Source organism: Adiantum capillus-veneris, chromosome 4 (assembly GCF_014529385.1).
Source record: "Adiantum capillus-veneris isolate H3 chromosome 4, ASM1452938v2, whole genome shotgun sequence".
NCBI lineage: Eukaryota > Viridiplantae > Streptophyta > Polypodiopsida > Polypodiales > Pteridaceae > Adiantum > Adiantum capillus-veneris.
In genome coordinates, this window is record NC_140934.1 from 30,078,102 (window position 1) to 30,150,190 (window position 72,089).

Below are 72,089 nucleotides of genomic sequence, written 5' to 3' on the forward strand. Positions count from 1 at the left end.
TGTTTTGGTCTACTGAAAGTCAATTTCTAAGCCAGTTTAGCAGTTTTTGATTTGGATCTGTATTCAGATGGTTTGACAGGTATTTTGAGGTTTTTGGCTCTAGGTCCTTTAGAATTTTCTTTTTGTATACACCTGAGGATCCCACAGATGAAATCTGGTCAAATCTGGCACTTAGGTGCACCGATCGCGATGTAGTTCTGAGCCCAAATTAGACCAAATTTGGCATACTTGTAGACACTAATGTTTTAAGGATATCCCCCAAGTCTTTTTGCATTTGGATGACCAAAAGCCAAGATTTTGCATTTTCTGGGTCTGTCAGGCTAGTTTTACCCAAGTGGCCTGATTCTCTTGATTTTTGATGTTTTTGGGTGTTGTTTCTTTAGACAAACTTGTGTAGAATCTTATGAGGAAGGCACACAACAAATCTGGTCAAAATCTGGCACATAGGTACACCAATCGCAATCGTAGTACCTGGGCCAAATCTGATGAAATTTAGTATGCTCCCTCTGACAAGTATTTCCCAGTGTTTGGTACTACCCCTTTGTGATTTGAATCAATTTCAGCTCTGTTTGGTCAGATTTTCAAAATTTCAGAGTCTTATGGCCTTTTTGCCAAAGTTATGGTTTTCTGGTTTCTCGACTCTAACTTGTGCCCCAAATTTGATTGGATTGTGATTTGCTTATCCTACTCCTAAGTACAGAAATGAAAAAACATAAGGAAATGAATCAAACAAAACAAACACGACGGATTTCAGGTGAGATTTTAGTACTCAATCGAATTAGAGAATTTGAAGAGAAAAAATGCTTTAACACTCTCACTCACAACTCCCTAAATCTCCTAAGAGAGGATCTAGCCGGTACACTGGCTCTAGACTCCACTAAGCTCGAAACCCTTGTCTAGCAACCTAACTGAGGTGTAAATTGGATTTGTGGATTGATCTTTTTTAAGAATCTAACTGCGTCACTCATCACCTAAGGTGCATTCCCTGGCAATGGCGCCAATGTTTGCGGGTCGCCGCAACGGACGTCCATAGCATAGCTCTCAGGCATCAACATATTTATCAATACAAGGGAAGCAACCTGAATGAGGCATGGAAACTCACTAGGGTGTCACTCCTAATGAAGTGAACTCGATGAGATGCATCTACTCACTCTACAAGAAAATCAAACGCATGACCGCCAAGTAATCTGACTATGTTCTTCTACACAACTCTACAGTCGTCACAATCGTTTACCATGCAAACTTATTCAAAATCGCACGAAACTTGAACGGAAGCTACAGGGGACTATCAAGATGTATCCTATCACTATCACAGCATTCTGAAAGGTACAAAGATTGCGATCGTTCGTCCCAAAGCCAGCAAAAACAGCGAACAGGTGATCCTAATGGGTCGTTTTAGGGTCCCTAATGCCCCTTCTAAGGTCAAAACGACACAAAACCCGTATATAGACACTCAAAACAACGATTTAAGGTCTCAAACTCGTCGTTGAAAACCTACAACAAATTTTGAATTATTACACTTGAATGGAAGAGCACAGTAAGAGGAACACAATGCAATAAACAAATCTGAATTTGGATTACCATAGCCACAATGGCAAAGATTACAAGTTGGAGCAGGAAGGAGCTCTCAAACGTACGCTGTCTTCTCAGTTTTCCGTTAAAAAGATAATGTTCAAAATTACAAAGAATGACCTTTATAGTTTAGGTCTTTACAAATGGTTTGTCCGGCCAAAAGCTCCTAAACTTTTAATTGACTTTCTAATATACAATTGCTCCTAGAAGAACAATCATAAATCCTTTGACAAGTTCTCTGCTTAGAGATGCTTCCTTACAAAAGAATTTTACAAAGGTTTCTCATAAAAATATGATCCTTCTCTGAAAATGGCCGCTTGTCGCTTCGTCCGCCAAACATCCATAGTCGGTCATCTAGTTCCAGAGTATTGATGGGAATAGATATTTGTTGATTTTTGAGAGCAGCTTACCTTTTGAGTACTCAAATTCTAGCTTCCTCTTGGGCTTCATCAATAACCTACTATCGTTTTATCTTTTGTTGCTTAGCTGCATGCATTCTTTCTAGCAATTTATTGGTTAGTGACAAATTGTACTTCTTTAAACATCATCAATCCAATTAGCCATTGGTTCACCATCTAGGGTGGACAACTTAATTTCTCCACTTGGAGATACATCTTCAATGATAAACTGTCCGTTTTCTTTTTCTTAAACTTGGGAATGTGTTGCTTAAGGGAATAAACTAAAACTAAGTCCCCTTTTTTGAAGATTTTTGTAATTAAATGGGAATCAAAAAATTGTTTTTGTTTTTGCTTTTGTGCATAGATGTGAGCTACAACTGTTAGCCTTTGCTCATCAAGCTTTTCTAAATCTTCAAGCCTTTTTGACAATTCATGTCCAAACCACTCAAGATCCTTAGCTACCCTTAGTGTCGGCAATAGAAATTCTATTGGCAGTATGGCATCAAGACCATAAACAAGGTTAAAGGGTGCAGCATTTAAAGCTGTTTTGAATGAAACTCGATAAGCCCATAGAGCTACATGGAGGTTCATTTCCCATTCTGACCTTTTTGAACTAACCACTTTAGTCAATACCAATCTAATTTGTCATGGATGACATAAATTTATGAAGCATATACTAAATTACCTCTTTGAGGAAATGAGCCTATCACTGACAATTTCTATTGGCAGTCCATATCTTGTGAACACATACTCATATAAGAATGCGGCAGTGGTTCTGGCATCATTCTTTTGAGTTGCTTTAGCCTTGGCCCACTTGGTCAAATAGTTCGTAGCTACAATGATATATTGAGCTTGGGTCCTATAAGTAGGTGGTTATATTGGCCGAAAAAAACTTACACCCCATTTTGCAAAAGCTCTAGCCCCGATCATTGGTCTTAAGGGCATGCTATCTACACATGTTGGCTTTTCTGCTCATTGACAAGCATCATACCTTCGAACATATTCCTTGGCATCTGCAAAAAGTGTTGGCTACCATATGCCTACCATTAACATTGCTCTTATAGTGGTTTCACTAGAAAAGTGACCTCCAGCTAATCCAGCATGTGCTTGTTCTATTATTGGATTATATTTTTCTTCATTTGCACAAAGACGTAGATGTTGATCCTTTACCTCTCCGATATAATTGGTTTCCAATAAGAGCATACACTCTTGCTTCAGTTCCAATTTCTCTTTGATGGCGTTTACTAATATCCTTAGGAAACGTTCTGCTTGATAAGTAAGTAACTAGATAGTTACTCCACTTAGGAACATGTGACATTTGGAACAATTTAGTGAACATCACTCCTCATAGTTGGCCAAAATACTCCAAGTCTCAAGATCCATTGCATAGTTTGATCTTTTGCAAAGTGAATTCCTACTATGGTAATATTTGCTTGACTTAGGTATTGGTTTTTTTCCTCGGGATTAATGCATAAAAGCAATATTCTATCCCGATTGATTTTGTACAAACTTTTGATACATAGCCGATTTCTCAATTAATTTGATTGTAATAGGAAGTGGTATTTGTGAATCCACTTGAGCTATTGTCATCAATGATACCATGTTTTCCGACCATCTAGGTAAAATTTCCACGGAGAAAAAATATGCATCTAGTAGGTCTTCGTCTACCCCTTTAGGTGATTATCCTGAAACAATCCTTGACAAATGATCTGCTCTTTGATGTGTAGTGGCCTTTTTTACAACCATAGTGAAATCAAATTCCAGAAGAATGATGAACCATCTCACTATTCTTCCTGTTGCATGGCTTGTTGACCAAGTACAATAGGGCTTGGTGATCCACAAAGAACACAAATTTGTTGGCTAATAGGTAATGTCTATACTTTTTAACGGCATAGATCATGCCTAGTCCTTCCCTCTCGGTGGTGGTATAATTCTTTTCTGCCATATTCAACTGTCGGCTAGCATAAGAAATAGAAAAATCAACTTTTCTGTCTCCTGGTTGAGCTAGTACACACCCAATGGCAAAATTGGAAGCATCTACATGTATGCGGAATATTTTATTCCAATCTAGTGCTTTTAATATTGAACAATATATTAGTGAATTTGGGAATTTCCCAATTCCCAATTTGAAAATGATCTTAACATTTGACCACATGGCCAAATCTTAGCCAAATTTTTGAGAGCATGGCTCAAAAGAGATTTTCAAGTACTACCTTGTAGATGAATTCGGCCTTTAAAATAGCTTGAGATTTGTTCATATGGCCAAAGTTTTAAGACATTGGTGATTCCCAAATTGGCTCTAAAGTCTCAAACTCTCTAATATGGTATTATTGGAGCTGAAGTGAGAGCTTGCTTAAGATTCATGAAGGATTCTTCGTATGCCTCAATCCATTCAAAGTTTGTAATCAAGCTATACATGGGTTTTGCAATTATAGCGTACATATAAATGAACCGTCTGTAATATTCACAATGTCCCATGAAGGCTTGAACCCCCTTGACTGTTGTCGGTCTAGGGAAATCAGCAATAACATGAATCACTAGCTATGCCATTTTTAGACACTATATGTCCAATAATTTTTCCTTGTCTACCCATGAATGTGCACTTTTCACAATTTAAGCAAATCATATAAAGTATACATTTTGCGAGTATCTTTCTGAGGTGTTCAAAATGATCAGCTCGGATTGATGAATGTACGCATAGATAATCCATATATACTTCCAAGAATTTTCTAAGATATTCTTTAAAAGCATGGCTCATCAATATTTGAAAGGTGGCAGAGGTATCAGTTAGCCCAAAAGGCATAATCCGATAGGCAAAAATACTCCATTCCGTTGCAAAAGCAGTTTTATGTCGATCTTTTGGGTCAACCAAAAGTTGATTGTATCCCAAAAAGGCATCTAAAAAGCTGTAAGCTTCTTTTTCTGCAATTCGTTCTAAAACATGCTTGGTGATTGGAAGAGGAAAGTTGTCTCTAATGGTAGCTGCATTCACTTTCTTGAGGTTGACACACACGCGTAATTTTCCGGTTTTCTTGGGTACTACCACAATTAGAGATACCCAATCTGTGTGTTCAATTTCATAGATGAAATCATCTTCCTTTAGCTTTTCAACTTCTTCTTTGATCTTTCTGGAAAATGTTTCATTATATGTGTATGGTCTTTGTCTACTTGGTTTGCATCATCTCTCATGGGTATGGTATGTTGATAGATTTCTGGATCAACACCCTTGAGATCCTTGTAAGACCAAGCAAAGATGTTTTGATATTCTTTCAGTAAGCTTAATAAAAGCTCTTCTTCTTCTTCTGTAAGGTCTTTTGCAATGTAGGTTGGTCTAGGCTCTTCTCCTGGTTCGGCCAGATCTATCCTTTTTGTGTTTCAAGCCCTTCGTAGGACTCGCCCTATTTCTGTAGTTCTCTAACAGGTTGTTCGACTATGATTTTTTGATCTTGGAGAGTATATTTCTTGTAATGGGATGAAACACTCATTACATCTTTACCATCTTCTTCAGTGGTTTCCATTTCAGTTCTATATATCTCCTTTAGAGCTTTTTTAACTCTTGATATTTGTTTTTTTGTTCGAGTCTAGTCATGGTTGAATCCTTGTCCTGTTTTTTAGGTTTCGCTTGAGTTTATTTTCTTGTTTTTCTTGATGTTTTTGATATTTTTTGGTTTTTTGTTTGAAGAATATATACCAGTGATTTTGTCCTTAACACAATCATGTGCATCTATCTGCATAAGGAACTGTGTTCTACTAGAGACTGATGGCGTAGGTCTAGTTTTCAAACTTCTAGTGTCTCTTCTTCGTCTATACCATTTCTATCTTCTCAGTTCCTAGTTAGGAAAGTCAAAAAACTTTTGCTCCCCTCCTTTCATGAGTAGCTTAGCTCTCACATGTTCTTTTTCTAACCCCAAATCCTAGCCGAAGAGACTGAATCGAATTCCTGTATGGGAATTTTCATGACATCTCTATAAGTGTGATCTTTTAGATTAACCCTTGTTATTGATCCCACTTGATTCAAGTACAAATAATTGTTTTCCCAATCTTGTATGAGTTGTACTTGTCGCATGAATGGTCTCCCCAATATGCTTTTGTAATTGAGTTTCTTCCCAAAGTCTACTATGGCAAAAGTGTGCTGATATTCAATCCCACAGGAGTTAACTATCACTTTCTCAAGCAATCCTAAGGGTCTTTTGATGTGTCCATCAACCAATTGCAATTTCATTTGAGTTTGTCTAATGGTTGACTGTCCCCAGGATTCCCATACTGCTTTTGTGGCTATGGCTATGCCTGCCCCACTATCCAGTATTGCCATGGACTCTATGTCATTATGCCTCATTGGAAGGGTCATGTTTCCTTCTTCCCCTTGGTAGTATTCTCCAACTTTGCTCATTGGAACAGATCGAATCTCTTTGTTATCCATTTCATGTTTCAATTTTCCCATTTTTTTTGCGATTAGTCTTGTTATTTCCACTTTCTCTAGGGTTTTCTGTAGATCATTCCATAAATGTGGCCTGATTTTCAACAGTTCTCCTAAAGTAAGAGTGCATTGGATGGATGTAGACATGATTGAATGAATGTTGTCTACTTCTAGGGTTTGTTCCACCCTTTTTACCAGAGTGATTTTACATACTATGGATTCATCTTCGTTATCTCCCAAGTAAGAGGGTAATGTTTTCAAGGTCAATGGTTTAGACATTCCTGAAGCTTCAGATCCACAATCCCCATACAAGGATTTTATATCCATGTCCATATCACGAGGTATATTGTCTAACCAAGCTTCCTCGATAGGAGCTGACTTCAGAGTTAGGCTCCCATGATTGATTTCTCTAACTTTTTTCCATAAGTGTCCTGGCCAATCTTCTTCTATGAAAGGAATTCCATCTAAGACATCTTCAATGTCCGGCACCATAAGTTCTAGCTCTTTTGTTTCAAGGTGGGATTCTACCATCATTTCGGATTTTTCTTTATTGGCTTTTACCACAAGCTCCTCAGGTTTTGTGATACTCTCGAGCTTGGGTCTTTGTTTTTCTAGCATCTCTTGCGTGATTCTTACGAAATTTTGATAAGATTCAAGCTTAGCTACTTCCATGTCTGGAGAAGGATACTTTTTCCATTTGTTTTTCATGTTTTTGCATGCTTTAAGTCTCTCTTGGTAGGCTTCCAAAGCTACATTAATAGGCTCAAAAATTTTATCAACCAAAATTGATCCTCCAGATTTCATGGTGGTTTCCTTGATTTCGCTTCCAGTTTCTTTCATCTTTTCTTGGAATAGTTTCTTTAATTTCAGCCCTTTGTTTTTGTTTTCTCATCTCATACCTTTTGTTTCTACTTTGTTTGGTCTTTTGAGAGGAAATTTTTGTATTTTTCGAATCATCAGAGGAAATTTGTTTCTTTTTCTTAGCCTGGGCTCTGGTAATTACCTTGATTGGAACAATTGGTTCACTCTCAGATGAGCTACTAGGTATCACTTGGACTACGTTCACTATTGTTTTACCCTTGTTTAAAATATTTTTTGGACAATCTTTCGGGAAGTGTCCTCCCTTTTTGGAACATTGTATGCAATAAGCTTCAACTCGCTTGAGGTTCTTGTCAGGCTCTGGGCATTCATTTTCCAATGATCATCTGCACCACAGTTATGACAGTTTCCAGTTCTTGGCTTAATCATGGGTCTTACCACAAGAGGTCTAACACCTTGAAAAGCTACATAGTACATTGGTACAAGCTCTGGTGGAGCATAAGTCACAGGTTCTTCCATTGGTGGTGGATGTGAATTGTACCAATCTCCTTCTACCATTATTGTAGGTGGACTAGGCTCAACAATCGATGTAACAGGCACTAGTGCTTGCTCATCTATTACTTGCTATGGATGCATATACTTTACAGGCACTGCATTATGTCTCGGATATGGAGGTTGTTGACCCAACATTGATTGAGGTCTTTCCATACCCATCGGTGGTCTTTGAGCTGGGGCCATATTAGGCTAATATATGTACATGGGTTGTCCTTGTGGCCTCATAAGCACATATTGAACTTTTCCATCATACTTTGGTCGGTAGTAGCACTCATTGGTCTCATGGTTGGTCCATTTACCCTTGATTGCACACCATTTTTGTGGCCTAATTGGTTGTCCCTATTAAGGCATCCCTTGTCCTGGTCCTCTCTTAGGTTCTTTTTGCATGTTATTCATGTCATGTCATTCATCCTTTTGAGCATGTATTTTATGGTTGGAAGTGGTGCTACAACAGCTGTCTCCCTTGTGCTGGTTTGGTGGATGCTATTTTCTCGCTTTGGTTATCCTTAGGGACATCTTCTGTGTTGAATTTATTACAATTGTCTCCTAAGTCAATAGCATCTGACACACACTCTTCTAGGGCTGTATGCGTCTTGCTATACAGGATAGCATGCAGTTCCTTGTTTATCAGTCCCTCTAGAAACAATGATACTAGTCGTTCTTCTGCAAGTATCTCTAGCTCTGAGCATGCTGCAATGTGTTCTTCATTCGAGCTGCACAATCCCTAACAGACTCACCTTGTTTATGTTTAAAGTTGTAGGTCTGAGCTACCGTATTGTGTTTGATTCCCATTTTGGAACAAGCAGCTACAAATCCTTCAGCTAATGTATTCAAGTCCATGATCGACCTTGGTGGAATGTTTTGGAACCATGTCAATGCTTTTCCTTCTAATGTCATTCCAAATATAAGACCTAGGGTAACTGAACATGCTAATCTCCACCCAGCCATGCCCTATATAGGCCCTTGGCCTACTAAATATAGGGACCCCCTTGACTGCATGTCCATTCTGGCCCTTGGCCGTGACTAGTCCTACCCTTGTCCTGACATTACTCCCCCCTTGGAGAAGCATTTTCGTCCGCAAAAACACAAGTGATAGTATATTCATAAGAACACTAATGTCTTCTACTCTAACATCCCTCATGGATCCAACGGTTCATTTGAGCGGAACCCGGTTCAGTAGGAGGTTCAATGAAACCAAGAGTAACATCTTGATTTTCTCCATTGTTGTCTGTTAGTAACCATCTGATGGTACCGGTTCCCACCAAACATGGTGTGTAGACTCCATTTAGAACGCTCATGAGCATGGTAAACGAGTTTATCACAACAAAGATGTACCAAAAAAAGTACCTCTTGTCACTTTCCATGAAAGTAACTTGCTGACATAACTAATCAGCCAAGTCCTTGACTTGTTCCCAATTTTCATCATCAGTAAACAACCCCACCCTAATGAGTGTTCAAGGTTGAGACCTTGACTTATACATGAAGAGACTACCTAGTCGCAACATGCATTAACTGATAGTAAGTAAACTCCAAGAAGAGCAATAAATGCTTATTAATTGGATTGCTTGGTGCTAATGTACGCACTTTGCATATCCTTTTAGCCCAAGGTTACACTTTGTAATCTGCCAATCCCCTTGGATATTGACAGTGCTGAGGTGTGTTTCCCCCACGGTTTACAGACAGTCTTCTCAGACGACTGGTAAACGGGGAATCACAATAGCGTATAACATTGTTGAGGAATCAACAATGTCCGGAATAACCGTCGTGTTTAACTTGAAAAATCCACAAACACCCAAACCGAGCCATGACCTCTATTGGTGATTAGTAGACCCAAAAGTAATCTCATAGAGATAGTGCACATAGAGTGAAAAATGCTTCATAAGCAACAACCTGAGGAATATGCATGCCGTTCCAAATCAGCCTTTGCTAAACACTAAGACCCATAACACCTAGTGTGCATGCATTTAGCAAGAAACAGATCCGAACCTGTATATCCATGGTGATCTTTGTCAATACTTATGGCAAATGCGATGCGCGTAGCACACATTAAAAAATAATGTAAATAGTTCTGAAAAGAAACTAAATACTTTCAGTTACAATCTTTTGCAAGCCTTGTTGAAACATCTGAATGGCAATAGAAGGTGAAACATTGATCACTTCTAGGTACAGACAATGAAACTTTTTCATTAACCACTTATAGCCTTGCTATATGTATAAACAACCATCTATAATGTTGTTTAGCAATACTTGTAGCTGAACAAGTCATTCTAACTATCCGACAATTTTGGCCACTGAAATTGCTCCTGATACGTGGTGCTGAAAATGGTCTAGAAAACAGATGTGACCAGCACCTAGGGACTTTGTCGTGACACATATTTGAAATAGGGGGCGCCAGTGTCAGTCCCAAAGACTCATATTCACCACTTGTGGAATATGTCTCAAAGGAGGATGGCCGAAAAAGTGACATCCATCAAGTACAAGATGTACTTGTGTGTGGAGGAACTGCAAAACACTCCGCGACAAGAGTACTTAGACGTCTTGAAAAACCAAGCAAAGCATACTAAAAATGGAATAACACCAAATCAATAGATGCGTACCTGGAGATTTGAACGTAATGTACACTTACTGGTATTCAAATGGAGAGGAATGGACAACGTGAAAAAACAAGCAACATTGCATTAGAAACCTTGGGTGTTGCCTTTGCAATCCAAACCCGTTGGGTAGAACCTACGTAGTCAAATGCCCTGGTAAGATCCTTTATAGAACTACGCAACTAGCAGGTAACGGTAACCAACACAGTCAACTGTGTACAGAATGATTGGAATCAACTTGAAAAGTGTGTCCGTCTACTACCACGTTTGGTAGATTGCGGAATTCTTTCCTTGAAAGTATAACTGGGAGAGATCAACTGTGATCCTCAATGCAGATCAAACTGTGATCCTCAATGCAGATCAAACTGTGATCCTTAATGCATATAGGGTGATGTAACAATCACCCGCCGGGTCTTACCCCAAAACAGTATGTCTATAGACACTCCGTAGTGCTATAGAGAGAGCAGGAGACCCACACTTGTGAACTGCCGATCTCTTATGGACAGCCATGCTGTCACAACTGATTGCTGCGTCTATACTCCGTGGTAGAGATTAGCTTGTGTGAGTTTAAGATTATCAAAAACTCACTTGAGCGTCGCACTAAAAACATGTAGTGCAAAAATGACACCCTAAACATCCATAATGACAAGACGCTTGCTTGTCAATTAACGTTGATAGCCATTTTTCGGCTCTTTGTAATTGCCACAGTGAGTTACCTCACCCTACCAAAATCACCCAAACACTGTGGCTATCCCTACCATTTCACTGTACATAGGCATGCGTGAGTCACGGGACTTTTCCCATATCTTCTTAAAAAACCCTCAATTAGCTAGTCATTGGGCTAGTTGAGCCAAAAAAATAAAAATAAAATAAAAAATAAAAGTATATTATGGCCCATGCGTATGTAAATATTTCTTTGTATATAGGGCCTAAATAAAAGATTTTTTCATAATTATTTTGATATTTATTTAAATATTTCTACCTAGGTGTGTGTTACTTATGCTCAGTACATTGCCTCACCATTACCACAATTTTTTCTTACCATTTTTCATACTCTTTATTCCATATAGAAATATTTTCATTTAAGCTTCTCTTATATTTGGTGTAACTCCACCCCAACAAAAATCCAAAAAAACTAGTTTTATTTATGTGTATATTTTTTCACTATTGTGATTTTTCCCTTCCTACATCTATTTTGTTTTTTTTTCTAAAAAATTAGAACACCAAAAATATTTATCTTTTTATGGTAGCCTCATAATGAGAGAGATTTCTTTTGACCCCTTGATATTTTTTCCACTTATATTATTTATATTTGACATGTACATATTTTTTAGACCCCTCAATATTTGATTTTCTTAGTTGTACTATTCACTTATATCATAATCTCAACAATATCTTCAATTATAGACCTACCAAATAAGGTCAAGGGTAGGTGGCATGCATACATGCACTATGGAGGGCTCACTCTTGGAGGTATTCAAAAGAATCATCCAAAGAAGGACCCCACAAGGACCTTGTGCAGTGGAAAAAAACGGTCGGTTTTGCTGAATTTTTAAAGTTCACTTGCTCTCTGAATTTGAAAAGGTGATACAAACAAAAGTTGTAGCTCGTGGGCTGAACTTTTGCCTCAAATGTTTTCATATTTTTTTGAGCTACGAGCTGTGAGCTATGATTTTATTAGTGGACCCCAGTTTTCCCATGCTATGCAGCCACACTCTCTCTTCCACTTTATCATTTTCCTCTTTCACACACACTTCTCCACTCATCATCCCCACCTCTCTCACCACTCCTCTCTGCACTCTACTCACCTTCTCCTCAACCTTGAAGAATAAGAGAAACCATGGTGAACTCATACCTCCCACACACAATTCCATTCCAAAATTGACCACCTAGTCTCATTTTTCCTCCTCCAAATTATCCATATCTATCAAAAAAACCACAAAATTCAGCCTCTTCTCTTAAAAGACAGCATCATGGTGGTTGATTACTCAGCTTCAATTACCTTGTCTCTCAAGGAAGGTCAAGAGTGGAGAAAAAATGTACCGTCAAAGCTAGTGGACCGTCAACAAGCGTAAAAAATTGGCCCTACTCAAGACACTTGGAGCATCAACCTTGTAAGAAATCCACCTTTTCTTACCTCTTAAGAGTTTTTCTTCCTTATTTGTATCCTACATGGATACTCCCATTGTAAATATCCAATTCCATTTGTAAATTAATACTAACTTTACTAACACTAACCCACTATGAAAAGTCCTATCACCTCCATTTCTCTCTTCTCTCTTTCCCCACCAACTTCTTGATAATTCCAAGCAAAAGAAATTAGATAAATTGCGGAAAATCTAACCCAACCATGGTTAGAGGAGTAACCCTAGCCTTCAAAATTTCTATTAAAGGAGGGTGTAGCTAGCACAAAAAAGGGGGAGCCATAAGCAAGAGCACTATGCTATAGCTTGAGAAGCCAAGCTCAACCTCTCTAGAAGGAGCTCTTGAGTGGAAGCTCATTGTCTTATGCATGTGCATGTGTTGTAATAGGGGATTAGCAAGGGAACTCTATGCCATTGTAAGAGAGAGAGTGATCATTCAATTGAGAGTAGGAAATCTATCATTTCTCCTACTAGTGTAAGCCCAACATTTGCTGAATCAAGGAGGGTGGATTTGGACTAAGCTTGGATACTTTGTCTCCCTTCCAACGTGAAGTAATGGACAACAATGATGCGTAAGTGTCTTGGTGTTTTTTGTTAAGTTCTTGATAGCTTGTCTCTGGTGTTGTCATCAATCTAGCTATAAATTCCACATACTGTAAGAGGGCGACAGGGTGGAGAGGACTCCCTTGGCCTTAAGACAGTGATTGGGGTGGCTTTTCTTGTGATGTGTTGTGGTGAAATTTATGCAAGCTATGTTGAACAAATACTAATCTCACTTTGATTTGTCATGACAGATTTTTAAGAAGGTATTAATGCAACAAGCACCCCCTCCCCCTTTCTCTCTCCTTCTTAAATATATAGTTGTGTTTGCTTGATCATTGCCGATACGTTTCAAAGCAGCCCGAGCACTATCTCTCTCTCTCTCTCTCTCTCTCTCTCTCTCTCTCTCTCTCTCTCTCTCGTGTTTTAGTGTGTGAGAGTGTTCCATTGGTGTTAGGGTTAGTGTAAATTCCTTGCTTGTTTGTGGGTTGCTCTAATGATTCTCCTCTTTTGCGTCCTAGTTTGCTCTTAAACTAGGTGGTGCCCCTTGTGTAGTTGGGATTTGGCTGTGGGTTTGTTGTTTTGGTTTGTGTTGTGTTGTGCCCCAGCCCCATTGAGCAGCACGGGAGCCTTGAAGGGTGTCTAGAGGTTGCTCTTCTTGTTGCCCGCCCCGGACCGCCTCAACGTCAATGGGTACTCTACTAGGTAGAGCTGCTAGATCTTGAGAACAATCATCCAAGGAATACCAACAAGCGGATCTTACCCTAGATTTAACAATGGCTCTTAGCCAATGTGTGTGGCTCATAGCCCTCATGGCAATTAGTGTTCAATCGTCGAACTGATAAAGACTAATGTGGATGGCATCTTGCCCAATTACTAGCTGAGAGTTAGAGCATCTTGGCTCAGGAGGACTCACTACTGAAACATGTAGCAAAAACTTCTTAGAAAGTATGCAGTATTCTTCGAGAGAAATAAGAAAGAGAGATAAGAAGAGCATGGTGGGCTGAGGAACCGTCCTTAAATTTCTAGTGTGTGTGTGCCTAGAATGTGTGCTCTTAGACATCTTATGCCGGACTGGCAGCTTACCCTATAAGCATGCTCTGCCTGTATAACACTCTCATCGAGAGAGGGAACATAAAACACAAGCCATAGCTTGCCCCACTTACCATGTATGGGGTCGTGACTTTAGGACGACGTAGCATTGGCACTTTGCCCGTACAATAAGTCCTTGATTTAGGTTCCGGTTAGTGTTGGTGTGTGTTGATAGCAACCAACAAGCATAGTAAACAATCCATCCTTAGTCTATCCTTGACAGAGTTGCGAGTGTGATAGCGGAAGCGTAATGCATGTAACAGTAGAATGAAATCTACCTTACTAGCATGCCTGGCATGCGTAATTGTAAGCCCTTGTGGAGAGTGATGGCCTCAAACGTGAGGACCAAAACCATAAGTGCCTGGCATAGTTTAGACTGGTAGGGATTATGTGTGCTAATATTCCTTATTTTGTCAATTTCCCAAAGCCGTGCTTCTTCTAAAATTACCAAAGCACTTTGCTTTGCACAATGACAGTAATTGCCAAGTAAAGTGTAAACAGGAAAAACAAGAAAAACTTAAACTTGGCTAACCTGGTCGTTGTTGCTGCAACCAGTTGTCATGAAGTTTGGAAGGAAAAACTCATCCAAAATGGCTTATAGCCATACTTGCACAGACGCCGTCATATATCCTATACACCTGTCTGGTACATAATGAAATAACTTGCAAACACATTTCCTATTCCTTTCCAATTTTGGATACTTAAAGTAAATGCCAAACGGGAGAAGCGACAATGCAAGATCCCTAAATTGAAGCCTTGCTTCACCAAAATCTGTTAGTTCTAATAGCCAACTGATGCGGCTATTGACATACAGAGAGCATGAGAAAAAGAATCGACCTTGTCGAGCAATTTCAATTGGAATGAACTAATACTGTGTGGCAAACATCAGCTAGCAGCTGCTGGAAATAGTGACAAGGAGTCGTCCATGCCGAGAAACTTGCCCCCTCATTAAGTACACCTGCTGACAAATCGCCCTGACTCGAAAGTCGAATGTGGTACCGAGGAGAAATTTCAAATATTATGAAATCAGTAACACAACCTTGGACTACACAAGCCTTGCTCATTAACTCCCTTGTACGGAGCCTTGCTCCCTTAGAATACAAGCCGCATGCCACCCGTATCTGGCCTTTATTATCAATCTACATAAACGATGATTGAAAGCAGCAGATGAAAAAATAAAAGAAGTTACCTGGATTCCATGCTTGCTGGAGCTTGGTACTTGCCCCAACTTTTCTAAAGTTTCTCGGACTAGCCTTGCAGTCGTACCCCCATCTATTGATTTGTCCAGAGATGTCCTACTTCCACAAAGCTTCCAAATTTCCATGCTTCTGCTGCAGAGATGTCCTATTTCCGCAAAGCTTGCAAATTTTCCATGCTTCTGCTGCGGAGATGTCCTACTTCCGCAAAGCTTGCAAATTTTCCATGCTTCTACCTTGAACACCTTGAAGCTTTCACTTCAACTGTCAGCACATGCACCTTGCATGCCATGCCATGCATGCATGCCATCGGTGATTGCTTGTTGAGTACCAACTCCAATCAGCTCGAGGCTTGCAAGCGTGTTGAAAACAATGTCGACTTGAGCCGTGGGCCAAAGCCCTTAATTGGGGGACGCCCAACAAGTGCTTTGGAGTTTCCATTTACGACTATCTTTAACTATTGTAGCTCGTAATACTCGAGCCTGCTGATCCTTGGCTCTATGGGAGTGGCCTTCGTGTGTAGAGTAGCTTGCTGTCTACAAAACCAAACTCGGTGGGAACTGGCTCTTGTCCAAGAAAACCTAAGGTCACTTAAGTGACCTTGTGTGAACACCTTGGAGCCACCATGGCGGACTGCATGCATCGCGCAGAGGGAGAGCAGCCATCGCGCGTAGGGGAGTTGTCAACTCCAGGCGGCCGAGTGACGAACCGTCACGCCTGCTCTCCAGCGCATCAAACGAGCTCCTCAGCGATCGTTTTCGTGCAGGTCGCAACTTTCGTGCAGATCAACACGCAGGCCCTCCCGCCTAGCAAGGGATTATGCACACGCTTTGCTCTCTCAATTCCGCCTTGGTCGATGCTCGACCCTCCCCCCTTGTAAGCGGGCCTGCACACGCTCTTCCTCTCCGAAACTTCACCCGCCTCCTCTGATAAGCCCTTTTGCCCACGGTTTCTGCTGTTCGTGTCGACCTTCCTCCTCTTCGGCTTATCTCTTGAAGGGGCCATGCCCACGCATCTTCCCCCTTGGGCTTGCCCACGACCCGAGAGAGAGAGAGAGAGAGAGAGAGAGAGAGAGAGAGAGAGAGAGAGAGAGAGAGAGAGAGAGAGAGAGAGAGAGAGAGAGAGAGAGAGAGATCATGCAACCAAGCGTGCAAGGCTTCCTCCTCCTCCATAGCTCTTCCCTCCCCCTGAGCTCTGATACCAATATAAGACTTAGGGTGACTGAACATGCTAATCTCCACCCAGACATGCCCTATATAGGCCCTTGGCCTGCTAAATATAGGGACCCCCTTGACTGCATGTCCATCCTAGCCCTTGGCCGTGACTGGTCCTACCCTTGTCCTGACACCAAACCCCTCGAATATATGTTTTGCTCTTAGCACTTGCTTAAATCTTGCTAAGTGGTCGTATGGATTCTCAAATCCACTGTATTTTCTAACCCATTTCTGAAAATCAGCTGGTGTGACATCTCTATTTGGTTCAACTCCCGATCTTCTGGCAATTGATCCTGTTCCGAGTCCTTCAAACCAGTCTGTTGGAAATAGTGACTCATATAGCCATGGATTCACTGTAGTGTCACCTGGTTTTCTTCGTGATGAGGTGGTTTCTGGTTTCTTCACGTTACTCTCAGAAGATCTCTCACGGTATTCATCTCTTGGAATAGTTTCCGTTCCTTGGCCCAATATCCAATCCCTTATGGAGTACCCTTGGTATTTGGTTTGTTCCACCTCCGCATGAGTCATCATAACAAAGTTGTTGTTATAACAGTCCCTAAACAGGTAGGTTGGTAGGTCTACTGAACCCTATCTTTGATTTGGAAGATATAAATGATGTTCATGGGTGTTAGTTGTCTTGATTTGGCATGAGAAGTCCATAGGAGATCTTTGATGTTTCTATCCTCCCAACAATAGACTCCGATCCTAGGATTATCCATACTAATCCATTTCAAAGGCTTCAAATCAACTTGATCGTATCCTTCAAATTCTAAAGTCGGTGGTTCTTCCCTTGCTGCCGTATCTAGAATTATGTTATTTACTTCCAACCACCATTTGTCTATCAAATCAGAGTTTTCAACTTGTAAATACTGAGTTCCGTTTCTATCCATGTAAATTTTTCCTTGTTTGTTTTTCCTAATTTTCTCTTCAAACTCTATGCCATGGTCATCAATGCAATTAGCATACTCTTCAGTAGGATCAAGGTAGCCTGAGCTCCATGGCGATTAGTCGTATGAAATGAGAGTATATGCTTGTAGCGCACTGTCATTCTGGCTTCTGAGTGAGTCGAATAGGAAGACATTTCAGATGTTGATTCTGAAAAAGTGTCTGAGACTTCTTCAGAGATAGTGTCCAAGGTGCTTGCCTTCATTAACACTCTCTTTGGTGGATACTCTACTGGAGGTTTCTCCAAATATGCCTTGGTTTCCTAGTATGCGACTAGATCTAAGGTTCATATAGACTTGTGAAGCCCTAGATAGAGTACTTACCGTCGGATAGACTTGTTGTCAATTTCTTCCACGTGACTTGATTGTAATTTTTATCAAGCTGCTAATTCCTTGCTTGCAACCTGATTCCTGTTTCAATTTTGATCAAGGTAGCTATTCTTTCACAAAGACTATATAGTTTTTGCCAGCTATTGTAATTGGTATATGTGTATCACTTCAAATGAAGCTATGGGAGTCAGCATTTGAGACTTTCAGATTTCACTTTTGCAGAAAATCAAAGGACTAATCTACAACCTAAAAACTGAGTAAACATGTACCAATTTTGATCCGATTGAACCCAAATTTTCCCGGTGGCTTTGTATTATGTTGGTCTAAGATTGTACAAGCGCGAAAGTAAAACTTGGTGTCTCTGTGTAGCAGTAGTAAATAATCGTGATTATTTATCTTTCTTAGTTTTTTGCACTTTTTGGCTTGATTTGTCAAGTATACAACTTGTTAAGGTCCTTGGACAAGTTTCAATTATTTTGGATAAAATTTGTTCAAGTTTATCCACTGTTTCTTGTCCGTAGACTCGGTTTTCAAGAATCTGGCTTAAGTCTCACTTTTGTGATTCAAATTTTACCAAAATTGATTTGTGTGGTCTACTTGATATGCTTGACCTTGTGGTATACTCAAATCTAAAAAATTATCAATTTTTGTAGCAGATGTAAATAATCGCGATTATTTACTCCAGCTAATTTTTTGCAAGTTTTTGTCCCAATCTGTTAAGCACTTCAAATTAATGTCCCTAGCTAAGTTTCATTAAGTTTGGACAGTTTTTGGTCAAATGGTCATCAATTTTGTGTCCGTAGACTGACTTTGCAAATTTGGTCACAATTTTCAATCCAATGATCCAAATCCTACCAAATTTGGTTTGTGGGCTTATTACAACATGGTAAAGCTAGTGGTATGCTAACTTGGTTAAAAAAGTTGAAAAATGAGATGGATGTAAATAATCATAATTATTTACTTCTGGTAAATTTTTGCATCTTTTTGGTCAACTGAGCATATACATATGTCTATCACATCAATATAAGCCTACAAATCAAGTTTCATTGAATTTGGATAATTTTTTCTCCAATTTACACTCAAGTTTCCAAAAGTCAGTACAAACTTTAGTTTTTATCCAGTTTTTTGTGAATTTGGTGATCCAAATTCTATGTGCCTTTACAAAAGTTGTTTGTACACATACAATGAGTCAGTGGTATGAACCTTGGTCAATTTTGAACTAAAAGAAAATAATCGTGATTATTTACTTCAGGCTTAAAATGAACATCTTTTTGCACTTTTTCAATGGACAGTCTTTTCAGGAGCTACTTTAAGCCTATGAATCAAGTCAAAACTTAATTTGGCCTAAACTGCCAAGAAAAAATAAATAATCTAAGTTTCTGCAAACTCTTGAAAGTTTTACCTCAATGTGTTCTTGAGCTTACTCACTGGTTCACACAACTTTTTAAACATACTCTCAAGTCGGATTGAGTGGTTGGTAGTCATTTTGTGCTATTTATGGAAGTAGACCTGAAATTTTGCAACCTCAAATAACAACTCACAATTGATTCTTTTAGAGAGAGCAATGTTTGAAATTCCACCTCAGATTCTACTTACCCTACTTTTAGGTTCTACTGCAATGGGGTTGTGGAAAGTGTCCACAAACATCCGTTTTCTTATTTTTTATGGTTTTCTGAGCCTTGTTCTTAAGACTTGTCTCATCCATCAATCATTCTCAAAATCCTAATCTAGTTCTATAATCCTAAAGGCACTCAACAAGTATGATTACTTTCAAGCTACCTCTACACAAGAAAAGACGACAAATTAAGCTATGCGGTTTCTAAAAGAAAGTTTTGACTCTAGGAGATCCTAGAGGAAGTTAAAGGATAATTTTACAAGATGCTCCTGTTTCTCCATAGTTTCGGTCTCTTCGATCCTCGGCAACGGCGCCAAATGTGAGACGGGTGTCTACTCTCGCTTCTATCTTATTGTAGACATAGCAAGAACCACGAATCAATTGTCAATCCATGGGACAAAGATGACTCGACTAGTGCATAGAGGCTACAAAATGTTGTCAATCTCGTGGAAAACAACAAACAACTCGCATCTAACTCAGGCTACACTCAAATGACAGAAATCACCAGAAGCTAATCGCTCATCGGCAAACAGATCACATCCGTTACAGCATCAAATGACATCCAAACATTACGAGACTTTTAGGACATGTTTATAAGACCTAAGCACACATGTTTATGGTCTCAAATCTCACTTTAGGTCAAGTGCAAAAATTGAAATTATTAACAACAGTGAGTTTTTGACCTAGTCATTTTTTATCCGCAATGCATCTAAATGCTTAGCAATGATGCCCCATTACTCCGTCTATACTTAGTTTTTTATTTTAAAACTTAAAATCCTACTTATGGTGAAATTAGGCCGCAGGTCGGCGATGCCAAAATCTATGAAATACTGTGAACTGCTTACGTCAATGCGTAGAGCTCTTACCTGCGATTGCAACGCAACAGACGAGACTGCAATGTGACAACCGGGGAGGGAGTTGGAAGTGTGAGAAGGAGAGAAGTGAGCGTTATCCAAAAACTTAAAAATAACTTTCAAAAATTGGCTTTTATACCTTAGCCAAGGTTTTTGGTGGTCAAAACTATTAATCTGGGAGCTCTAACTTAAGATGGGTAAAGACGAGTTGATACAATCTGGAAGCTTGTAGCTCTGGCTCATCAATTGCAAAGATTTGTCCAAAAAATAGGAGTTACAATATTCTTTGATTTATCAAATAATAAGTGTTTTTACAATGAGAGCTCCAAAATATGATATCCAGGTTAGCTTGCTGCTAATAGAAATCATTTGACCAAGTGGTTGCGATGGCTTTGGTTGAGGAGCTTCTTATTAAATTTCCCCTTAGCTATAAACATGCTCTGACCTAGCTAAGCCTCTATTCACAATGAACCGCAATGTCCTTTTGTCCATCTCATACCTTCTTTCTTTAGGTTGAAATGCAAGATGTGAAGGTTGTACCAGCCTCACCACTCCATTTATTTCTCTCATCTTCTGTCCCTTCAAAGGGTAGTACCCACTTTGGTTGTCATAACACATTGTAGCTGGTACTAGTACTTGTTTGTTAGATGGTTCCATCATCTGCGTGTATCTCATGTCTATAGGCATTCTAGCACCTGGCAGTGGAGGTTGTTGTCCTAAGACAAGCTATGGTCTTGCAACTTCTAATGGACCTAGCACATTCCCCATAACGTATCTCGGTGGAGTAGGTGCTACAGGAACAGGTTGTGAAAACCTCTCCCTAGCATTTTCCATGCCATAGTAACACTCTTTCCTTGTATGGTTTGTCCATTTTCTCTCAATTTTGGACCACTTAAGCTCCCTTGGATCAGCATTTACAAGAGGAGATAACCTCTTGACCATTTTGTCTAAAATTTTCTTGATTGATAGGTGCCTCTTGTTTTGCAATGAACTCACTTATTTGTGAATCACTGTGCTGAGAGGATGTGTCGTTCTTATGACTCTTACAACCCTTTTCTTTACATTGTTCACAATTATCCACCAGATAATGATCTTCTTTGATCACTTCCTTTAGCGTCAGGCTCCTAATCATATGCAGATCCTTTTGAAGACCTGCATGTCTCATTCCTTGGATAAAGACCAACATCAATCATGCTTGTGTAGGTAGTTCAGCTCTCGCATAGAACTTGATGTATCTCTTGATCCCTAATGCCGCTTAGCATAGTGATTCATAATCTTTTTGTTTGAATCTATGAATTTGCGAGACCGTATTGTGAGTTATACCTTTTGCAAGAATTCTTCAAACAGATCATCTACGGTCTCAAAATCCCATCTTTCCACTGAGTCGAACCATGTAGCCGCATCATCTTCAAGAGAGTCCAAATCTTGCAAACTGTGTTGCAAAATCCAAAACTTCCTCTCCTCTAATTACTCTTCTGAAAGCTAAAGTTAGGTCTTCGAGGGAGCTCAATGGAGCGAGTTTTTTTTTTTTGCCCACCCTCCCTAGCTCTCCTTCCTCCTTTTGCCACTCATGTGCCTCCTCGCCTCCACTGCTTCTCCTCCTCAACCTCCTCCTCTAACATCCTCCCTCCCCTCCACCTTCTTCCTCCATCTCCTCCTCTAGCCACCATCCTCCTCCTCCTTACTCATCACTCTCCTCTACCTCAGTCCTCCCTCTCTCCTCTCTCTCTCTCTCTCTCTCTCTCTCTCTCTCTCTCTCTCTCTCTCTCTCTCTATGTGTCTCTCCAACCCCCCCCCCCCCCCTCTCTCTCTCTCTCTCTCTCTCTCTCTCTTGTCCTCCAATGTCTCCCTTTCTCTCTCCCCCACTACCCTCCCCCTCCCCTGCCCCCTCTCTCTATCTCTCTCTCCCTCCCTCTCCTTGTCCTCTACCTCATTCCTCCCTCTCTATTCTCTCTCTCTCTCTCTCTCTCTCTCTCTCTCTCTCTCTCTCTCAATCTGCCTCATGTGTCCTCTCTCTTTCCCTCTCTCCCAATAATCCGTGCTTATTCTCTCTCTCCCTCTCTCTCCTCTCTCTCTCTCTCTCTCTCTCTCTCTCTCTCTCTCTCTCTCTCTCTCTCTGCCTCTCTGCTCCTCCTCAGACCTTCTCTCTTCTCCTTTACCACACTAATCCTAATACCACCCCCCACATTGCAATATGGTTTTCTAACCCCTACACCCCCCCCTCCCCCCCCCCCTCTCTCTCTCTCTCTCTCTCTCTCTCTCTCTCTCTCTCCATTTTCTCTTCCTACCATCTCTCTTCTCCTCTACCTCACCAATCCCTATCCCTCCCCCGACATTGCGATGTGGTTTTCTATCAGATTGAACCAAAAGAAAACAATTACTCTGAGTTGGGTTCATGTTCATGCTATTGCATGCTAAAATCATTTAGGCTACAATATTCACATTCTCTCTCTCTCTCTCTCTCTCTCTCTCTCTCAATCTGCCTCATGTGTCCTCTCTCTTTCCCTCTCTCCCACTAAACCGTGCTTGCTCTCTCTCTCTCTCCCTCTCTATCTCCTGCTCCTATTACCCACTCCTCCACTAACCCCTTACCCCCCCCCCCCCCCCCCCCCCCCCCCTCTCTCTCTCTCTCTCTCTCTCTCTCTCTCTCTCCTCTCTCTCTCTCTCTCTCTCTCTCTCTCTCTCTCTCTCTCTCTCTCTCTCTCTCTCTCTCTCTCTGCTCCTCCTCGGACCCTCTCTCTTCTCCTTTACCACACTAATCCCAATACAGCCCCCCACATTGCAATATGGTTTTCTAACCCGTACACCCCTCCCCCTCTCTCTCCATCTCTCCATCTGCTCCTCTCTCTCTCTCTCTCTCTCTCTCTCTCTCTCTCTCTCTCTCTCGTGTCATATCTAAAACCAAATATATTAAAACAAAGATAGAGAGTGGAGACTAATAAATGACCCAAATAACTTTATTTATTTGATGACGCTGAGTTACAATATAATAGCTAAACATTGCTATGTACACAATTATCTTGGTCCCTCATCACATGTACATATCTAAATCCAAATAGATTAAAACAAAGATATAGAGTGAAGAATAATAAATGACCCAAATATATTTATTTATTTGATGACATTGAGTTACAATATAGAAGCTAAACATTACTATGTACACAATTATCTTGGTTCCCTCATCACATTTTAGGATGTGCCATGACCGCATCTCCACCAAGACCATGTGTCGCCTCCGTTGTGTGCTCAAATTCCCCACCATGCGCTGCAAAAACTATAATCAAATTTTAGTTAGTGACAATGCTCTTAGCAAAGACTACATTAATACTGAAAGTTAACTAAGAAGTCAAAGAAGACAGTATTTGAAACCAATCACCTATTAAATGAATCCTATGACACACATTGTGTACCCTGTTTGAAAGGCGTGTTCTTGATATAGTCCGATGCTAACCCAGGATATGCATGAAGAACTTCTACATATGGGAGTAAATTCATGAGGAGCACATTGTCATTGCTTGCTCCATTGTAACTCCTTACTGTGACAAGCATATGTCGTGGGTTTTCGATTGCCTTCTCAGGATTGTAATCTACTAGAACGGTGTCTAGAGGGTCCGTGATGTATGAGGCTACCAATTTAGATCTAAAGTTCTTCACAAACACCAAATTGAATTTTGGATACTTGTTTTTGCAGTGCCTCTCTTCACAGTGTCCTTGATGCAGGCAAAACTTGGAAAATGTATCACCATACCCAGCCTCTTTGTATTTACTCTTAATTAAATCGATAATGGGGGTGACATTTTCCTCTTGCATGGAGCTCCAAACCCCTACATCGAATAGATGAAACATCACCCTCAACAATAGCAATATCCCAGGTCGCAATGACACACCCATTTGCCCTACATTAAGAATTTTTGCAGTGTGGAAAGGAGAACTTTCCCACTACCATCATTTCAACAGGACACCATTAACATCGAATACTATGAGTTTCCTTTTGGCATGGCAAGAAGGAAGTGTGCCTATGCCTTCACGACGATCAATTACAAAACAGATCTTACTTAGCATCATATTAGGAGGGATACATAATTACCATTTCACACTGATAGCTGTTTTTCGGCTCTCCATAATTGCCATAGTAAGTTACTCCACCCTACCAAATTCACCCAAACGCTATGGCTATCCCTACCATTTCACTGTACATAGGCGTGTGTGAGTTAGGGGGCTTTTCCCATATCTTCTTAAAAACCCTCAGCTAGCTAGTCACTGGGCTAGTTGAGCCAAAAAAAAAAAAGTATATTATGGACTCTTTGTGTGTAAATATTTCATTGTATATATGGCCTAAATATAGGGATTTTTTATAATTATTTTGGTATTTTATTTAAATATTTCTACTTAGGTATGTGTTTTATTAAACCTATGTACACCTTCTTTCATCCTCTTACACCATAATTATATTTTTTGCCAATATGTACATACTCTAACCTCATATTTTTCCTTTATTTAAATCACTCCCACATTTTCACCCTCACCCTTTCACTGTATATAGGTGCGTGTGAGTTAGGGGACTTTTCCCATATCTCCTTACTGAAATAAAAAACCCTTAATTAGCTAGGCATTGGGCTAGTTGAGCCAAAAAAATAAAAAATATAAAAAATATAAGTGTATTATGGCCCATGCGTATGTAAATATTTCTTTGTATATAGGGCCTAAATAAAAGATTTTTTCATAATTATTTTGGTATTTATTAAAATATTTCTACCTAGGTCTGTGTTATTTATGCTCTGTACCTTGCCTCACCATTACCACAATTTTTCTTACCATTTTTCATACTCTTTATTCCATATAGAAATATTTTCATGTAAGCTTCTCTTATATTTGGTGTAACTCCACCCCAACAAAAATCCAAAAAAACTAGTTTTATTTATGTGTATATTTTTTCACTATTGTGATTTTTCCCTTCCTACATCTATTTTGTTTTTTTTTCTAAAAAATTAGAACACCAAAAATATTTATCTTTTTATGATAGCCTCATAATGAGAGAGATTTCTTTTGACCCCTTGATATTTTTTCCACTTATATTATTTATATTTGACATGTACATATTTTTTAAACCCCTCAATATTTGATTTTCTTAGTTGTACTATTCACTTATATCATGATCTCAACAATATCTTCAATTATAGACCTACCAAATAAGGTCAAGGGTAGGTGGCATGCATACATGCACTATGGAGGGCTCACTCTTGGAGGTATTCAAAAGAATCATCCAAAGAAGGACCCCACAAGGACCTTGTGCAGTGGAAAAAAACGGTCGGTTTTGCTGAATTTTTAAGTTCACTTGCTCTCTGAATTTGAAAAGGTGATACAAACAAAAGTTGTAGCTCGTGGGCTGAACTTTTGCCTCAAATTTTTTCATATTTTGTTGAGCTACGAGCTGTGAGCTATGATTTTATTAGTGGACCCCAGTTTTCCCATGCTATGCAGCCACACTCTCTCTTCCATTTTATCATTTTCCTCTTTCACACACACTTCTCCACTCATCATCCCCACCTCTCTCACCACTCCTCTCTGCACCCTACTCACCTTCTCCTCAACCTTGAAGAATAAGAGAAACCATGGTGAACTCATACCTCCCACACACAATTCCATTCCAAAATTGACCACCTAGTCTCATTTTTCCTCCTCCAAATTATCCATATCTATAAAAAAAACCACAAAATTCAGCCTCTTCTCTTAAAAGACAGCATCATGGTGGTTGATTACTCAGCTTCAATTACCTTGTCTCTCAAGGAAGGTCAAGAGTGGAGAAAAAATGTACCGTCAAAGCTAGTGGACCGTCAACAAGCATCAAAATTGGCCCTACTCAAGACACTTGGAGCATCAACCTTGTAAGAAATCCACCTTTTCTTACCTCTTAAGAGTTTTTCTTCCTTATTTGTATCCTACATGGATACTCCCATTGTAAATATCCAATTCCATTTGTAAATTATTACTAACTCTACTAACACTAACCCACTATGAAAAGTCCTATCACCTCCATTTCTCTCCTCTCTCTTTCCCCACCAACTTCTTGATAATTCCAAGCAAAAGAAATTAGATAAATTGCTGAAAATCTAACCCAACCATGGTTAGAGGAGTAACCCTAGCCTTCAAAATTGCTATTAAAGGAGGGTGTAGCTAGCACAAAAAGGGGGGGAGCCATAAGCAAGAGCACTATGCTATAGCTTGAGAAGCCAAGCTCAACCTCTCTAGAAGGAGCTCTTGAGTGGAAGCTCATTGTCTTATGCATGCGCATGTGTTGTAATGGGGAATTAGCAAGGGAACTCTGTGCCATTGTAAGAGAGAGAGTGATCATTCAATTGAGAGTAGGAAATCTATCATTTCTCCTACTAGTGTAAGCCCAACATTTGCTGAATCAAGGAGGGTGGATTTGGACTAAGCTTGGATACTTTGTCTGCCTTCCAATGTGAAGTAATGGACAACAATGATGCGCAAGTGTCTTGGTGTTTTTTGTTAAGTTCTTGATAGCTTGTCTCTGGTGTTGTCATCAATCTAGCCATAAATCCCACATACTGTAAGAGGGCGACAGGGTGGAGAGGACTCCCCTGGCCTTAAGACAGTGATTGGGGTGGCTTTTCTTGTGATGTGTTGTGGTGAAATTTATGCAAGCTATGTTGAACAAATACTAATCTCACTTTGATTTGTCATGACAGATTTGTAAGAAGGTATTAATGCAACAAGCACCCCCTCCCCCTTTCTCTCTCTTTCTTAAATATATAGTTTTGTTTGCTTGATCATTGATATATAGTTGTGTTTGCTTGATCATTGCCGATACGTTTCAAAGCAGCCCAAGCACTATCTCTCTCTCTCTCTCTCTCTCTCTCTCTCTCTCTCTCTCTCTCTCTCTCTCTCTCTCTCTCTCTCTCTCTCTCGTATTTTAGTGTGTGAGAGTGTTCCATTGGTGTTAGGGTTAGTGTAAATTCCTTGCTTGTTTGTGGGTTGCTCTAATGATTCTCCTCTTTTGCGTCCTAGTTCGCTCTTAAACTAGGTGGTGCCCCTTGTGTAGTTGGGATTTGGCTGGGGGTTTGTTGTTTGGTTTGTGTTGTGTTGTGCCCCAGCCCCATTGAGCACCACGGGAGCCTTGAAGGGTGTCTAGAGGTTGCTCTTCTTGTTGCCCGCCCCGGACCGCTTCAACACTACTCGAGGAAGAAAGACACTTACCATTACATAGATGTTGCAATTCTTCCATTGACTCTTCTCTATCTAGCAATAGTACATGTCGACCCATTCACATCCCCGGACGTGCAAGAAGACCACAACCAGCATACATTTGTAATACTACATTACCCTCCTCTGAATAGAAAGAGAGTAGCTTCTCGTGTAAAGTTGGACTTCTCTCCATGCCCCCTACAGAGATATCATCATTCTAAATGCATGTCTGGAAATTTAGATATGCAAATACAATGGAGGTGAACTTGTTGACAACTCATGGCATACCTCGCCAAGGAGAGCCATCCGTTTTGAGTTTCCAATGACTGGCGGTGTAGTAATCACAGATAACATCCAAATCAGGCTTTCGATTCAATCTATAGGCACCAATTTTGCAGAATACAATGATTTCCAAGAATCACATCTGTTGGACTTAAGACTCATAATGAGGACACACTCTATCACACACTAATTTTCCAAAGAAAGAAAATAGTTTTACCTACCGCAACACCACCATGAAGGCTGAATGGAGTAGCACACAGGATGTTGTATGGTCAAGATAGTACCCATTTTGATTTTCTAAGCTCGCTAATGCACATGCATGTTCTCGACAACATAACAACACAAGATTTCCCTTCTCATCAAGATACTCCTTGGCAATACCAAATACCTTCTGGTTTTGATTGAGTTCCAAATGGTTCCATTTGGGGATACTGGGTGATGTTATCCAGACGTGCTTGTGTTGGTTGGTAGATGTCAAAATATTGCATCGCAACCTGCATTTTTTGTCGCGCCTTGCACCCAAAAGATTTGCCTAGCTACTATAGCAATATTTGTGAGTAGGGCACCCACATCTCCCTTGCCCGTCTTGTTAGCTGCTCCCAAAGGATCAATAGCTAAAACCGCAGGATCTTATTTTAAATAAATGAATATCCAGTTATTAAGGTGAGACAGTAATACCAGGAGTACCTCAAGTTGTTAGCATACCAAAGCTATGTGCCATTGAATTATGCACTTCATTGTGAGGTGGAGTGTTGCATTGCACCATGACATCTGGATATAACAAACAGGTAAGTGACTGTATTTTATATACTTAAAGATATCTTCTCTTTGTTTCTATACACCTGATCACCTCCAACATGAAGAGCAGGCTCTCCGCGGTGACCAGTCTCTGCTACTGTAGACAATATTGTTGAAACTTCGGTTATTGTGCCATTTGTATCCACCCACTACAATAAATACCTTGCTTACTGCACAACATATACCACAATCAATCATTCTATACTTATGAGGTAGAACGATAATTGTTGGCATTTCCTTAGAGCGTATGGCATCCTGCAATCCTTCACTTTTAGTGGACGCCTGGTGTTGTATATGAGTAGGCCCTATATTAATTCCAATATTTGTGCATTGTCGTTGTGCCTGCTCATGTGCCTTGTCATGCGGAGGAAGAACATGAGGGTGTGAAGTGGTATGAGATGCTGGTGGCACTTGTTCAGGATCTGGGACATGACTATGAGCTTCTGATGGCAATGGTTCTTGTTTTTGCTGGGGAGGATTGAGGAGTATTTGGATGGTTCAGACTCTTGATGTGTTGTGGAACTATTAGGAGCTTGAATTTTCCCCTGTATACCCACAGATTCCATGGGTACATGGGTTGGAAGATGAGGTGACTCGATTAATGTGCCTTGGTTCTCTAGGCTTCTTGGTGGGTTCCATGCGGACAAGGGTCTCGGTGTTAATAGGTTCTCTCCCATTTTTTGTGTGTCTCCCTCTTGACCTGCTTGCGGACTTGAAGTACTAACCTTGTTTGGAGGCATCAGAGTATCTCTGTCCATTACTTGACCTTTATCCTTCTTTGTGTTGCTCCCCTGTGGAGAACATATAAATTACACGAGTACTATTAGTACAACCTTTCCATTCAGGCAACAATAAGGGTGTGCAAAAAATTGCCTAGGTAGATTGTGGGGATCTTGTAGGTTTACTTGTTGGAGAAGGCGGCACATTACTTTCGTCTTCATCATCCTCAAACTCCAAGGGACATTCACCATCGCTGCGCCTTGGTTCACTATCCTCCTCCTCCTCTTCTTTGTTATGTGTCTCCTCAGTCACAACATCTTTTCCTTTTAGGGAACGGAGGCTCTTACCTTGGAAAAATTAATTTCACGGGTTGGAATTAAATCCTCACATGACTTGAAAATACTTTAACTATGTCTTTGTATGCTTTTACTTCTTCTTGATGTCTTTTAACTATGCCGATCTCTGCCTCCCTGAAGTGCTCCCGCTTGTTGGGGGGGAATGTGTCCTTTGCAAAGTCACTGAAAAGAGGATACTCAACATACACTTTTTTTGGCCACAATGCCATTAGGCAAAATTTGGACTCACAAAGGGGCCCTTTAAGGAGTTTGATTTTACCTATCTCTACCAAAACGGGCGCATGGATAAATTTTTGCAAGCAAACTCCAAAGTTGGCGAAGGTTTGACAGTTAGGATGTCCTCTTCAAGATTTATCTACTGATATATAGCACGCCATGAGATTCCTCATATTTTAAAAGATTCTTTTTTTATTCACTTAGATTCGGACAGATCATTGGTGTCACATCATAGGTGAATCAAAAAAGGAATCTTCTAAAATATGAGGAATCGCATGGCGTGCTATATATCAATAGATAGATCTTGAAGAGGAAATTCTAACTGTCAAACCTCCGCCAAATTTGGAGTTTGTTTGCAAAAATTTATCCATGCACCCGTTTTGGTAGAGAGAGGTAAAGTCAAACTCCTTAAAGGGCCCCTTTGTGAGTCCAAATTTTTCCTAATGTGTAGGTTGTTCTTCCGTATACATGCATGTAGTGTGCTTCACATTGAGCCACTCTTTTGTAACTGGAACTCTATCTGTCCAACCCATGTGCCACACCTATCTAGTATATTTTTGCCAAAATATATTTATTGTCAACCACCCAAATCTTTTAGGGTTTAAGAATCAATTAGGACAAGATTACATACCTGTAAAAATGCACGTTTGGCAGCCATGTTAATACCCTCCTTCTGTTTTTTCTTGTTAACTTTGAGTCCACCTTTCAATCTCTCACTCTCCACTTCATACAATGTGCCACTGCACGTCGATTGCCACTCCCATATAGTTGTCACAAGGGTGTCATTTTTGGGGAGACGGCATGATTTCTTTAGCAAAGCATAATGTCTTCTAGCCTCATTCACAAGTTGATTTCACCATGTCTCTCGACGTAACCAAGCGTGAAACACGGAGTGGTCTTCTACATTATCACACAACTACGTTATATAATACTATACTCTTTTTTTTGTGAAAAATTTATCGCAAAATGACCTTGGTGCGTATTTTAGGCTTGGATATAACGTGGTTGGGTCATTGTTAACCAAGGCCTTAGCACGTTGCTACGATGATTGACCGGTAGGTCGGCCCATGTAAGACTATATATTCGATCATCTGTCAACCACTTTGGTCTCCTTCTCTAGTCTATGTCCATAAGCAATCTAGAAACAAATGTTAAAACTTTTTAAGTAGCATGTGAATGTAAGCTTAACTCCCTGTGAAAGAAATCCCTATTAGTTTTACCTCCACCACTCTTGTCCTAAGTTTGGATTTGCAATTGCGAATGCCCTTTGCATATTTTTTTGGCTTTTCTTGTCCGCCTTATAGAATGCGTTGCGGTAATGGGTAGTGAACTCCTCCGTTGAGAGCTCATTTCGCTTCTTACTTATAGATTGCAAAGACTTTGTATACTTTGCCTGAATCGTGACATTAGTTCATTCTTTGTTTGATCCACTACATTGTCATGGTGAGAATAACCTAAAGGACAATGAAACTTACCGGATATAGAAGTTGTGATAGCACGATAAGAGGAACCTTGTACCAGCGTCTCCGCAATCCCCCACGCTTATTCATTTCAGCATCTAATTCGCGTTGCAACCAACCTGGAACATCTTCCTCCAAACCCTTAAGCAATGTATCCATGTTGGCTGTGCCCATTGCTCTTACCATACATAGAATATCTATGAAGGAAGTTTTTATGTAGCGTTTATCATTAATCTTGTGCCAACAAAACTTACACCATTAAAAGACTAGGAAGCGATAATCATGCTATAGCTATGCTTATCGAATTGACTAGGAAGCAATAATCATGCTATAGCTAAGCTTATATTCGACTAGGATGTGTTAATTATGTTATAGCTAAGCTTACCGATTCAAACATGCCACCACAATGAGAACTTGTCCCTCGTTCTCACTGTGCAGGCTTCCACACAGCAATGATACTTAGGATCCTCTTTGTGAGCTGCATAGCAAAATCATCTTGCATTGTTTCACAAAATTCATCTCATCTTGATATTGAGTAGAAAACAATAGTCTAAAAAGTAATGTACTTGTATCAATTTGTGCATTCCATGCCCGAAGACGGTGATCCCCATCCCATGTGCACAACATTTTTCCTTTCACGTCCCTCCACCCGGATTTACGAAATTGTTTCTCAAAATCCTCATTAAGTTGCATCCAGATTGGATCCCAAGTTTTCCAAATAGCATGAATAACTTCTACTAGTGGATCTAGATCTCGAGTCCTTATTGAAATCATGTGGAACATATCCATTTCTAGAGAACTCCAATGCTAGATTGTTCACCCGATCTTGCACTAGCCGTACCGCTGGATGTGGCAACAAGCGGCACAATGGCACTGGTGGCAGTGGTGCCTTGCGAGTATCCTGTATAACCGTACTTTAAAAGTATTAAATCTTGTAGTTTGTTTCAGGAATGTTAGATGAGCATACCATGTTAGAAATTACCAACCTGAAGGCGGTGCGAAGTGTCATCGAGCAAATCCCATTTCAGTGTTGATTTCTCGGTAATAGTAAAAAGACCGCGATCTTCATCCCCTGCATCCTCTCTTTCGTCATCTTCTTCACTTGAGTAGTTTGCAATAGGGACGTGGTACTTTGATGGTACCAGTACCTTGTATTGTGTAGTGCCCTCTACACTGGCTTTCACTGGCTTCTCCACTCCTTTTGCTTTGGTGACTTCTTTCTTTGTGCTAGCCGCATCCTTTTTCAAAGAAATTCTACCCTTTTTCTTTGGGGGCTCCCAAATAGAGTCCTCTTCTTTCTGTGCTCGTGTTAGCCACTTGATTTCAACAACATCACTTGCTTGATCTGCAATTATTTTCTTGACACCCGTTGACTACTTGGCCATAGGCAAATAATTATTAGCCTAGGTTACAACGATTAATTTCATGAGTAAATGGTGCACTAAACTCTAGTGGCTTACCTCTACATCAAGAGTCTTTGGAGGAGGCTTTGAAATGCTTGGTTTGGGTGGAGCACCCGATGCTATGCTAGTGGCTCATGGAGCGACAGGTACTGAACCTTTGCCTCCAGAGGATACAATTCGTTGTCCTTTTGCCTGGACACAAAATGTTAGATGTTGCTTTCAAAAGAGAGCATGTAAGACTGAATAAAATTAAGAGGTCTCATTACCAATTCTCTTATCGGCCACGCGACAAACATATCCACTGCTGCACCTAAGGTGCACACATCATCGTCAATGGGTGGATATGTGGCAACATGAGACCGGGAATTGATGCCGATTGGACGGCTACTCCCAATGTGCCTGTAGGCAACTCTCTTCCATGTAGCGTTTCGTGGGGTAGAGACTGTATCACAATTCCTGATCCAACTCCTTGCCCTTTCTTAAGAGCACCACGTGCTCATTCTTGCTAAAAGACAAATTTTTCATAGCCATCTGTTTCCCGCAAGAAATTGAAATGAAATCTATAAATCTCAATACTATTACACACTACTTCCCTTAGGTTGTGATGTTCTTCTTGATACTCACACAAGTTTCATTTTCATAGATGAAAGCCTTGCGGGGAGAGAGAGAGAGAGAGAGAGAGAGAGAGAGAGAGAGAGAGAGAGAGAGAGAGAGAGAGAGAGAGAGAGAGAGAGGATGGCCGATGGAGAGGACATGGATGGAGAGACAGAGAGAGAGAGGGATAGGGAGGATGACCGACGGAGAGGACAAGGATGGAGATAGAGGACTAGGAGGGGAGGTGAGGGACAGGAAGAGGAAGAAAGAAGGGAGGAGAGAGGAAAATTGGTGGGAGGGATACAGGAGGAGGGAAAAGGAGAGAGGTAGAGGGGATGAGGGATAGAGAGAGGATAGCTAAGAGGGGAGGAGAGGGTGAGAAGGAAGGGGGTAGAGAGGGAGTAGGATGGGAGGAGGAGGAAAGAAGGGAGTACCATATCTCTTTGCAGCAACAACATCAAATGTTCCTCTCAATATTTACTCCTCTTTTTATACTGTAGAGAGGGGATAGATCAAGTTGGGATAGGTTCCACTTTACAGATTTACCATACCCCAGTTTTAGCACCACCCGTTGTGTGCTTAATGGTTAAGGTAGTTGACGTGTATTCAAGCTAGTTTTAGGGTTTGAGTTCAAATCTGGTGCATAAGAAACTTAAACTAGCCCTTGGTTGTTCTAATTCCTATGCAGCACCACAACAGATGATTTGTTTTTTCCAACTTTGGCCCATTGTCTGACATTTGTAGCACTCATCAAAATTATATTTGGTGCTTGCATGTTCAAGATAGTCCAGCACCAGCTTAAAGGTTTTAAAACTGGGGGTTCTACCCTAGAGACATCCATCGTCTATTAGGAAACATGACTTGACCTTCGATGAACTTTTCAAGTTTCATGCGACATTTGTGTGTGGTGCTGGTCTCTTTTCATTTTAGGGGACTTGAAAAAATCGAAGCCCTTCCAGGCCGAGGGCGTCTAGGTCGCCCCCCAGTGCCATCACCTCAGGCATAATTCTGCAAGTTTTCTCTCGGCTCTCCATAGCTCGCTTTCATAGCTTGTGAATGCAATATAGTGAGAGAGAGAGAAAATAAGCTAAGAGAGGAGGTTTTATAGGTTTCCTCTAGCCGACCGCCGCCATGCTCGACGGAAGGCTTACAATGTGTGTGTGTGTGTGTGTGTGTGTGAGAGAGAGAGAGAGAGAGAGAGAGAGAGAGAGAGAGAGAGAGAGAGAGAGAGAGAGAGAGAGAGAGAGAGAGAGAGAGAGAGAGAGAGAGAGAGAGAGAGAGAGAAACGACGACGGGTAGCTGATGTGTGACATCTCTATGCATCACTTTGGTGCAATGTTTAGAGGTTTTTGTGATCGTGGAGGGGGAAGTGTGTCACATGCTATGCGAGGTGTATGTCTCTTTTGTAGCTTCACGCCATTGAGCTCATGCCCTTAATGTGGGTGGGCCAACATCCAGCCCCATGTTTTTTCAAGAGCAACCCGTGTGAGACCCCAAGTGTGTGTGTGTGTGTGTGTGTGTGTGTGTGTGTGTGTGAGAGAGAGAGAGAGAGAGAGAGAGAGAGAGAGAGAGAGAGAGAGAGAGAGAGAGAGAGAGAGAGAGAGAGAGCTTACTAGGGAATTGCAGAGCAAGTGCCTCAAAGCTCACGAAGGTGCCGCAGAGCAGGCGTCGAAGAAGATGGTGGTGCACCAACTGGGTCACGAAGGTGATGGCGAAGAAGGCATGCGAGACGCACATCATGCGAAGGTGACAGCCCAGGAGGCGTGCGAGAAACACAGAACACAACAAAAAAATAAAGGAGCAATAGCGATACGCTATTGCTCCCTTTATTTTTGGTCTTAAAAAAAGCCAAAAAAAGGTAGCAATAGCGATATCACTATTGCTCCTTCTTTTGGGGCATGAAGCCCAGTCTTCGCTATACACCCATAAAAAGAAGGGAAAATTACCAAAATACCCCTCAAATTTCAAAAATTCCCAACACACCCCCAATATTTTGTCACAAAGTTCCCAAAATGCCCTTCAATTTTTCCAAAATTCCCAAAGTCCCCCTGGTCATGAGATTAAATTTCTTGAAAGATGAAAAAATTTGTAGCTTTTCATAAGAAGACTGATTGTCTATCAATACAAGATGCTAAAAGTAGAATTTGGGTATGTTGCGTAGGCTTTGGAGATGAATTTCTTCATTATTTTTAGACATAATTGCCCTTTTGGCAAGGTAATTTGTGACTAATTATGTGCTAAGCACTAAAAAACGGATCTAAATTGTAAAAAAAGGAATAAAGATTAGAAAATCTTGAGCAATCCAACCAAAATATATGGAAGGGTATTTTGGTAATTTTTGAAATTTGAGGGGTATTTTGGGAATTTCCATGAATTAGAGGGGTATTTTGGTAATTTTCCCTTTTTGTTAATTTCAAAACAATATATGGACTTCCAATGTCAACGGTTGATTTTAGACAAGTACCTTTACCCATCAAACTTTCATGAGTTTAATAATTCACTGTAATTTTTAAACGGTAGCTCACATTTTTGCCCATAAAATATGAGCAAAACAACTATAATGGGGTGAAAGCATGTTAACGTGTTGCGCTTTTTGTGCTAGTTAACATATGCCAACAAGCACATATTATAAGCATAACACATGGATAGGACAGTCATGTTTTTAAAATAGTGTGGGCCACCATCATGAACTATACAAAGTGTGATACTTGGACTTCGAAAAAATGAATCGTAATATTTTTAAAACCTCTAACAGTTAAGCTCAGTCGTTACGTTGAGGTAGTGGTGCAGTCATGAAGCATGGAGAAAAGCACAGCACAGGGGCCACAGGTCAGAGAGAGGGAGAAAAGCGATTGCGAGCTGCAAGCAAGTCTGTAGTGAGAGGCCAGCAGTTAGCCCAAGTGGAGGATAGCTCACCAGCCACCTCCAACAACAATCTAGACAGTACTCCACAAAGAAGGAAGTCGAGGGGCAAAGGTTCTGTTGCTTCTCCTTCGCCCTGCAAAAGATTGAATCCTTCTAATTCCCACGGATCCCCAATGTCAAAGTACATGCATGCAGAGAAGGGGAAGCAGGACTCAGGTACTCTCTCTCTCTCTGTCTCTCTCTAATGAGGGGGCCACATTTGGAAGTTGTAAATCAAGCAAAGCATGACACATTTCTCCAGCATGCCCCGACTACTAATCTGTTAGTGAATCCTCTCACCTATGAGAAAATTCTGTTGGTAAGCATATGTTGCAATCAACAAAGAGGACTATGCATTCAGCTTATATGCTTTTTTTTTGCAGTAGCCCCTGGCTACAATCTAGGTGTGGATTCTCTCACACTGATCAGGTGCTTGTGAATTGCCTTAGGAATTCAAGGTGCATTCTTAGATGATTGCATCTAAGGAGAGCCCACGCAATTGCCTGTGTATAAATTATTTGACACCCAATTCTAGTGGGGTTTTGTAAGGTTTTAATCTTATAATCCTGTGTGATGTGCAGGCCGATCGAAAGCTCCCAAGCTGAACATCCCACTGCAAGAAAAGTTTTGTGTAAGAGTATAAGAGTTTAATGTTGTCCATGGCCTCTCCATGGATGGTGATGACCCCAGATTGGTGAAGTGGGAGCAGATTACAGATTTGGAGTGGTTTAGTGTATTCAAGAGGCGAAGGATCGCAACAATATCGCTTCAAATGCAGTAACATTCATGGAGACATGTATGACCAAGTACTTCAGCTGCACTACAGGGTGTACCAGAAGCCCCTCACCAACATGGAAATTAATTTGGCTTCGAAGGGTTTTGTAAAACAATTCAGTCCAGTGGCAATTGCAAGTGGCTCAATTATGTAGTTCAATTGGGCTGAGTTTGCTGTCCAGCATTTGTAGGACCTTCGATAAAAAGGATACTACAATGCCCATGTTGAAAAGTGGAGGGTGCGTAATACCCACCCCTCAAGTCAAAAAACAGAGGAGGGCTCCACGGAAAAAAAGGACGATTGCAATGGCCAAGTAGCTCCGAACATTGTTTCTGCTGCCAGGGAAACACCCCTCTCTATTAACAGCTCTCACAAAGTGACAGCAAGCATGTCATATTTTGGGCTCTCTGATTTGTAGCACATCATGAGTGCAAATGACCATCTCAGAAATCGACTGCAGGATGCTTAACAACAACTCAAGAATGCGGGTAAGGAGCTTGAATCTGCGAGGGTTCTGAAAGCAAGCCACGATATGGTTATCCCTATAGTACTTGCTATGAGACATAAGCTTCGCGATGCTGAGAATGAATTGCGGTGTTTAGGCCTCAATGACAGTGTGGATGCAAGGAGAGAAATAGAGCTCAAGGTAAAGATCGAGACACTCAAGGAGAAATTGGATGGTTTGGGGTTTTCTCACAATGAGGACACCTCCATTGCTGTTGATATTCACATAACATGTCTTCATATAAGTGCCGATGGTTTTTGTGATTGAACCTTATGTTTTGAATATGTGCACAACTATCCTATGTACTTACCATGCCTCTGTTTTGATTGGGTTGTAGATTAATGTGGAGGTGCAGGAAGCGAAAGTACACACCTGCGATAGTCAATTACAGCTGCTCATGCAGATAAGTAGGATGATACAAGGCTCCTTCATCCCCACTACCCTATGCCAGATAGCTATGAACACTTTTACAGAGTGTATAGGAGGGGAACGCGATGGGACAACAAGAAACATGTGTACTGGCTGTGGTCTGCCACTAGAAGTACAAGAAATCAGTGCAATGGTCAAAATGACATGTGAGCATACCTATCACATAATCTACTTTGTTGTTGCATGCTCCCTGGGACCAAATGTAGAGCTTCCACCTGCCAGCAGAGGATACCATTTGAATGGTGTGGCAAGGACATAGGGAAAGGACATCCAATCACACAGAGTTCTGGTAAGATAATGTTAAGGAACAATTATCCAGCCTTGATTCCTACACTAGCCCTATGTATGCTAGTTAGCTTAGTGGGTATGGTGTCTAGCATATTGTGTATGGTAGTTGTCAAACCTATTTATGCTAGTTAGCATAGAAGGTATGCTAGTTAGCTTAGTGGGTATGGTGTCTAGCATATTGTGTATGGTAGTTGTCAAACCTAGTTATTCTAGTAAGCATACTATGAGATATAGCTAGCATACATTTTCATGGTGGTAAGCATACTGTGTATGCTAGTTAGCACAAATAGTTATCCTAGCTAACATATTGTGAATACTAGTTGGCATTTTTTGTATGCTAGTTAGTATATTGTGTATGCTAATAAGCAGACCTTCTATGCTAGTTAACAAAATATGCATGCTAACTAGCATAGAGAGTTTCCTAGTTAGACACAAAGTATGCTAATTAGCATACCTTGTATGCTAGTTAGCATTGTGAATACTATTTTGCATTTTTGTATGCTAGTTAGCATACTGTGTATGCTAATAAGAATACCTCCTATGCTAGTTAACAAACTATGCATGCTAACTAGCATAGAGAGTTTCCCAGTTAGACACAAAGTATGCTAATTAGCATACCCTGTGCGCTAACTAACATACAGGGTATGAAAATTAACACACATAGTGTGCTAACTAACATACAGGGTATGCTAATTAGAATATATAATATGTTAATTAGCATACATTTTATGCTAATTAGAATACTGTATAATGGCTAGCATGCAAGTATGCTAATTAGGAAAAAGGTATGCTAATCAACATGCATAAGCATACCTTTTCTTATAGTTATCATACTTGCATGCTAGTCATCATACACAATGTTCTAATTAGCATAAAAAGTATGCTAATTAGCATACCTTGGCTAACAAGATATGCTAATTAGCATACCTCTTATGCTAATTAGAACATTTAGTATGATGGCTAGCATGCAAGTATGATAACTATAAGAAAAGGTATGATAATTAGCATACTTTGTATGCTAGCTAGCATTTGGTGCATGCTAACAAGCATTCAAAGTTTAGTTAGCATACCTTCTTTGCTAGCTAGCAAAATGTGTATGCTTGTTAGCATACCTCTATGCTAGTTAGCATACATTTTGAGCTAGCTAGCATAATTTGTATTATAGTTAGCATACATCTTTGCTAGTTATCGTAATGTGTATTTTAGTTAGCATCCACAATATGCTAACCGAAAAATATGGTATGCTAATTGGCAGAGACATTATGTTTATTAGCATAACTTATCCTCTAGTTAGCATACCATCTATGGTAGCATACATTGTATGTTAATTAGCATACCATTTATGTTAATTAACATAGCATGTATGCTAATTAGCACACAATCAAACATAAGCGTACAATTAACATACACACAATTTTGACTATTAACATTTTATATATGCTAATTAGCATACATCCTCTGCTAGTTAGCATACACACTATATTCACACTTCCTTGTTAGCATATTTTGTATGCTAGTTAGCATATTAATCATGGTGGTCAGCACACTTTGTATACTAGTTAGCATAGATAATATGAATTTCTACAGGATATAGATGCCTACCATACATGGAATGCTACTTGTCACATTATGCATACAAGCAATCATAATGGTATCGATGAAAATTAGCGGGTGAATGGAATACATAGGTATCAATGATGTAGGATATGAACGTGACAAGACACCTGTCAATCAAAGGAAAGAAGAGAAGCTCTATAATGATGAATCTGATGAGCTGAATAGACCGCAAGAAAGGGTAGATGTAATGTGACAGAATCTGAAAGCGCACGAGGCTACTGCAGATGGTAAAGGAACAGATGATGATGAAGATTTTATCATGATTACTCATCCCAAACCCAAGCCCCCTACAAATGATCAAACAAGCGTCTCAGAGGAAACAGTTAGGAGTGTGCAAGAGGAAGGTAGGAGTGCTCAAGAGGAAGGTTTCAGTACTGACAATGGGCTGACTGCGCAAGACGCCGGTGATGACAGCCCCCTATAGGGTTTTGTAAACAAAGTGAAATTAAAGAGAAAAGGTGGCTTGTAACAGATTCTGGAAGAACCTGGGGACGAGAAATGTGCTGTCCCTCCGAGCACCCTGGATGACATAAATGACCACATCAGAGGTGAAAAGAAAGCCATTCACTCACGTGCTTGCAAGAAATTATGTTGAATCTGTTCCCTATTGTGTCCAAGTTAGGTAGTGTTAGCAAGCTCCACACCTTGTGGCATGTATCTCTCTAGATATTTGTAATGGAAAACTCTTTTCAATATTATTTTATAGTGCAAGAGTTCAATAGTTCAATAGTTCAATATTTTTTGCTTGTCCTTTATGATGTATTTATTCGATACCATTTCTGTGTCACACGGCAAGAGAAATTGCAGTTAGTTGCCCTGCATGATTTGAATTATGCCATTGCATGCAAAACCATACGAAAGAGGCGTATTGCCAAGGCTAGACAGCTACAAAACGAAAAAACCGAGATTGAGAAGTGCCTGGCTAGCTATATTAAACGCTTAACGAAAATAAATGAGTACTTCAATTATGTTCATCCCTCGGGGGAAGTTATTTATGTTGAGTGGTATGCACTACCAGACCCAATATGTGTGCCAAATCCATTGCCAGATGAGGGGCACGCTTTGGTTCTTGATTTAAATGGCCTGCTTGTTCAAGTTGTAGAGCCAATGCATGGTGACATTCCCCCTAAACATGCAGGGAAAATGATAAATTACAATGTACAAGATAGGAGGTTGGTATTTTGTCGCAAAGACAGCCACAAATTTTTGGATTGGTGCCTCTGTTTTTTCCATGTGTATATATGGAGCACCAACATGGCATCTAAAGTGAATGCAATATTAGAAACAGTATTCAAAGAGCAGCGGATAAGCTGAGAGGTGTTTTTACACAGGGTCATTGTACTGGCCAGCCTTGGCATATATATAATAAGCATGTATTCTTGAAGGATTTGAGATTGTTTTGGAAGAACTGCAACTTTGGGCCACAAAACAGTCTAATTATGGACGATAGTATGTAGAAAGTGTGCCAGAACCCTGAAGGAAGTTGGATTGTTACTCCTAAGATAGAGGACCAGACCAAAGAACAATGTCAAAACTTCCTGATAGATACTTTGAGCAGCTGGCTGTTCCTATGGCTGCAATCAGAGGATTGTGTAGCGTATACAACTGAAAATGCGTTTGATATTGCCCCAGATTTTTTTTCACATCAAGTGATAAGGAATCTAGAATCAGAAATGCACCGGCATATAGTAGCCCAACGTAATGAAGCCATGCGTAAGAGACAAACGGAGGCTGATGAAGAAGCTGAAAGACATAAGAGAGAGAGGCTACAGAGGGAAAAATTAGAGAAGCAGCAGCAAGAAGAAGAAGAAAGAGATTTGCAAGAACGAAAAGCTTAGTAGGAAGAAAAATTTCAGCGAGACCCAAAAGCTCAGCAAACAAAGAATCAAACGGACACTAGGAAAAAGCAAGTGTACAAGCGTGCTAAACCACGATCTTATCTAGAGTAGGAGGCTCTTTGCAGTTTTGTAACATTATGAGGGAAATTTGTAAATTGCCTTTCCAATGTTTTTAACTATTCCGACTGTCACTTCAGATAGTAATGATCAGATCCTGTACTATTCTTGTTTTGAAGACAGTACTATGTGTACTATTTGCATCTTGAAAACATTGAATTTGTATACATTCTTGTTGGAAATCAGCAAAGGTATGCTAATTAGCATAACGTTTATGCTAGCTAGGAGACTGTTTATGCTAACACAGCCAAAACAGTATGCTAATTAGCATACCATGCATGCTAATTATCATACTCAAAGTAGATAATTAGTTAGAATAAATTTTAATTAGCATACTGAGCATTTTTTTTTTGTGCTAACTTCCACTCATAGCATACCATAGTATGCTAATTAGCATACACAATATATAGAAACTGCCATGTTTTCTCCTTGAAACCAACAATGGTATGCTAATCATCATACTGTCTATGCCAACTGTCATAATCAATATTCTAATTAGCATGCTTGGTATGCTAATTAGCATTCCACGAATTAGCATACTTTGGATTTTTTTTTTGATAACTTCCACTCACAGCATAGTATGCTAATTAGCATACACAGTATATAGAAATTTGCCATCCCTTCTTGAAACCAGCATACAATATGCTAATTAGCATACATGAAATGCTTATTGGCATACACAATATACAGAGAGATGTTATCTCTTCTCCTTGAAACCAACAAACCTATGCTAATTATCATACTGTTAATTGTGTAAACTATGCTAATTAGCATACCACAGAATGCGAATTCCACTCACAACATAGTATACTAATCAGCATACACAGTATACAGAAAGCTGCCATCTCTTCTCCTTGAAAATCAACAAAGTTATGCTAATTAGCATATTGTTTATGCTAACTAACACATATAAGTTTATGCTAATCAGCATAAACAGTATGCTAATTAGCACTAGCATACACATTATACAGGAAGCTGCCATCTCTTCTCCTTGAAAACCAGCAAAAGGTATGCTAATTAGAACATTTTGTATGCTAACTAGCATTAACAGTATGCTAATTAGCATACCATTTATGCTAATTAACATACCCATAGACCACAATGAGACAGGTTGTACAAACGATCTCTCTTAAACTGAGACCCCTCTGTGATAGAAACCAAAGCCATGTATACACAAAGCACACAAGAGACACAAGATACCCAAGTTTTTGATAAATCTGCATTATATCTGAGCAAGAAGTATATTGAAGATGGAGTGATTACAACTTTAAAGATGAAGGGCATGCTATTATAGATTGATTCATAGCTTTCTGGGCTGATTGTGTACACCTACCATCTCCTTAGGATGTGCTCCATGGGTATTTTGATACATCGTACCAAATGTGAAAGTATGTGGACGATGGACTGCTTGTGGTCTAGCTTGAAGGTGTATGCATCCAATTGCTCGTAATACAGACCTTGCACAACATATGAGCTTCTATCAATTGCATTTTCCCACTCATCGAGGTACCCCTTCTCCACCTTCTCCTTTGCTGCAACACACTTGACCAAGTAGAAATCCACATCCTTGACGTTGGTCGAAGCATCTAGATTTACAGCAAATGTGTCTCCAACACATAGAGTGCTACTCAACGCATCATGATGACCTTCGTATGTGAAGTCATCGTAGGCGGCTGCTTCATCTTCCGAATTTGACACAACCTTATCAGGTAATGGCAGTAGAGTATGATAATCCCAAGGAAGCACATGAGCTTTATTGATGCAGCGATTCCATCTTCCGTGCATGCATGCATCACATAAGCATGCCAAGGCTCTTGTTGCAAGGGCAGTTGGATCCCCAGGGTTGTGGCCACGAAAGGCATGCAGAGAGAAATTTTTTGCCACAGTGGCACAATTCCACTTCACCTCCCTATTCACTTCCCCCTCTTTAACCTCCCAGAACACATGGGCACATTCCCTTTCTTTTGAAGGATAGTGTGAAGGTGCTCCCTGCGGATAGGTTGGCTTGGCAATAAGCAACCACATCAGCTGCACACTACAAAATAGATCCATTAGGTTTTAGTTGTTCATGGGTCAAGGTTATTTTCACAAATGCTCCTGCACCATCATGCTCTCCCTTGCCGTGCCCTGATCCAAAGAAGAACCAGCTCATCCCCATCTCTGTGAGTCCACCATATCTTGCAACGAAGTAAAAAGGCCTGGCTCCCTTGAGCTATGAGGTCGCACCATCAGACCACACACAATGTTGCTTAGGAGTGACACCCTCTTGTTGTAACCAGTCATGGTGTAGCATGAAGCAGTGTTGCACGAACAAAGTGTCATGCACCTTGTCATCTGATATGAAGAAGTGGATGGTTTTGACTACCTCCCTTGCTCTGCGGTAGTATGTTATGTGTACAAAAATGGTTACTTGACTAGAGTGCCAATGCATTGATTGAATCTCATTTTGTTCCTTGAAGGCATAATTCTCTGCAAAATCAACAACAACTGACACGACGACATCGTCCGGAAATCGAAGAAGGCAATCCTTGAATTGTTGTCCTTGCCATCGAGCCACATAGTTATGAGTGATAAAGAGCTCCAACTTGTTCTTCAAGAGTTGAAGAAACTCCCAGCACTGCATTTCTTTGTGAAAAAGATGTTTTCTTTTGTTACTATTTCCATGCTTGTCTTGAGCTTGTACATATGCAAATACTTTCATATTAATACTATTACCTTGCTTTGCTGTCTCCAAGCAGCATAATTCCAACGTATTCATTCCACATGTCAAACACTGTCCCATCATGCATTCCCTTCTATGGAAAACTGCATCTGCGGGCTTTGGACAAAGAATAGACTCCCACATATGTGTGACACCTTTGAAAGTGTGATGTGAAGCCAAGAAACCCTTGCTAATGTTCTCACCTGGGGCACAGATATTGAACATACATCCACAACCTGCTTCATGCAGCCCAAAAGCACGAGAGCGCATGTGGTTCAACGCGTCCTTCAAAAAAGACATCTGCACATGGTATTCGCAACAGCATGTGTATCTATCCTTCAGCCGCCTACAAAAGAATGGCTTCAACATCTCAAACATTCTCATGCCAATCTTGCAATCTGGATTTTTTTCCTTGAATCTACGAAAGAACTCAACCTGCAACATCCAAATGATGATCAGTATTCAGATTGCTAACTAGGACATCCAACAATTTCATGAAAACAAATCATAGTGACAATCAACATCCTAATGTGCATGCAACAACGTATGTTAACTAGCATAAAGAGTGTTAGCTAGCATATATCTTGTGTTTACCAGGTAGCTTTGTATGCTAGGTAGAGCACAAGGCATGCTAACTAGCACAGACCATATGGTAGCTAGCATACTCATTAGGACACCCATCATGCTATTGAGCATAGTAGGTGTTAACTAGAAGAAATCCCAACTTTCCGGCAATGTGATCAACAGGAACATAGCTCTAACAGGTTCATCAAACTTGACACCTTGAGCTGACAATTGACTGTAGATTGTGTTGAATTCATTCAGATGATTGGACATAGGTGTCCCTTCTTTCATCTTCAAGTCAACAAGCTTCTTAAGCCAGTATACCTGTGAAGCTGCACTCTGCTTCTCATAAAGATCACTCAACTTTAACCATGCTTGATAAGCCGACATCTCGTCTGCTACATTGAAGTAAACGCTTTCTGCCAAAGTCAGCATAATGGTAGAAAGTGCCAATTCATCCATTTCGCTCCATTCATCTTCGTCCATATCTTCTGGTTTTATCCCCTTGAGCTGTAACTAGCATACTAGGTATGTTAACTAGCATACCAGGTATATTAGTTAACATATTGTGTTAACCAACTAGCTCTGTATGCTATTTAGGACCCAAGGCATGCTAAGTAGCAGAGTCCATATGCTAAGTAGCAGAGTCTATATGCTAACTAGCACAATCTATATGCTAACTAGCATACTCCATATGCTAGCTATCATACTCACTATGCTAACTAGTATACGCATTAGGACACCCATCATGCTATCGAGCATACTAGGTGCTAACTAGCATAAATGATGTTAATTAGCATACATCTTGTGCTGCCTAGCTAACTTTATATGCTAGGTACAACACAAGGCATGCTAACTAGCATACTCCTTATGCCAACCAGCATACTCCATATGCTTACTAGCATACCCAGGCCAACTGCTAGTTATAGCTAACGAGCATAACCCTTGTCTTAAATAGCATACCCATCATGCTAGTGAGCATACTAGGTTTTAACTAGCAATAGTGGTGTTAACTTGCATACCTTTTGTGTTGACCAACTAACTCTATATGCTATTTAGAACTGAAGGCCTCCTAACTAGCATACTCCGTATGCTACCTAGTAAACTCCATATACTAACTAGCATAATCACTTTCTATTAGAAAACGTACTTATCATGCAATTGAGCATACTAGGTTTGTTAACTAGCACACTCATAGCCGTTTTTCGCCTCTCCATAATTGCCATAGTAAGTTACTCCACCCTACCAAATTCACCCAAACGCTATGGCTATCCCTACCATTTCACTGTACATAGGCGTGTGTGAGTTAGGGGGCTTTTCCCATATCTTCTTAAAAACCCTCACCTAGCTAGTCGCTGGGCTAGTTGAGCCAAAAAAATAAAAAATATAAGTGTATTATGGCCCATGCGTATGTAAATATTTCTTTGTATATAGGGCCTAAATAAAAGATTTTTTCATAATTATTTTGGTATTTATTAAAATATTTCTAACTAGGTGTGTGTTATTTATGCTCTGTACATTGCCTCACCATTACCACAATTTTTCATACTCTTTATTCCATATAGAAATATTTTCATGTAAGCTTCTCTTATATTTGGTGTAACTCCACCCCAACAAAAATCCAAAAAAACTAGTTTTATTTATGTGTATATTTTTTCAGTATTGTGATTTTTCCCTTCCTACATCTATTTTGTTTTTTTTCTAAAAAAATTAGACCACCAAAAATATTTATCTTTTTATGGTAGCCTCATAATGAGAGAGATTTCTTTTGAGCCCTTTATATATTTTTTTCCACTTATATTATTTATATTTGACATGTACATATTTTTTAGACCCCTCAATATTTGATTTTCTTAGTTGTACTATTCACTTATATCATGATCTCAACAATATCTTCAATTATAGACCTACCAAATAAGGTCAAGGGTAGGTGGCATGCATACATGCACTATGGAGGGCTCACTCTTGGAGGTATTCAAAAGAATCATCCAAAGAAGGACCCCACAAGGACCTTGTGCAGTGGAAAAAAACGGTCGGTTTTGCTGAATTTTTAAAGTTCACTTGCTCTCCGAATTTGAAAAGGTGATACAAACAAAAGTTGTAGCTCGTGGGCTGAACTTTTGCCTCAAATGTTTTCATATTTTTTTGAGCTACGAGCTATGAGCTATGATTTTATTAGTGGACCCCAGTTTTCCCATGCTATGCAGCCACACTCTCTCTTCCACTTTATCATTTTCCTCTTTCACACACACTTCTCCACTCATCATCCCCACCTCTCTCACCACTCCTCTCTGCACCCTACTCACCTTCTCCTCAACCATGAAGAATAAGAGAAACCATGGTGAGCTCATACCTCACACACACAATTCCATTCCAAAATTGACCACCTAGTCTCATTTTTCCTCCTTCAAATTACCCATATCTATCAAAAAAACCACAAAATTCAGCCTCTTCTCTTAAAAGACAGCATCATGGTGGTTGATTACTCAGCTTCAATTACCTTGTCTCTCAAGGACGGTCAAGAATGGAGAAAAAATGTATCGGCAAAGCTAGTGGACCGTCAACAAGCGTCAAAATTGGCCCTACTCAAGACACTTGGAGCATCAACCTTGTAAGAAATCCACCTTTTCTTACCTCTTCAGAGTTTTTCTTCCTTATTTGTATCCTACATGGATACTCCTATTGTAAATATCCAATTCCATTTGTAAATTAATACTAACTCTACTAACACTAACCCACTATGAAAAGTCCTATCACCTCTATTTCTCTCCTCTCTCTTTCCCCACCAACTTCTTGATAATTCCAAGCAAAAGAAATTAGATAAATTGCTGAAAATCTAACCCAACCATGGTTAGAGGAGTAACCCTAGCCTTCAAAATTGCTATAAAAGGAGGGTGTAGCTAGCACAAAAAGGGGGAGCCATAAGCAAGAGCACTATGCTATAGCTTGAGAAGCCAAGCTCAACCTCTCTAGAAGGAGCTCTTGAGTGGAAGCTCATTGTCTTATGCATGTGCATGTGTTGTAATAGGGGATTAGCAAGGGAACTCTATGCCATTGTAAGAGAGAGAGTGATCATTCAATTGAGAGTAGGAAATCTATCATTTCTCCTACTAGTGTAAGCCCAACATTTGCTGAATCAAGCAGGGTGGATTTGGACTAAGCTTGGATACTTTGTCTCCCTTCCAACGTGAAGTAATGGACAACAATGATGCGTAAGTGTCTTGGTGTTTTTTGTTAAGTTCTTGATAGCTTGTCTCTGGTGTTGATCATCAATCTAGCCATAAATCCCACATACTGTAAGAGGGCGACAGGGTGGAGAGGACTCCCCTGGCCTTAAGACAGTGATTGGGGTGGCTTTTCTTGTGATGTGTTGTGGTGAAATTTACGCAAGCTATGTTGAACAAATACTAATCTCACTTTGATTTGTCATGACAGATTTGTAAGAAGGTATTAATGCAACAAGCACCCCCTCCCCTTTTCTCTCTCTTTCTTACATATATATATTTATGTTAGCTTGATCATTAACGATACACTTCAAAGCAGCCCGAGCACCATCTCTCTCTCTCTCCCTCTCTCTCTCTCTCTCTCTCTCTCTCTCTCTCTCTCTCTCTCTCTCTCGTGTTTTAGTGTGTGAGAGTGTTCCATTGGTGTTAGGGTTAGTGTAAATTCCTTTATTGTTTGTGGGTTGCTCTAACGATTCTCCTCTTTTGCGTCCTAGTTCGCTCTTAAACTTGGTGGTGCCCCTTGTGTAGTTGGGATTTGGCTAGGGGTTTGTTGTTTGGTTTGTGTTGTGTTGTGCCCCAACCCCATTGAGCAGCACGGGAGCCTTGAAGGGTGTCTAGAGGTTGCTCTTCTTGTTGCCCGCCCCGGACCGCTTCAATACCAGCTACGTTAATTAGTATACATATTGTGTTAACCAACTAGATCTATATGATATTTAGAACCCAAGACATGCTAACTATCATACTCCATATTCTAACTAGCATAGTCAATATTCTAACCAACACAGTCCATATGCTAACTAGCAAAAGTCTACAGATCAATATGCTATTGATCAACATACAAGTTACTAAGCACTAGAGATGCAATGCATAAAATGCATAAGTTATGGTACAAGTATTTGATTGATCACCTGAGGCTCGTCTAGGAGGTGCACTAGGTGTTCTATGTACCTGCTCCTCCCCATCCTCTTTCGACAAACATCCTTCTTGTTCGGTGAAACGCGAGTCTCCACTTTCCAAAATGTGTAGACCAATTCATTAATTTCATCTGTGATAGGGCTATGGCGGTGTTGCTTGTGACATGCAACCAATGAAAACAATCGACCATCAACATCGGGCTTCGCCTATCGTGATTTCGCTTGTGCAAGGTGCGACGATTGACATTTAGGACCCTGGAAATTTTTGCAATAGGCATGTTTTCCTTTGAATTCAACATCATCTCTAATGCTGCATTCTTCAAAAAAAACTCCTCATTGTAACCTGGCTGCTTGACGGTAGCCAGTGTGCTCCAGACATTTGAGACAATTGCAGTCTGTACAGCAGCCTCCTCTTGGAAAGACTCATCATGGATCGCCTGAACATGCGGATGCTGAGACAAGATTCTCAATTTCCCACTTTGCTTCTGTACTAAAACCTTCAATCCTACTCTTGAAATCTCTCACAATCTCATAGGAGATTTTCTTTTTCTCCTCTTCGTTGAGGGCATGATGTTGTCGCTCAAATTCATTTGTTTCTGCTCCCGTTGTTTCCTCTTTCTTACTCTCTCATATTCCCTGATTACAGAAAGAGCTGGATCTTGGGAGTTGTAATTCATTGCATGTAGTGGCTCTCTTATACTTTTTCCTGAGAATTGTAGACGTGCATAATATATTACTTACTTAAAATCACTTAAATGTATAGCTATCAACAATTGATGTTGTAATACACACATACTATGAACAAATTCCCTCACAAACTAAAGATGTGACAAAAAAAACCAATGACTTCATTGGAGTGGGTGGGCTACACATAAGATTTTCTTACCATCAGATTACAATACGGCTCCATTTCCAGCATTGGAGCTAGTGGAAATAATGTTGGCTGCTGGTTCTCCATTTTTGTAGGTTTGTGTTAGAACAAGAGAAAGAGCTCAGCTTTGACAACTAATCTCTCAGGCAGGATTCCCGGTGCAAGGAACAAACGAGAGAGAGAGAGAGCAAGACTCAGCAAATCGCCTGCTAGTCTGAGAGAGAGAGAGAGAGAGAGAGAGAGAGAGAGAGAGAGAGAGAGAGAGAGAGAGAGAGAGAGAGAGAGAGAGAGAGAGAGAGAGAGAAAGAGAGACTCCCCACATTGTCTTCAGTAATAACTGAAAACATAAGCACATGAGGAAAGAAAATAAATTTTTTATGGAACATTTGAAATTCAAAGGACTTGCCCATCCGTTTTCAGTATATGCTAACAAGCAGAAGTACCTAGCATTGTCCGGGACAACATATTTAGGGACAGGTTAACATGCTTCTACCCAATGACATGTCTCTCTCTCTCTCTCTCTCTCTCTCTCTCTCTCTCTCTCTCTCTCTCTCTCTCTCTCTCTCTCTCTCTCTCTCTCTCTCTCGCACAAACTGATCACAATAAATATTTTCTAAATTTGATCACGCCATCATGCATCATCTTCTCCTTGCCACCATAACATTTTCCTTCATTCAAGTGCTTTCTAAATTTTGAAGATCACTATTAGCCATCAAATGCTTGTTGACACAAATTGAGCCACACTTTAATTTGGTGTCGCACCATCACAATTGTCGACATTTTCTAGCAATCTAATTAGCAACATAGACATTTTTTCCTGGAAAGTGTTGCAATCTCATTCAAGCCTAAGTCACATTTCGAACAATAAGAAGAGCAAGAAGGTGTAGCTAACCATAATCCCCTTCTCCCTACCTCTTCTCTCTGTGTCCTCTTCCAAGAACACACATCTATGTGGACAATTATTTTGAATAGAAGTTGTTATTCTCTTAGGACATGGTATTGGGAAAACCTTGCGGGAAACTTAGAGCCAGAAAGGATAGAAAGATTTGGACTAGCCTCATTTTCTAAATGCTAGGTTGCTTGGGGGCCCTATTGCTAAATTCCACTGGCTCATTTTGAACATATTGCATGTATAGCATCTTTGCAAACCATATGAGATGGTCTGTGTGGTTTAGTGTACTCTCTGTGCATGCAAGGTATATGGACTCAACGTGTTTGCAAATTTCTGGCACAATGCAATTGTCCAACTTCAATCTCCCCTTTGCGAATGGAGAATTCAGATACAATTGCCCATGATTCTTTGACCATATCTATGGTGACATTCCTATTGATTTCTTTCCATTGCTTTCCATCGGCCGGTGGATACTCTCAGGTATATGCAGCAACTCTTGCTTGGTTGTTTGTGCCAATTGCATCTGCAAGTAAGCATAACCAATCATATGCTTTTTTGGATTGCTCACATTCTTCCATGCCTCGCAGAAACACATTTACAATGTCTCCAATGAGCGAAAGAAACTTAAGTTTCAACAACAAATGCTTTTGTGCACCACACATGATACCATTGTGTGGTGATCAAGCATCACAAGAAAAAAAGGACAGTACTATTAGGACCACAACAAATATATTCTAGCACTATACAAAAAAATTCCATATGTGAATTCGGTTTCTAGAAATTGATTTAAATTTTCACAACACACCACATACTTCATTGGACCACTTTGCGTCATGGACCATCACTAATAAAAAAATAATCCATTTGCGAATCCGGTATCTATAACTCTTTTTATTTCCACAACACACCACATATTGTATTGAATCACTTTGCACCATGGTCTACTACTATACAAAATATTTCATTTCCAAACCTAGTGTCTAGAAATCAATTTAAATTTTGCACGACTTACACATACTATATTGAATCACTTTGCACCATGGTCCATCACTATACAAAAAAATTCCATTTGCAAATCCGGTGTCTAGAAATTGATTTAAATTTTGACAACACACCACATATTGTATTGAATCACTTTGCACCACGGTCCATAAGTGTTAAATTGAGTGTGCAAGTGAGAGATATACAATTTGAATCCATGGACTTTACTATACATAAAATTCCATTTACAAGTCCGATGTTCACAAATCCAATTGGATAATTTCCATGAGCAAAACATACAAGAACACTATCTACAAAAGTGAACAAAATAAACTAGAATCTAAGCATCATCTCACTAAGCGGTCACAAATCCAAATGGTCACTCCTATTCTTTCTTTGCCTGGTGGTTACTTCAAATAGGTTTTGCACCTTATATGACAATCATGCCACAATCAATTTGATAAATTTGATCACAATACATATCTGCTAAATTTGATCATGCCATCATGCATCATCTTCTCCTGGCCACCATAATATTTTCCTTCATTCAAAATCTGTTTGAATTTTGAAGATCTCTATTAGCCTACAAATGCTTGCTGAAACAAATTGAGCCACACTTTAATTTGGCGTTATCGCAATTATTGACATTGAATTCTAGCAATCCAATCAGCAACATGGAAATGTTTTCGTGGAAAGTGTTGCAAACTCATTTAAGCCTATGTCACATTTCGAACATTAAGAAGAGCAAGAAGGTGTAGCTAATCCTAATCACCGCGTCCCTCTTCTCCTCTCCTCTTCTCACCTTCTCCTCTTCCAAGCATGTGCATATTTATTTTGAATAAAGACTATTCATACCGTAGGATATGGTATTGGGAAAACCTTGGGGGAAACTTAGAGCAACAAAGAATAGAAAGATTTGGACCGGACTCATATTCTAAAAGTTAGGTTTCTTTTGGAGTAATGAGCACATCACTTGTCAAGAATATCAGTTGTTTGAGGAATTGGGATCGACTTTGATTCCTACCCAATCTTGGCTATGATCAACATACAGCTCTTTTAGCTCCATTTGATGTTCTGAGTGTGTAACTCAAGAGTCAATGAGAGGTATTGATGCAATGTACTTTTGGACATTATGAGTCCAATTGAATTCATACCAAGAAATGTTTTTACCTTGGAACATTATAACGTAAAACTTGAAGTGTGTATATTTACTAATATGCATCCACCAATTATTGAAGATTAAAATGATTAATATCAGAGTTGAGAATCTACAAGATGAGTTATTCAACTTATGATCTAGAACATTTGGCTTTGATTCTCAAGTTGTGGATACATTACCTTCTAGGATGCAAGTTTAGTTATTCACCAACCATTAGAGACTAAAGTGGGTTTTTTCTCACTCTCAACATGAGATAACAAAGGTGGATAGAGTTGAAATTACAAGAATAATATTTTGAAATCAAGTGTAGAATAGGCAAGGAGAATGGGATTTCTCATTCCCTTGGCACAAAAGAATTCCTTGAGGCCATCTCGATGGTTAACAATCCAATTTTGGATAAGATTATGAAAGCCTCCTTGGAATTATCTTAACTCTTATAGGTCCTTGTTTGGGAGGAACCAACGGCAAAGGAGAATGCATGATCAAGGACTATTCCATTGAGAAACCCTTGTAGTAGGGTATGTTGGTTAGGAGAAGATCCTTAATTGTAGAAGGAGGAGCTAATTTTGACCAAGAATGAATGGAGATGTATGTTTATACATCAAGAATATCCTTTCCTACCAAAGGACTAAGGTTGAGTACATAATGGTGCCAAGAAAGCCTCATCCACAAGACATTCAACAAATTAAGTGGGAAGTCATCAGCATGTACTTAGTAATAAGCCTTCCCCCCATTTAATGAGGCTAAAAATCTATCATGGTAGTTATATAATTTTACTTCATGGGCTACCCAAATGAATATTTAATCAAAGATGGGGATACAAATTTCACTTCCAAGTTTTGAAAGGCCTTATTCAAACCCCTAAGGACCCAAATAGGTTTCAATTTGGATTATCATCCTTAGAATGATGGCTTGATTGAACGAGAAAATCAGGTATTCAAAAACATCCTCAAAGCCTATTGTAGCATATAGCCTCATAAATGGATAAAACTTCTTCCTTTGGTGGAATTTTATTATAAATCTTCTTTTCATAGAAGCATTGGAATGTCACCTTGTACCAAACTATGCATATATATGTATGTCTCCTTCAAATTTGTCAAATCCAACTATAAGGGTAGATGCTTCAAAGAGAATGTTTGAGGAGATGGAGGCACAAACCACAGTCATAGAACAAGATATTCAAGCGGCTAAAGACCACCAAATCACTACGGTGATCTCAAGCAATCCAACAAAACCTTTAGGAAAGGGGATAAAGTATTTCTATGAGTTTGATAAAAAGTAAGCATCCTATCCCTATGGAAATCCAAAAAGCTTAGCCCTAGATATTGTGGTCCCTCTATGAAGTGGCCAAAGTACTCATTGATCAAGCTCATAGTCTATAGCTACCCAAATGTTGGAATTTCCATAGCCATGGAGTGTTATGAGAATAGCCCCCTCTCTCTCTCTCTATGACATCATGACCATACATATCCATGAGGCACACATGGTGCCATGAGCACACATCCATCACCCATGTGACTCCATTATTAGAGAGCTCCCTAGGAACATGAACATTAAATGAATGTCAATATGTTTACACATCATGTAGTGTATTATCAAATGATTTAACCTAGATCTTTATAACCACAAACTCCTCATTGTACAAAATTTCTCTCTCTTGCATGCTAGTTAATCAAGTATTCCTACTTCACATCTAGTTTGTTGATTACACCTATTAATGTCATTAGATTTAGGCCTAATCACCATGAATGGCACTAATCACATGTGACCTAATCTCAATCTTGGGTACATACTAATCTAGCTTAGACTAGAAGCATATATTTCTTTTGAGTTGGTATCAGAGTGTTTCATTATGCTAATCTCAACTTATAGCTACACTACAAGAGGTACTTCACATTAGCGACGCTCCCAGTGCGACGCTCAAAAGTGAAAATCCACGGCGTTGCTATGAGCGGCGCTATGGACGTCACTATTCTATTTGTTACATAGCGACGCTTATAGCAACGTTCATAGCGACATCGACAGGGGTAAAAAATAAATCGAGAGTGCCAAAAACTCAGATCTCAGCTCTGAGTTTTTGGCGCTCAAGCAAAGAGGTAACCCGCGCTCTCCCTCTCTCTCTCTCTCTCTCTCTCTCTCTTTCTTCCCCCCCCCGCACACACACACACACACACACACACATACACGAGGAGAGGAAGCAGAGCCATGTATGCTCCTTCCCTCTCCTCTCTCTCATGTTCCCTTCCCCTCTCTCTCTCTCTCTAACACACACACACACACACATTGTGTCTTTGAAAGAGAGAGAGAGAGAGAGAGAGAGAGAGAGAGAGAGAGAGAGAGAGAGAGGAGAAAACAAAGAGAAATATAAAGAGGAAGAAAGAGAGAGAGAGAATAAAAAACCAAAGAGAGAGAGAGAGCGGGGGGGAGAAGACGAAAGAGAGAGGTAAGGGAAGAAAACAAAAAGAGAGAGAGAGATTAGGTTAAGATTTAAACTAGATTAGGTTAGATTACATTTATTTTTATTTTTATGTTGAGTTTAAGATTAGGTTAGATTAAGATTTACGTTAGATTAAGATTAGGTTCGATTTAAAATTAGGGCAGTATTAAAGATTAGCTAGCTATGTTAGATTTAAGTTAGATTACATTTAGGTTTAGAATTTAAGATTGGATTAGATTTAGGTTTATGTTGAGTTTAATATTAGATTAGATTTAGATTTAAGGTTAAGAAAAGATTTAAGATTAACTAGATTTAAACTTAAGTTAGATTATGTTTATGTTTAGCTTAGATTTAGGTTTATTTTAAGTTTAAGATTAGATTAGATCCAGATTTATGTTCGATTTAAGATTGTATTAGATTTAGGTTAGAGTTTAGTGCATGTCAATGAAGCCGCGCTTTGCCCAAAGAGCAAACACTAGTTACACAACAATATGTATATTTCCATTAGAATCTGACACCTATTAACTCACACACTAACCATATTCAATTAGCCGTAAATCACCACATGTTCAATTAGGTTAGATTTTGGATTGATTTTTTATATTAGAGTCTACCTTCGAGATTACGGTAAAAAAAATTAGAGTTAGACGAACGGTGATTACTCTCTTCCTCTCTACAGATGCGACCTTAAGTTGGAAAGCTTTCAACGGCATGATACTCAGATTGGAAGCTAACATGTAATGTGCTAAGTAATCCCTCGAACAAAGATCTGCTGTGAAGAGATGTTAAGATGTATGTGTGAAGAAAAATCACTCGCCGGAAATAAAAATCACTCGTCGAAAACCAAAATTTTCATGGACGATTGGTTTTGCCGGAATATTCCTTTTCGGCAGAATATTATGGCCGGACGGCGACCGGAAAGTGGTCGAAAAATGATCGGTCGGTTGGCCGGTAGTCAATGGCCGGTGGTCGGTAGCCGAATTCAAAAGCGGACTTGTCTTCTCAAGGGCGGCCACACATGGGCGAATTGGAGGGTCCGATTTGGACTTATCTACACAAGGGTGGCTACACATGGCTGCCTCTCATGAGAGAGGGCAGCCCTTTTGGCCTATAAAAGGAGGCCATTTCTACACACATTTCATAGTGTGAAGTTGATGCAACAAGGTGGGTGTGAGGTGGTGAGAGTGAAGCAAGGCGGGAGCTCTACTAAGGGTATAATCCCTTTGTAAACTACTTCTTGTTTTGAAGTACTAAAGCCATTGAGTAGCTGCTTTCCCGTGGACATAGCCCACATTGGGTGAACCACATATATCGTGTGTACTCTCTCTATCTCTCTCTCTCTCTCTACTCTATAATCTCTTGTGTGTGAAATCTATCTCTCTCCATTTAGTAATCTACTCAAATATCTATTTAGCTACGTAATATTTCCTAACAGGGGGAGAGAGAGAGAGAGAGAGAGAGAGAGAGAGAGAGAGAGAGAGAGAGAGGGCGCGGGAGGGCGGGTGGGGGGGGAGTGGGAGATAGAAAGACAATAAAGGAAGAGAGAGTGGGAGAGAGGGCAGATATGCAACTTTGGAGGATCTATACTATGTCAAAAAGAGGCAGCAAAGAATGTTCCATAATGATTGGGAGGGGAAGTGACAAGAGAGAAAAGGGGAGAAAAGAGAGAGAGAGAGAGAGAGAGAGAGAGAGAGAGAGAGAGAGAGAGAGAGAGAGAGAGCTGATTCACATTTTAGAGAGAGAATGCAGTGAGAGAATGTAGAAAATCTACTTTTTTGGCAGGGGGTTGAAAAGTGCCTTCTTTAATGAGTTCTAACTGAGAGAAAGTGTTTTATATGTTAGAGAGAGAAGAGGGGTGGAGAAATAAAATTTCAAAATTCATTTACCCATCTCTCTTTTGGGGTACTAAAGTGACTATTTTCAAACACAAAATATGGAAATGGCTTTTAAAAAAATCTCAGCATAGACCTTTTTTATCTCTCTTTTAGGCTTGGTCAAACTTGGCTTAAGCTTGAAGCATTCCCTAAAACTGCCAAATAAAGAGGCCCTCCTATACCCCATTCACTTCCTAATGGATTGTTTCTAGTACATTATTGTTATAATGTTTAATAGCATATGCTCTATTGTGATCTGTATCAAATCATATGAGTGGGATGATCAGATCATCCACAATATTCACAAGAAGAAGAAGAATCTCTAGATAAACATAGTTTTTTAGTGATACTATTATGCTCTTCATCATATTGACGTACCCACAACAATTATCTTTAGTATGACCATTTTTGTTGCAATAAGAACAATGCGCTTGTTATGAAATTTGAGATGAGAGAAACTATTACCGCAACGACCATCACTGTAATTTACTCATTGAAATAGACTCCTTTGAGCATTAAAAATATGCTCCATCTCTTGTGATTGAGTTTCCTCTTGTGAAATTGTAGTTGCATTATGACTAGCATTATGTCATTCTCGACGTTGAGAGTATTCAGTTAAAGATATGTGGGTTTGGTCAAAATCTAGACCGTCTGTGCTAGAAAGAATGGTAACAATGTTATCATGGGAACATTCCTTCACCATATCAAGCAGACATGTAATAAGTTGTTTTTGGGGGAACGGATCATTGACAGTAGAAAAATAATTAAAAATAGATTTAAAAGAATCAGTATGTCATGTCATACCAGTACCAACTTCAAATTGTAACCTGGTAAGTAAACCTCTCAAATAAAGTATTTCTTTGGCAGATTTATTTTAAAAGAAAACTTCTTTTAAAAGTTTGCAATAAGGTACTTTCATACATCGTGAAAAGAAGGAAGTTCTCACACATCAAGCATAAGAGAATCAGTGACAGTAAAAAGAATATATCGACGAGGTACTTTATCATGTTGTTGCCAATTTGTATACACAATATGCCACTCTTCAAATACAGGTCCTTCAGTGATAAGAACATTATTATGATCTAGATCAATAGGCTGAGATGGGCATACATGATTTTCAAGAACCAAGAGACACCAAACACTTGATTGAAAAAACAGGAACAAAATACTTTGGGTAGTCTAAATGAGCTAGGAAAAAACTATTTGATCATCTCGAAGAAAAATTTTCTCAAGACCACTTTTGATTCCTTGATAAATTTTTCTCTCCAGGAAAAGAGTGATTTTTTCTATATGGTCACTGTTGATTCATCCACCCCATGGACAAAAATTCACTACTTCGTTCATGTCTATGTTTCAACATATGCTAGGATGCAATTTTTTTATTCCTAAGGGAGCTACCCATTTGTAAGGGAAAATTTTTAGGGTTATGGGTACCAAATGTTTTTAGGTGATGTCTTATTTCACCCCAATTAAAGGAATGGGTTGTGTGTTTCACACCTATAAATGTGATCATGAGACAAATAAAATAATTCCATGGTTACTTTGATTAACAATACCTCATCCTAAGTTTCAAAGTATTTGTTTGATAAAAAGTGTTTGTATATTTGTTTTCATGGGCCACTTTAAACAAAGTTTGATATGGAACTAAGAAAGGACCATTGTTTTATGTATCAAAAAAATATGATAGTGACTAGAAAATAACAGATCATGTGTGAATGTGGGGTGGTGAATGGGAATTGAATAACGGAGTAAATCATGGACGGGTGGACCCAATTGGTTGGGTAACTATTCATTTACACCGCATAAAAATTAATGAGCATCCCCATTGGAAGAGGATTCCTTGGATCTATGTGGGGGTTACAGGGTCAAAAAAGTTTAGCTTCTTTCAAAATGTTATCTCGTTTTTTGTAGGTAGATAGGACTATGTCTTCTCTAGGGCTATAAACTCAAGCTATTGTTAATGACAAGAGTTCATTCTCTAGATTTTTCCTTTTTAGGGACCATTCCTTTTACTATAACTAGAGACCAATCAAGGATCGCATCATGACTTTTGAGTTGATTGGTTGCGGACCTCACACTTGGCATCAAAGAATGTGTTAATTGAAATTGTGCATCTAGAAAATTTTGAAGTATATGATTGAAATAAGTTATTTTCAGAGTGCAGTTGTGATATATGTTAAAAAGGAAAGAAAAAATCCCATCAATGCAAAAAGATATCCATTAAGGACTACCACAAGGTTATTGTTTTTAGCATTATATTCAAGGCTGCATGTAGATCTCAACACTACAAACTTTGTAAAGCCATGATGAGCTTGCTAGAAAAGATGTTTTTTCCCTCCCTTATCAACAATTTAGAAAGTATGGGGGATGATTTTATCAATTTTTGGTGGTGTCTTCCTCATCAATGTATAAATTAAGGATGTTTTTCTCAAAACTTGAAGAGATTAAAGCGGGTTGAAGTACTCAAAGTTATTGAACTTTAATTTTTTACTAGAATCGAGAGACTAGATGTGACCATTCCTATGGATGATGTACATGTATCTCAAAACCAGTGAGTATTTGATAAAAAAGAGTATGTTATCTATCCAAGCAGGTTTAGACCTATGTGTGTACCCCCACGTTTTAGGGAGCCGACGGGATGTTATTTTTGATCCTTATGATTGAACCACCCATACTCATGGTTAAAGGTCTACTTTTGACAGTCAACATCTAGGCCTACAAAAAAAAACCAAAGGCTCCTTATAATATGAGTAATTGGAGAATCAAATGGATAATGGAGTCTTCATAGTCAAGGAAGGACAATTGACTCGACATAGATGTAGATTCAAAGGTGATAGAACAAGTATGGAAAAAAAAACCTTCAATGCCAACTTGGTCCTTCAATAATCCAATTTCTCAGTATTCAAGTGTTGCGGAAGCGACTCACACACCCATGAAGTGCATGCAAACACTACCTAGATCAACATAATGTCAATCGAGGACACAAATGACACGATAGACACACGAAGGAAATCTCTTTAGCTTGTCAGGCTGAGACCATCCTACACATACAACACTCTGGAAGGCCAACTAAACCACAATCAAGAACCTCACTACTCTCAACTACACCACCTAGCCACATACACACATACGGAAGGCAACTCACCTAATCATGCCAGATTCGTACGAAACTTAAGGAGCACCATCCCCTCACTAGGATACACCTGTCCCTACGATTCTACACTCAAAACCCTCACTCTAAACCTGTCTGCGGAAAACGCGTAGGATGACAGAGCAGAATTTTGAAAGTGCCCGAAACTGAAATTTATGAGTACCTATGCGTAGCTTATGTTGCCACGATTTTATAAACTACTAGCGCGCAGAAAACATACCTCGTTTGATACACTTACAGCCACAAATAGCTCGTAGATGCGTCGGTGTGTGCACTTTGTCTCGTGTGGAATGCTTGGCGTTGTTGCGTAGCTCTCCTCGAGCCTACAACAATGGTGTAGTCGGATCTCCAATGTGTTGAGCGAGCTGGGTGTAGCGAGAGGATAAAGATCACGCTCACTCTCTTTCTCTCTCACACACAGTAGACGGCAGTGCTCCAGTTTAGATTATGATTAAATTCCCCGTCCCCCCCCCCCCTTTACAAAATGACCTAGGTACCTTATACACTAAGGCTACCTTAGGTTTAACCAAAACTAGGGTTGAAAGGGTCAAATGGCTTTGTATTTACAATCTGGAAGTGCCATTGCACCCCGGCTTCTGAAACTAGAATAACTACTCATTACAAATGACGTTTATAGCCATAATCCGCAGCATTTCATAACTCGCAAAAGATAAGACTTTGGTACGAAACTTGAGTTATGTTGTGTTGTTGACCTAGCGGTCAACACTCCCCCCTTCCATGTTCATGTCGTCCCCAACGTGACTTGATTGTCGATGGCGATGTGGTCTTTGCTGTCGTTTTGGCTTCATCTGTTGCACTGCTTGTAACTTGTCGAACCACAACAAGAACTATGATCCATTAGAGCGGACATCTATCATCATAACCATTCATCTTTTGAGATCCTCTGATTACTTTTATATCTGCTCTTCTTCATTGGGGACTTCTTTGTTCCTGTGCAATCATGTTGTTAGTGTTGTCTGCAGCTTTGTCATTTTAGGCCATTCTTCGACTCGCCATTGAGGAGAAGTATGCTATGATCTGAAATTGGTGCTCCAATTCATTTGTCAATTGATTTGAGTGGCATTTCATTATTGTTGATGTAGAAGGAATATGTACAAGAGGATAGTGATATGTGTCTTTAGATTAGGGTCTAAAACCTGGATGACCAAAGGGAAAAAAACCCGGTGGGAAAAAAAATTCCTTTGGTATACGCTCTTATTGGAGTTGAGCAGTTGAACGTGAAGTACATGTTCATGAAAGGTGAGTGCTTGGGTGAAACACGGAAAGAGTGCCTGATGCAAGTGCCAATTATGGGACACTCTATATGCATATGAGAGATTTGTCACCAAAAGCATGCAATGTGAAAGAAGGAGATGATGGGTGTTTCGAGGAATAAATGTAGCACATGTGACATCAAAAGATGTCTCAATAGCTTCCACCTTTGCAAGAAGGGTTGTCGATGTAGAAGTTTCTCCACTCGTATCTCACCGTGCTCAGTACGTGAGTGTCTTTTGGACCTTCTCCTTCACTTCACCAGACTTAAGTACTTAGACTGCGACTCTTTTCCTCACCTATACTAGCATGAGCGACACAACATAAATATGCTCAACTCTTCCAGCTTGAGCGATACCTAGAATAGCTAAGACGCTTAGACCACAGAGAATATTACTTGAAGCTTTGGGACTAACACCTCACTCATTTTGTGGCTTAGCTACTCGACTCTGACTTGTATGACTTGTCGGTTGCATGTTGACACTGCTTTGTGACAAGTTCTTTGGCTGTTGTAGTGACTGTTGAGACATACTTCGTGAAGTTTCATCGTTTTCCTATACCTTCTTCTCTTTGTAGTGCTCAGGCCTCTTGTCAGTCTTTTCTTCATGTGGATTACGGATTTTTTTATTTTTTCTTAATAATAAACAAAGAAAATCTTAAAACAACTCAACAAAAGAAAAATCATTATTCACAGAACCCTTGCAAATGCTGTTTTATATGCACAGCATTAGTCAGTCATACAAAAATATCCACAAAAGCTTTTTTAATGCATTTTTACCCTCAAAAGCACACTTTTCCATGATCTAAAATGCAATCAAGCACTTTAGCAAATAATTCAGTGCTGAATAGATCTAGATGAGAATGGGATCACTTACCTAAAGCTACTCCTACAAATCATATGGAGTTTTGCATCTATGAGTAGAAAAACGCTTCACTGCCACACACGGACTAGTAAACGCTTTTATCACCTCACAAATCACTTGACCACCAACAACTACTCTAATCCACAGATCCTAACTAAACCTATCTGGTCGCAGACCCTTGGCAAGACACACGCTTCCTAGCTATCCACTTGATCGTGAAATATCCTCTTCTGGATCCACTTAAGAAAAACGCTTTCTTGAGCCGAAACTAAATCAAGAAACCATCACACGAGTGTTAGTAGGAAACCTACTTAGTTCCTTGTGTCCCCGGCAGCGGCGCCAATGTTGCGGAAGCAACTCACACACCCATGAAGTGCATGCAAACACTACCTAGATCAACATAATGTCAATCGAGGACACAAATGACACGATAGACACACGAAGGAAATCTCTTTAGCTTGTCAGGCTAAGACCATCCTACACATACAACACTATGGAAGGCCAACTAAACCACAATCAAGAACCTCACTGCTCTCAACTACAGCGACTAGCCACATACACACATACGGAAGGTAAATCACCTAATCATGTCAGATTTGTACGAAACTTAAGGAACACCATCCCCTCACTAGGATACACCTGTCCCTACGCTTCTACACTCAAAACCTTCACTCTAAACCCGTTTGCGGAAAACACGTAGGATGACAGAGCAGAATTTTGAAAGTGCCCGAAACTAAAATTTATGAGTACCTATGCGTAGCTTATGTCGCCATAATTTTATAGACTACTAGCACGCAAAAAATAGACATCGTTTGATACACTACGGCCACAAATAGCTCATAGATGCGTCGGCATGTGCGCTTCGTCTCGCGTGGAATGCTTGGCGTTGTCGCGTAGCTCTCCTCGAGCCTACATCAATGGTGTAGTCAGATCTCCAATGTGTTGAGCGAGCCAGGCGTAGCGAGAGGATAAAGCTCACGCTCACTCTCTTTATCTCTCACACACAATAGACGGTAGCGCTCCAGTTTATATTATGATTAAAGTCCCCCCCCCCCCCCCCCCCCCCCCCCCCCCTTTACAAAATGACCTAGGTACCTTATATACTAAGGCTACCTTAGGTTTAACAAAAAATGGGGTTGAAAGGGTCCAATGGCTTTGTATTTACAATCTGGAAGTGCCATTGCACCCCGGCTTCTAAAACTAGAATAACTACTCATTACAAATGACGTTTATAGCCATAATCCGCAGCATTTCATAACTCGCAAAAGATAAGACTTTGGTACGAAACTTGAGTTATGTTGTGTTGTTGACCCAACGGTCAAGGTCAAGTTTACTTGTATCTAAAGATATGGAAAAAAAAACCTTCAATGCCAACTTGTTCCTTCAATAATCCAATTTCTCAGTATTCAAGTTTACCTATATCTAAAGATATATTTGTGATATGCCCAAGAATGTGAAAAGTCAAGTGGCCACGGTGCAAACAACACTCTTTGTGGAATTGGAAGATTTGGGCTACTGAGCCATGAAATGAGCAAAGCATTAGTGTTAAATCTTTGAGACTTAATAGAATATGTGTTAGAAGTTGTATTTATTAGGCTTATGCTCAACCTGGAAGAGTGGAGCCTAGCTAAGTCATGTCTCTCATGTCAAAGGAGATCATAAAAAAAGTCAAAGTCTATTAACTTAATGATGGTGGAGTGGTATGGATTCCTACACTCATGCACCTTGTGTAGTAAGTTGAAAGCACATATCCTCCACAACTAGAAATTTTTGTAAAGGGGTTCCAACTTGTAAAGCCATGCCATATCCTTTAATAACTATGCCTTCTATATTTGATGAACCCTTAAAAAATCTTTATTGCATAGCATATTATCTCCATGCCATATGCTTTTGTAGATATGTCTTCTTTTTGAAGTACCCCTTAAAAATATTTCTTGAATAGAATATTATTTTCCATGAATTTGTGTGTATGCATATAGGATATTCCATCAATGGGCATATGCATTATACACTCTTATTTGCTTCTATCTGTGCACCCAGAGTGAACTACAACAAGAAAAAAAACTTCCCATATTGCTACTCTCATATTTGCTACCATCTTATACTCTACATCAAAAAGTCATTTCTTTAGTACTATATTAATATTTGTCATGTCAACAGGTACTCCAATAATGCACGTATCCCAAAGGCACTTTTTTTCCAATGGTTTTTTTTCTTTGGCTATCTAGTTATTAGAACCTAATTTAGATCATTACTTCTCTACTTCTCTTGTGCATACTCTAAATAAATAAGAGAAAACCTCACCATTATGTTGCTAGAATGGACAATGCAACATCATCATCTCACACCGGAGATATCCACAAGTTAAAACATTCAAGATGCTACAGTAGAATGAATTTCACCAACAGACTCATTGACCAATGGAAAAAATAGATCCCATCAACAACCAGTCAACAATATTCCATCCTCCATGGAAACTTTTTAACAGTGCTCAAGGACGGGCACTAAAATCAAATGGGGAGAATGCTAATTGAGCTGTTTTTAATTAACAAGATTTGCTAAAGGAGGCCAAAGCCTAATGAGTCACATCAAAGATGAATTCAATGATACATTAAAGATTGGAATTTCACATTTTCCAATATGGCCATGTATTGTAAATTCCCAATTTATTTCAATATACTATAGCAATTGTGCTTTGTTATAGGCTTAATGAGAGTTCCAAGCTTTGAAGAATATGTCAATTAGTGTGCAAATCTTGCAGATATAGTATGTTGTGTATCCTTAAAGGCCTTGGTGTCCAAACATTGCACATTTTAGCCCTAGGTGTGTAAGGAAGTGTGTAAATGGAATTATGGTTCCTAGCTTCATTTATTGAGACCACCTCTAGTGAGAGATCATGTGGTGTGTGACTATGGAGTGCTTGAGCTTCTCCTTGCTCATGTGACTTGATCAATAGTAATTAATGTTCTTAAATTCCTTTCATGATGTGACTTGATCAATGGTAATTGATGTTCTTAATTCCCTTTCATGATGTATCTTTCACTCTCCATTGATTTATATTGATGATTTCACAAACTAGATCTTAGAGATTTAGTGGTTAATGATTCTCTATTCTTTTGTGATTGCCCTCTATTGCTTGTGAGTGCATATAGGTCTGATTGAAACATAGATTCTTCATAGATTTATGTATGTGACCTTGTGATCATGATTGGTGTATTACATGATGGGATTAGTGATGTTTTGTATCATTAAAATCGTGAGTGGTGGGTGATGGTCAATTGTTAATTGATCTAGGTGATGAGAAGTGGATGTGGAGATTGTATCATTAAAATCGTTAAATGATGTTTGTATCATTAAAATCATGAGTGGTGGGTGATGGTCAATTGTTAATTGATCTAGGTGATGAGAAGTGGATGTGGAGATTGTGAATCTTGTGTCTTAGTTTCTTCATAGTCCAAGATGCTTACCTCATAGAGTTAATTGTTTGTGTTGTCACAATTAGCTCAATGATCTTATGTGAGTGTTTCCATGCCCTAGTTGGGTACCTCATCACTTTGGATTATGTGTTGGTCATTGGAGCTATGCTATGATGGTACCCCCAACAGAGACCCTTAATGATGTGTATGTGGATGGGGATAGGTAGTAGGTATATGCCTCTATCCTTATTTTTCCCCTTGAAGTTGGATAAACAAGAATGGATTTTATTGTTTCATGGAAATATTAATAGTAATAGTGTTTTGGTATGTTGATACTGCCTACTGTCATATATTGGAAATTTAGTATTTGTACTTTCTTATACTAGAATGTGAGTGTTGTGAGTTTTGGTGGACGGATCTATCTAGATTTCTTGTTTTTGAAGTACAAATGTATCCGATGGATCATCTATCCACACTACCTTGAACTAGTATCATTACTATGTTTTGCACAAAATTGCACTGAGAACACTAGTAATAACCATGAACCACTTCACCTATTAATAACATAAATAGACTTTAGAATCGGCTTGTACACAATAGGAAGAGAATGGGGTCTAGGAGGGCCTATTTACTTCGAAGTTTAAGGGAGTCAAACTTCTAGTATTAAGAAAGCAATCAAAGGACATCTTTTGAATTCAAACGAGCAAAACGACTATTTTATTTGAATTCAAAATTTCCCCCCAAAATGAAAACTTAAAATCTAACAAGAAAAACCATATCATGTAACATATCTATGAAAAGAGCTCGGTGTGTAGATTATATAGTTGTAATTTTTTCTCAAATTGGAGGTAATATGTAGAAGTTATGGAAGGTAAAAAATCATAAAGTTATCCACCCCCTTTTTTCGGGGGGAAAATGCATCCTTTGACCACTCTTACATCTCTCTTACACACCCACCATTCTTGTACACATGGCGTGAATCTATTTGTCAAAATGTTAATTGCCTTCATAATCTCATCGCAAATAAAGAGGCCCTCCTAGCACCATCCTCTTCCTAATGCTTGCCATTTTTGCTTGTCGCTTTGCACACATCTTTCCCTTACCTTAGGGGGTTCACCTTTAAGAAACTATTCATATACGTGCATTCAAAGTGTATTAAAAAACCCCTTTACTTACATGCTTAAGGTAATAAAATGCTCCCTTTTCTTAAATTCTCTATTAAAAAAATCCTTATGTTAATATAATCATCTTAAAAGTATTCCATCAACATTGTAGTACCCTCAATGCCACAATAGTGAAGGCATAGATAGTGAGTGGCTACCACAAGAGTACCTTAAATGTGCTTCGGCTTTCAAAATGGAGGATGAGCAAAAATTTCCAAGATTATCATTTCCTTGTATAGATATCCTTACATTGCTATCAAACAAGTACCACATGCCTCTCAAGAATGCCTTGTTATTCCTAATGTTCCCCCACCTCTTTAATTGAAAATTTTACATCATGTTGATGATGATGCTATGTAAAATGTGTAGAAATGTAAGTGATTTCTTACTTCTAAGCCCGTCTTGTCTTTAATGTGAAGATAAATTCTATGTTTGATACTTTGTATGGTTTGTAACAAGGTATGTGCACTACTGGTGTAGATCTTTTAAAAAAACAAAATGCTTCCTTGCTTCAACTTTCAACAGTAGACTTTTGATTGTTCCTTGTTAAGAAAGAACGTTTTGCTCAGGGAATTATTTTTTATCTCCTTGCTAAGGATCCGTCCATGTTAACCTAGCGGTTGTTGTGGTGGGAGTTGCATTACAGTATACAATAAAATTTCTTGAGGAGAGCTTTGTGCCACCAGAAGTGAGTCATGTTATGCCAGCAGCTTGATCCATTGTCACAATGACCACCACTCAACTAGCATAGTAAGAGATTGTACCATGATGGTCCTGAGACTTGCTCAAACAAAAAAACACATGATTTCTACATTGCAAGTTGTATAATAAACATACTTTCTAAGTATATTCTATAAAAAATTGCAAGTATTTTCATCCAACTTGGACTAAACAATGCAAAAATATACATCATGATAAGACTACCCACCTCCAATAAGCATGGATTTGAAGAACCTACATACAAAATATAACAAAGAAGGTTGTTTTCGAGTAAACATGGTGTTTAATCTTTAAATCCAAAGAGAAGAGTGTGTGTGCTAGGTATACACATCTACATAGAGAGAATATTTTGATAAATTTTAAATTTAACATTTTAAAAGGAAAAAAAGCAATAGGAAAAAAATTAGAGTGTATAGGCTATCACTTACATTATTCCAAAAGGTATGCCTTCCCTCTCCCGAGATATTGAAAAAATGTCAAGAGACTTCTTAAAGTAGGATGGGAGTGGCACTTGCATGGGTACAAATGTTATCCACTCAATAGTTGACATTGGTGTCAACCTGTAGCACGACATTTTTTTCATGACCTTTGGTCACCCACATGTGAAATATTTGATGCAAACTTCATGGGCAAGCAAATATGCAAACTTGTGGTTTGCAAGGTACATGGTTTGTAATATTGTTGAGCACTATGGTTGCTACACTTCAAGATGCAATTGATGAAGGCAGAAGAGGAAGGTAGGGGAGATGGAGGAGAAAAGCGGAGGGAGAGAGTTAGGGGAGAGGGAGGGGGAGGGGGAGAGGGAGAGGGAGAGGGAGAGGAGACAGAGAGATAGAGAGAGGGAGAGGTATAGGTAGGAGAGAGGTAGGGGAGAGAGAAAGGAGAGGAGAGGGAGAGGGAGAAGTATACAGAGAGGAGAGGGAGGTAGTTACCTTTTTGGAGGGAAAAGAAAAATTTAAAAGTTGGCCTTCTTGTGAATGTAAGTCGAAAAAGGGTCAAAAAATGTTTTTCTTTATATGTATATAGGATGAGAGGAACTTTTAAGTAGAAAATATGTGAAAATGAGTCAATTTGTTTTCATTTTTTAGCTTGGGTTTATGCATGTTTTTGATGATGTGGCATGGGGAAGAGATGGAAGTAGGTAGTTAAGGCCACAACACCTTTTTCAAAGAGCTAGAGAGAGAAAGTGATCTCTAGGAGGACCACAACCTACATGGTTTTTTAAAAAAATCCTAGAGAATCATACTCAAAAGTAGCCTAGTGAATGCACTTGTCCTCCAAAGTCTACACAAAAATAGCCTTAATCCCTTAAAATTTGGGTTTCTTACAAGGCCCATGCTATGTTCATATTTTTCCTAATGGTGTCAATAGAAGTCTGTGTGAAGTCAACCCCAAGAGGAGAGAAATGTGAGAAAAAAAAGTCGAAATGAGGGTCATGAGTTTTATTTTACAACTAGGCATCAATATTTGCATCGATATGAGTGGTGGTTTAATCATCTATATCAACGTCAATATAAGCATCGGTATTAGCATTGATAGAAGCGCTGGTATTTTAAAGTTTAATTTTCATTCAGTTTAAGACTCCCGCCAAATTTACCAATGCCATATACCAAAGCTCGCCAACGACTTTGGTACTCTGGTGTTTCTAATCAATTGATATCTTGTAGTGCCCCTTGAGCAATGTTGAGGTGTAGATCACAATCACAAAATGAAAGCCTTAATGAGGTAGCTTAAACATTAGTTGCAAGGTTTTGTTTTTCAATCATACCTTAATCTCAAGATCTTTCTCTTAAAATGTGGAATTCTAGGCCTTAATTAATAAATTAGCTATAATGAATCAACTTATAAATTTCCCTTGATGCATAAATTATCTATAATGAATTGATTTATAAATTTCCCTTAATCTACATAAGGAGGTGTGCATGGTTGGTACATTAATTAGAGATTATGCTGCCAATTGAAAGGTTATGCGAAGTGTATCGAGAAGCACAAAAAGTTATGGGCAGGTAGATAGCATTGAGAAGATCTCCTTGAGGTTGAAGCCGCTTGAAGCTAAATATAGACGGTCGCTTGTAGCCGGTGAAGATGAAGTCTATATGGGTATCTATGATAATCAAAAATTGAAGTTGGGAAGCATTCGGTAGTGCTTATAATAAGCTAGAACAAGGGAGAGGCAAGGCAAGGGCTTAAAGGTGAGATGGTATGGAGGAGGCATGGCTGCATAAGTAGAAATACATTAATCACAACAGGCAAGGGTGGTTGAAGTTATTGCAAGCTTCAACTCTCGTGTGGTCTTTGACTTGGATCTATTGGGCAATGTGCAACTTGTTGAATGCTCAAAAGAAATTGCTTATGCATTGAACGTGCCCACTATTTGTAAGATGGATTCTAGCTCTTGAAATAGAAAAGAGACCACCCCGCACCTTGACATTGAGGTTTCAAAAAAGTACTTCTTCAATCAAATGAAGGAGGTGTCTTGATCTACCACAAGTTGCCAATAACCACATATGGGGAAGAAGATGAGTGCTACTTCCACACAAGAAAAAAATGAACTCCTTTTGGATTTCAAGGATTGATTCGATTAAAATTCCATGACCCTAAATGGGATTATGCAAAGAATGGACTATGCTTTGATGCAAGTATGCCCTGATTTGAGATTAGCATAATACAACACTTTGGTACCAACTCAAAAGAATTAGCACTACAAGAGGTTGTGTGCACTTGTGACATTTTTAGCGACAGAAATACATTGGGTATTTATACTCCCCGATGTCGCTAAGACCGTCTCTAACAGTGTCGATACGGGAATGCCGCTATGAGCATCGCTATAACCGATGCTATATTCTCGCTATAGTCGACACTTATAGCGACGCTTGAGAGTAAAACTTTTTGGTGACAGGGCATTTCACCAACCATATTGAATGTTTCAATAATAGAGTAAATGTAAATGAATCCAAGATAAGCCCAAACTCACCTTTGAAAGAAAGTGCAAGCTTAGGTATAGACCCAAAGTAGTCACCCAGAAGACAATATAACCATTAACTCCATCATCCATATTATTGTTTGTACAGAACTGATAGAAGTAAATTGATGAAAGTAAATCAATGACAATTGTACACTTCATAGGAAAAATCACTTGATTGTTAAGCTTTGCAAATGTAATAGTTACAACACCATTGTCATTATTGAGAAAATATACATGGTTTTCCAATAGTTACAAAAAGACGTATACACGTTGTTGGGCACATTTCTGACACCCCGTTTTTTGTAAATTTGTACATATGTACATGATGCCCGATGTCAAAAGGGTGTGTGGGATTTCTTTTTGTGGGTTTTTTTAGCTTGCTTTAGCAAGCACATGTACATGCACTGCAAGTCGCTAGTCTAGTGACAACTGTCGGGCTACTATAAGTGCCCGTGAGTGGGTTTTTTGAAGTGGGCCTTGTATATAACTTAAACTCATGTACAAACTAAAAAAATTTCAGCCAAAGATAAGAAATTTGCAGGTTTTAGCTCGTTCTGTCTCCTTGGATGCAGTTTTTTGCCCCGACTAGCCTTCTCTACATGTAGTCGTGTTGGGACAACTCTCTGTTCGCGTCAATTTTGCTCATGGGGGCGTATGGAATCAATTTTAGTCATCTTCAGATTTCTCACCAGTCATTTTTCAAGCTTTCTCTCAAGCTTTAAAGTGCCCCAATTGGAGTTGTGCTCATCAGGTTACGACTAGTTCTCTGCAGGGTTATGGCTATGGCAGCCTAGTGGCAAATTGTGTGTAGACAGATTCGGAGGGCATGTATCTATGAATTGTGGAATTGATGTTGAAGTTGTGGGTTTGTGATGTTTGATTGTGAAAGGAGAGGCTCTTGTCTTCATATGCATTGGTCGGCGTGTGCTGTAAATCCATGCTTTGGCAGGGTTTTGCTCCTATGTGACATAGTCTCTTGGGTGGGCGACGGCTAGTAAATTCCCAAGGGTCTACTCCAATTGGACTTGTGGCATTTCAAAAGGATTTTTCAAATCTTTTGGTGTCTTGTAGTTCTCTTTCAACGCTCTTGGGTGACATCACTATAGAATTGTTCCAGTTTGCTTGTTTCCCAA

The 72,089-nt window shown here is 39.5% G+C and overlaps 1 pseudogene; it reads right to left on the reverse strand.

Annotated features, from left to right (window-relative positions):
• Window positions 1-23,463: 23,463 nt before the first annotated feature.
• On the reverse strand, window positions 23,464-35,853 carry LOC147458938 (uncharacterized; annotated as a pseudogene).
• Between the last annotated feature and the right edge of the window lie 36,236 nt (window positions 35,854-72,089).